Source organism: Nanorana parkeri, unplaced genomic scaffold, assembly GCF_000935625.1.
Source record: "Nanorana parkeri isolate BGI_ZX_2015 unplaced genomic scaffold, ASM93562v1 scaffold72, whole genome shotgun sequence".
NCBI lineage: Eukaryota > Metazoa > Chordata > Amphibia > Anura > Dicroglossidae > Nanorana > Nanorana parkeri.
In genome coordinates this window covers 147243-219331 of record NW_017306340.1, presented here as the reverse complement: position 1 = coordinate 219331, position 72089 = coordinate 147243, and the positions used below count along the sequence as shown (strand labels likewise).

The window sequence follows — 72089 nt, the reverse complement described above, 5'->3', positions numbered from 1 at the left end:
TTCACTTCTGTATAATCTGCAGTCTCTAATGCCATTTCCAGTTTTGCATGAGTGAGAACAGGAACAGCCACAGTGAACTACGGGCCAATTTCTATCTGCTGGTAAAAGTAGGACTATTATGCTCCATTCACATAGGAGTGGTTGTCCGCACGTATTTGGCCGGCTGAATACACACGGAGCCGCTCTAAAACATTAAAAAAATGTACATTGCTCAGACTTTTGCGGTGGCCTCGTGGTACGAAAACTGCAAAACAGTACAGGAGCTATATTATGGTGGACTCCGCACAATCGCAGCTATATAATAGCCACTAATTATCAGAATCCGTGCAGATTAAAAATGTTAGCGTTTTCGTCCCGTGAATGGATACAAAACACAAAAAATCCCCAGCTTCACCTGCCAGCTAGCCTGCAACCAAACAAATTGCCCTGTCAACAGTATGCGTTAAAATCAGAGGTTTTAGTTGCACAAACTTTTGGACAAAAATATGTAGAAGCCACACTGCCACGCCAAGGCACCTCTGCAAAGTGTGGTCTTAACTCTATGTATACGAGTCTCCAAGTGTGAGCATATTAATGCAGTCGATAAATTGCATGCAGGTGTACCTGGAGGTAGCCAACTCCTCCTAATAAGGTGGTGGGACGCACGGGGGGCCCAGCAATCTAGAATGTACGCTGGGACCCTAGTGCGTCCCCACAACCAAAAATAGTCAAACTAGAAAAAAAAAAATGTTTCTAGTTCTCTTTTTTCTATATGTGAATGGAGCCTTAGAGCTTGATGAAAAAGCATGTGTTGTTGCTAAAACTACCTGGAAAAAAGTTTTTTCTTTTCATAGTGAAATTAATTAGATTGGGGTGCTGCTATGTAACCCAAGCTAATTTTTTAATTAGATTGGGGTGCTGCTATGTAACCCAAGCTAATTTTTAAAGAAAACACTTCGAATTTAATTTATAGTAGTTTGGCCATTAGCCCTAAAAATGGCAATATATTACTAACAGGATTCACACCTCATGACTTAAAGAGGATTCACTGCTAAAATTGGGTTCAGAAATTCCAAGGATTTGCTGAAGCCTCTGTGAATCGAACCGAGGCAGATTCAATCATGTCTAGTGATTTCCTTTTAAAGGTTCAAACTTGTTCATATACGGATGAATATTGTATTAATGGAGATTTCATAAAGTTTAAGCTTTTCTGAAATTACTATTATGTTATACTTTATATATTTTATATTTGTTTTATATTTTATGATCAAAATAATACAAATTCCCTATACCTTTCCTATTTGACCATTACCACAATGAAAACATCTGGTGTACATTGGGTTGCCTGCGGCTAAGATGGAGATTTGACCATGTACAGTATGTGCCATGCCATGGCTGTCATGACCCGACTTACTAAAGTTGGGACAGAGATCAAGTTGGGGATCAAAAACTTTGTCCAAAATGGTAAAAATGTGTCAAAAAAAGGAAAAATTAAAAATAAAAAGAGATCCAATCTAAGACTATACAAACTTAAAATCATTCAGCTTCTCTGAGACTTTTAAATATGTGGCGCTTTCAAACTTGCCAAATAGACATGCTTATTTCTAGCTTGCACTGCTTCATTATGAATGCAAGGCAATTAATTATGTGATTTGTTATGGTAATTTAAGGCACCTGAACTGGATTAGAATAGATATGATGTAATTTTCACATGAACAAACACAGATTTCCACATTTTAATCATGTTAAATTTCGAGTTTTTTTTTTAATTCTCTCTTTTTATTGTAGTATTGCAAGCCAGGGTGTAATGACATGACTTAAGGTGTTAATACATTTACACACACATTTTATTGATATTCTGCAGGAAGCTGATTGATGCCTCAGTGTAAGGAACAGAATAAATGAGCATATGGCATTAATGGATATACAGTTACCATCAGACTGTGTTGGGCCCCCCACCCAAATGTACTATTTTGTTGCTTTTTTCTCTATCTTTCCCCCTCTTTAATTTTAGGTAGTGGTACTTGTCTGGAGCCTTGTGCTTTGATTGGGAGAACACCCTTGGGCCTCTTTGGGGGGATCCTGTGTTGGGTGCTCCTGGGTATATGAAGACGGAAGAGCCGAGCTTCAGCTGCAGTATGCCACCTTTATGATGTTTGTTACTCGATTTTAGGGGGTGATTACTGATTTGATAGAATGTTTTCTGTTACTTTGTTTTCTTTATCTAATCTGGTATTTAGAATACGTTTTAGTTTAATAGGTTTAGCCGGCAGGTCTAAACTGACCCAAGATGTCTCATAAATAGCCAGGAGGCTGATTTTTTTTTGCTGCATATTGGACTTTGCTGTCATAGACCCTTGCAAGAGAAATCTCTTTGATGTTGTGATGAATAAATACAAGCAGGACGGACTTACTGTGAATGCAATTTGGAATCTGGACTACCACTCTACAAGCTCTAAGTTTGAAGCTGACACCTACAATTGGTGGAGGATGCCAAGGGCAAAGGTGGAACTCATTTTGCTAATCCCTGTTAAAAGGTTATATTGTGGCAACCTGTGTTTACATTGTGTGAAATTGTCATTAAGCGAAGTGTGTATCAGTAATAATTTAAAAGGAGACTGTACCATTTTGCTAAATTTGTATTTGTAGCGGTCTATATCCTGGGGAAAAAAACTCAATAGCCTCTGTAATCCTGTTAACAACAGACTGTTTTTTGAAGTACAAACACTGTGAGCTATACCGCCTGAAGACACAGTGCACTGCTGCAGCAGCAATAAATTAATAGACTGTTGGCTGCCCAGCAACAACTAGCTAATGCCCAGAAACAACAGGCTAATGCTCAGCAACAACCAGCTAAGGCAAATTAGCATAAAGCTAATAGACTGCTGGCTGACCAGCTGAAAATCACTAAGGGCTCATGTGACTGATTTGGCCCAGGCAGAGACAGACAAACCTCAACAGAAATGGTGCAGCAGATGGCAACCCAGATTATAGGTATCTCTGCTGTTTCCCCTGGTGACAACCACTCAGACACAGTAAGCATTCTCCATAACAGCCCACATGCCCTCAACATAGGGAGAGTACTTTGCAGGGGGAGCAAAGCCTACCGTCCCCCTGCAATGCACCTTGTGTCAAATTTCCTGGGGCCAGGGCCTCATGCCCACATCCCTGGCCCAGTGGTGTCTTTTTGATGACACTTTTCAGAATCTTTAAGTGCCCTTTAAGATAAGTGGCCTATGGATATCTGACCTTTCCCCTTTGTGAATAAGTAAGGGCTACATAGTGCCCCCTGTTACCGATTTACAAAAAAAGTTAAATAGTAAAGAAGCACACGATACTCTGAAAAGTAATTTACTTAAAATTCTAAAAATAAATATACATGGTCCCCTGATTTAAAAACCCTGGGTGACATTATTTACCAAATATGGAAATAAGAGGGACCCCCGCCAAAAAAAAAGCAAAATCCATACCAGGCACTTATCCTAGTAGGCGAGTCTGGTATTGATTTTTTGAGGGGGTCACATTTAAAAAATTCATATCAAATCCTTGTCCAGGCTTGCAGCCTGGCTATTAGTGGCACCTGCCAATATTCCCTAGTTAGGTCAGGGGTAGTTATCAATCCTGCCAGACCCAACCTCCTAATGAGTTAATGAATCCTTGGCATAGGGTATGCATCAAACTTTTATACATCATTAAATCTTCTCAAGTTGCTGCAGAATCTCAATAAACCGCCAGGCTTGGTAACGAGCACTATTGGGCTACACCATTTAGTTTTCAATAACCCTGTGCCCCATCCCTTCCCAAACCATACCAGCAGGGCAGCCATGATAAATTTTGGAGCCCCTTACACGGCTTTGGGCCGGGCCCCCCGCCCCACAGCGCCGCCACAGGGCTTAGTGAACCGCTGGACCCAGAGCTGAGTGACCCGCTAGATGCAGGGCTGAGTGACCCGCTGGACGCAGGGCTTGGTGACCCGCTGGACGCAGGGCTTGGTGACCCGCTGGACGCAGCGCTTGGTGACCCGCTGGACGCAGGGCTTGGTGACCCGCTGGACTCAGGGCTTAGTGACGCGCTGGACTCAGGGCTTAGTGACGCGCTGGACTCAGGGCTTAGTGACGCGCTGGACTCAGGGCTTAGTGACGCGCTGGACTCACCTGAGAGTGACCCTATATAGCCCACCATAGATGCTGCACAGCCCATCTGAGACTGTCTATAGTGGGCTCTGAAGGGGTTCTAAGGTAGGCTGGTCAGGGCTGCATCCCCCTCCCTCCTTCCTAGCTCCTCTTACCTGCACACCAGGCCTCTTCTGCCGCTGGACTGGCCGGAAATGATGTCACGAGCAGCGTCGCTGATGGGGCCCCAGCTTGTCTCGAAGCCGATGGAGCGGCAATGCTGGGGCCCTGCTCTGCTAGGGCCAGGCCTCCGCTGCAGGTGCCCGTCTGCCTCCTCGCTCTTCACCGTTGCCCGATACTCATGTAAGGGTCCTGGGCGGGCCCCCCAGGCTGCCCGGGCCCCTTACATGAGTATCGGCCGTACCCCCTGATGGCTGCCCTGCATACCAGGCCACATGCCCTCAACATTGGGAGCGAACGTTGCGGGGAGGTGAAGCCTTTTCCCCCAGATTGTCCCCATGTTAATGCGGGCAAGGGCCTCGTTTACACATCCTTGGCCCCTTGGATGTGGGAGTCTGCAGAGGAACTTATCAGAATTTGGAAACCCTCCTTTAGAATATGGTAGGCCCATCTATATGGCTCCCCCTACAATCAATGTTGTCTAACTAAAAACTGCAGGTTTGTATCTGTTTGGTGCTTGAGGGAAGTAACTCCAGTTTATAGTTGATCCATCAGGTCCTAAAGTATATAATATTAACACTACAATCAAGCCAAAAGCATGCAGCCTTGTCTACTTTTCTTCTACGCAGCTTACTTCTAATAGTTTGTCATAACAGCCTTTATAGATGTCTTGCCTTAACCTTAAAGGAGAACTATGGGGTCAGTGTTTTTCCCCATAGTTCTCCTTAGGGTAACGGGAGGACACAAACTAGCGTCCTCCCGTTACCCTAAGCTCAGTATACCGCGAGCTACTGCTCGCGGTATACTGAGACGCCGCACCTGGAGCGGATCCCGACGTAGATGACGGGATCCGCCCAGCTGCGTGAGTGACAGCTGGCTCTGCCTATCTAGAGGCAGAGCCAGCTGTACCCGCCCCCTCCCCCGTCCGTTCCGCCAGTCAGCGCTGGCAGATCGGAGAGGGGAATCCAGCCCCTCCCCCTGTCACGGCAGAGAGCCGTAACAGGATCGAGAGGTGAGGGAACCCGATATGTGTTCCCTCACCTCCCGATCTACTGAGCCGACCTGTGACAGTCTCATTGTCACAGGTCGGCTTAGAACTATGAGGTGAGTGGAAATCACTCATCTCATAGTTCTCCTTTAAGAAATCTATTTTTCCCAGGCAGGTATTAAATGCATAATAAAAAATCAACTTCAATGTCAAGATTTTCACCTGTCAGCAAATTCCTTTGATATTTTGCCATCTTGTCCCAAATGATTGCTGACAATTGAATGTTTGTTTGGCACCATATATTGCCAAGATCGGTTGTTCTTTATTAATGTCACCCTCAGCTACTTTAGTATTCAGTACTGTAAAAGGTGATTTGCAATGTTCTTTTAATTACATTAAGACAAGTTTATTACTACTTCAAAGCAGCTATATTTATTTTTTCAAGATTGCATGCAGTTGATGAGTAACATGACCATTACAGAATTTGTTACACATGAAATTATGCAACCTTTAAATAGTGCAAAAACTGGTTTGTTTGGCTAACACTTTACTAATGATCTTAAAGTCATTCATTAATAAATTCTTCTACTTTTTAACAGACTTTACTTTTACCGGCCATGGGGAGGATTCATGGTTGTTCTTAGCCCATGTGAGTGATATACAGTACTTCATACAGCTTTTTTGGGACCAATCCTAGATCAGCTAGGACTAGGTGGACATGCTTAGAACAGTTCCCATGAGTTGTCAGGAAGTTTCCCAGGGGGCTGAAGCTGGAGATTTTGGCACCGTGGCTTGGGTGCTGGTCTTTTTTGGAGGATCCTTGCAAAGGATTGTAGACAATAGGAAAAAAAAAACAACACATAAATAGCTAGTTGTAGTTAGTCGCATTCTACAGGACTTGTTTTGTAATGGTAAATATGTTCCATTGTGTTTACCTCTTTAATTCTAATGCTCTCTACTGTTACTCAGTCTGACACCCAAAGCCCTTGTAGCAATATAACATAATGGAGTTCTTCTGCTAATGTTTTATCTCTATGCTGAGGATCCACCTTCTATAAAAGGACTGGATTCTGTTCAGTCTGCAGAGATGCTGCTCTCTCATTTTGATATTGATTCTACCTGGTTGTTATACATATAAAGTGGTGATGTGAACACACATACGTCCATTGAATATTATTGTATTGATAACTGTTTCATGTTTTATTGTGTTATAGGCTGCGACCAATGATATTCTTTTTCTTTGTTTTTTTATACTGTGAATATATGTGTTTAAACTTCAAAATAAAGAATGTATTTAAAAAAATACTGTCAAGCAGGGAGAAGCTCTTTTAATAAAGATTAAAGGGAAATTTGATTTTTTTTAAATTTAAATTAAATGCTTGGAGGATGCCCTAAACCTGCATGTGAATTGATGCACCTGTAGGATGTGTACAAGGTACTGCAGCAAAACTTACATAAAAAAAGTGAAACAAATGCCATTTGCAGTAATCTGTGCTATAAATCTATACATCTATACCAGACCCTCATTAGTGGCTAGGCTATTGGTGACATCACCAGTAGGCGAAAGGATAGTGTGGGCACAGAATGCAGCATTGGATCGACTGGTTGTCACTCCCGGCAGTTGCTGATGAGGGACACGGATGGCAGAGCTAGGTAAGGAAGAGAAAAACTTCAGACGGCAATTTGTTTTTTAAAGGTGCTAAATGGGTGTCTGGAAACAGCCTTTCTGCAGTTTTTCAGGCTGCTTTACAACACTGTGATTCTGCCCCATGAGTGACTGATGTGTTCTAAATAAGAACATAACTATTCAACCAATGCAGATCAATTTTAGTGGAAAGGCAAAGGAAGAAAAGCATTAACAGAAATTAAAGGAAACCTGTCACAACCTTGTTTAATTTAAAATGAGAATCTGATTAAAGAATGCATTAGTGGCGGATGCTTTCAGTCAGAACATGTAGAATATCCAGGGAAATAGCAGCTACAATTATAGGCAAAACCGGCTTCTCCCCTTTCTGCTACTTAGTTCATGTGCTGTGTTGAGTGTGTGAGGTAGGATGTGTGGAGTGTGTGTAATGTGTGGGGTGCATGTGATCTGTTGGGTGTGTGTATGTGTGGTGTGTGGGGTGCATGTTCATCTGATATATTTGTGAGTGTATATAAAGTGTGGGGTGCATATGATGTGTTGGGCAGATGGTGGGGTGCAAGCTCAACTTTTAGGGCCCAATCACACCAATGCACTGTGGTAATGCACGCTGGTGCGCTGTAGTGCTAGTCATTGTGAACGGCACCTCAACACACCTTCCCATTGAAACTGCATGGCAGGGTACCACAGTGCTTGGAAACATACTAACTGGGGTGTGGTATGCTGCCACAAATTCTCTGGGAGAAATTTTTGTTCCTTGGTTCCAATGAATGCACTACCTTAGCACTATGTAGGCCAATGCATGCGTGTTAACCTTTTCACTGCCAGATAATGTTTTTGCACATGTTAGAATGCACATTTTAGGCCTGAAGATTACCTTAACTCTCCAGAATATGTTTTCTGAAATCAAGAGATCTCGCTGCACTCCATACTGAAAAGAAAAGACCCGTGTGGCAGGGTGGGTGCTTGTAGTGACCACGGATGGCACCGTGATAGAATCAGAAAGAGAAATAACGTCACCAGCACTCCAAAGTGTAATCAAGCAATAGTCCATTTATTGGCACATTGCCATTCAAATGCAAGCGCTTTCGGGGCCTCAGAGGGTCCCCCTCATCAGGCTCAGAATAACACAGCAATGGAACAATATGCACCTTAAATAGACATCCAAATGTGTGTTGTATGTTTTCTGAACGCAGAGACCCTTTAGAATAAAATGGTGGCAGATGCAATTTTCTATGCTAGACAATATAAGAGCAAATGTTTACCAAACCAAATTTTTCAGTAAAAAATACATACAAATTTTAGTGCACATAAGTACAATATAATACCAAAGCTTTGAGGTTGCGCTGAGTAAATAGATACCAAACACGTCATGCTTCAAAATTGCGAAAACCTACATTAGCCAAATTTGTCCATAGGCGATGCTTTAAACGCTTTTACAGGTCATCTATTTAGAGTTAAAGTGACACTATGTTCACGAGTTAAATCTTAAAAAATGTATTGTAAAGGTGGCCATACACTGTACAACCATCGCAAGACCTTAGTCTTGCGATGGTTGTAAAGTGATTAAAAAAAACGTACGATCTGCCCATCTTGGACAGGCAGATCGCACTCTCGATCATCGCAAGCCCGCCCCCCTGAGGGGCGGGCTTCCGATGACCGCAATGCTGAATGGGCAGTGTGCGCGTGCGCACACCGGCCCGTTCGGCATTTGTCTCCCGAGCATTGTTCAAACCAGCCGAAAATCGTACGATTCTCGGCTGGTTTTCTAACATGCTCCTTAGACAAAAGACGTGCGACCGTACATTAGAAACGGTCGCACGTCTTCGTTCACACTGCTCGATTCTCGTACGATCGCGGGATTTCCCGCGATTCTGGTACGAGAGTCGAGCAGTGTATGGACACCTTATGAAGGACACTTGACTGTAGTCAGGTAATGCAAGTACAATGCAGTTTTATTAAGGGCAAACACAAACACTCTCTTTCCATCAACAGGGTAGACTTCCCCTATTACACAAGACAGCTTCCAGCAGCAACATAAATGACAGTCTTTTGGTCACAAAAGAGCCAACATTCTCACAATAATCTGCTTTTCTTCAGAATATACAGTCCTCAGTAGCTTTCCTCTGCTCCAAGACTCTCAGCACACTTCTGTGGGATACTCACACTGCTCAGCCCTTGTGAGCACTCACACTGCTCTCTCAGCAGTGTGTCCAACAGGTCCCTTGGGTCGCTGACCTTCCCGACCTCTCCCAGGCTCCCTTGGCTGTTCCATGTGCGTCCAGCACACACCTGAGTCTGCTTGTGTCTGTGTACCTCCTGCACACACAACTCCCCTGAACTCTGGCCCAGACTCCTAATAAGGCTGTTCTCAGCCATCTGATCCTCCTAGATTGGACATTGGCAACACCTGGCCCTGGTACTAGAGATTTCATCCCACTATAGTCTGGAAAATCTGGAAGAAACTGAAAAGCCAGTTTCTTCCCAGCAAAGGTATTAACATCCTAGAACCTCACAGCCCCTCTAACTGAGTGTTCTGGGTGACTGTGTTGCCAAATTACATTGTGGCATTGTCACACCCTTCTACAGTATTCATATACCCGAAATAATGACAATAATGTAACTTATTTGTGTATCACTCGGCTGCAGATCCTCGAATCATCTCTGAATGCATGTTGACACTGTGCTTCCTTCTGGATGGTGGCTATTCTTGTTCCCCACGGTTCCTGTGTATATTGTAAAGCAGCCAGCGCTCCAAACTCCCTCCGATGATGGACTACAATTTAATGCTTATTTTACCAATTTGTTTTGAGATTATAGTCCATCACAGGAGTAAGCTTGGAGTGGTGGCCATTTTACAACATACACAGGGACCATGGGGAACAAAACCCCAAAAGGAAGGACATTGTCTGCACCAATTCAGAGATGATTTGAGGACCTACTACAGCCAAGCGATACACAAATAAGATACAGTTTTGTTAATAGGGTAGTTTAATTTTTTAACTCCTGAGTTTTGTGTCACTTTAATTGTAAATAATGACACTCGAATTATTGCTCTCACTCTGGCATGCAACCCAACATGTGTGGTAAAATCTTTTAGACCCTAATGTCACCTTTGCACTCCAGTGAAGCTGATCAAGCATAGATTGTGCTTGATCTGCTCCATTCACAGGCCACAATAGCCAGGAAATTACAGCTCTAAAACTGGAAGTGAAGAAAAGCTCATGGCTTCCACCTGCCGGTTCCAGGTCTGCAGGAGGGGCAGTGGAGCCTGGGATACATAGTGGGGGTAGTCTGACAGTGGGAGGGTGGGTTGACACCTTTGGCATCCTGTAGTGCCCGAATAAATTCCAATGTAGAGCTGATAGTTGGCTTTACACATGTAAGGAGTCTGCTTACAGGGCCCTGCTTTTGCTGCTGTATGGCAGTGAAAGAGTTAAACACACAGAGCAGTGGAAGTGGACTGCCCTGGTATGAATGGACCCTTACAGGTAAAGGCAACATATTCGTATAAATTGGACAATTTATATCTCAGCATCTACTGATAATTTTGACATGCTTTGCTGACAGTAGCTTCTTATGCCTCATATGGTCCTATTGCTTTACCCAGATATGTGACAGGTAGACTTTCAACATTGGGATGGATCTATTATCAGGGCCATCTTTAATATTGATTGGACCCTGGGCAAACATTTTCTCCGCCCCCCCCCCCGCCCCTAACAGTCACACCATGCCCCCATCACGCCCCCGCCTCTTGCAACATCCTCCTCCTGCAGAGCAGATAGGAGGAGACATCAGAGGGGGACGTGACCCCACGTGAGACATCATGCGGTCACGATACTCAGCGTACAGAAGGGGCGGAGCAACACTATGCAATGCCGATTGCATAGTGAACAGAACGGTGCTGCGTGTGTATCTTTAGCAGGCTCAAGAGGCAGCTGCTTTGGGCCCCACAGCAATGACTGGGCCTGGGGCAACCGCCCCTTTTGCCCTGCATTAAAGACAGCCCTGTCTATTATGGTGGGGCATTGTCTGGCAGCAATAGAAAGAATAAAGGATTTAGCGAAGATCAACAAATTCCAGAAGGGCGAATAATGTGGTTCGAAAAAAGAAAATGTCAGTAAAAATTTTCTTTTTTTTAACATACATGCAAGACAGAAAACTTTGAGAACAGACCTGTACATTCCTGCATGAGATGACAGATGAATGTATTACAATGTATCCTTCAAACTGAAAGAAACAGCACTGCTTCTTCTATAAAACTTGTACAGACAGCAGTGCCGGACTAGAAATACAAATCAAATCCCATACTATACACTCACCAGGCTATGTCTATGTATTGGCCACCACTGCCAATTTTAAAAATGCTATACTATACCTAGAAGACTTTGCTTGGCTGAAACCGTAGACCTGTATTGAACACGTTGACCATAAACGGGGGGCCGGGGCTGGCTAAGATGCTCCTCCGAAAGTATCAAAGCCATTGGATCCAGTGCAGGACTGGGCTGGGGGGCAGGGGATATTTGCCGCCAATTATATGTTGGGCTTATTCACACCAGCATGTGCACAGATGAGCTCATCTTCACTGGAGTCTGTTAACCCCCTCTCTCCCAGTAAAAACCGCACTCAGTTCAAAAAATGACATTTTTCTTGTTAAAAAACACAGGCAATCACAGGACACATGCTCTTTAGTTGCTAGGAGCATCGGAAACACAAAAACATCAATTTTGGTCACCGAGTCGGTTGCTATGGGTTACTGCAGCACCAGGGGATGCTATTAACCACTTCCCGGTCGGCCGTTGTAATTAAACGGCCAGCCGGGAGCTTCTTGAATGTGACAGGCTGTCTAAAGATAACCTGTTAGCCCTGGCCATTCACGCGGGCCGTACCCCACACATAAAAAATAATAAACATTTTTTAAAAGTCCCCACCCCCACATACACGAGCGCAAACATGCATCGGGTGCGCATACGTGCCAAAACGGCAATTGCACCCATTACACCGCACATGTTACATTTCACCGCGAACGCCAGAGTGAGAGCAATAATTCCAGGGCCATTATTCACTGATAACACTAAACTGATGAGAGGTAAAAGCTTTTAAAACATTGCCTATGGACAATTTTGGGTATGGTAGTTTTTTGCGATTTCGCGGGTGCAGGCAATTTTAAGGCTTTACATGTTTGGTGCCTATTTACCCGATGTTTAGAACATAGAAGATCCCATTGCACTCCTGACCAGAAAACCCCAAAGAACAGGGGGGTGCTGAAGTGACCGCAGATGCCTCTGCAAATCAAATTGGTTTATTGGTTTTCATTGCTTTGTTTCCCTGAAGAAGGATCCACATGGTCTCGAAACGTCGCTTAGCAATGTGACACTTTTATGGTCAATAAAGAAGATTGACTACAATTCTTTTGGAGTGCGAGTGACCTTCCACTAGTTATATTTACCTGACGTGACGCCATCTTTTATATTTTACCAAAAAATTGGATAATAAATGTATTATAACATGAATGTAAAAAAAAAACTTTTTTCCCTAAATTTTCAAAACAATTTTCTTAATATCATAAAAAATAGAAACCACAGTGGTGATTATACATCACCAAATGAAAGCTCTATCTGTCCCCAAAAAATGGTATAAAATTAATTTCAGTACAGCGTTAGCAGGACTGAATAAATGTCAGCCAAAGTACCGCAGAGCTGAATACTGAAAAATGGCCTGGACAGGAAAGGGGTGTAAACACCAACAAGGTTATTCACAAAGCTGCCGTTGGCAGCCGAGTGAATAACCGAGCAGAAGTGAACAGAGCTGAACGACGTTCGGGTATTCACTCCAGCTAGGTACGGCTGATTTCAGCCATACATCGGCTGCCTTCAGTCAGCCGAAAATGCCGAGCCGAAGCTCTGGCAGCTCACTCGCTACAGTTCGCCCCTATTATCAGTGAGTGAGTAGCCGAATGCTGCCGAGCGCCATTCGGCTCGGCTATTCTGCTTGGTACCTCCGAGTTACCAAGCAGAATAGAAAAGGAGTGAAATGAATGCAAAAGAAAAAAAAAAGAGTTGAAAACTTTATTAGAAAATGTAAATGAATAGGCAAATTTAAAATATATATATATATATTTTAAAGAAAAACAAAAATTAAATAAAAACCCAACTGGGCGGAGCTAGCAGTGACAGCTAGCTCCGCCTAACTGTTTCCTATTGGCCGGCACCTGCCAGAGTGTTCTAGCGGGTCCCGGCCAATGAATAACAACTGGGCGGAGCCACCCGTGACATTATGGCCGGCTCCGCCCAGTTGTTATTGTTTAATGACAGATCAACATGCCCAGGTTATTTTGGGATGCTAATCTGTCATTAAAACTGGGCAGAGCGAGTTGTGAGATCACGACTGGCTCCGCCCAGCTGTCATTTGCACAGAGACCGGTCGGCTTTGGTCGACCTTTCTCCGCGCTTCAGTTGTCACTTCGGCTCAGTCGAGCTGAAGCATATGCCTCAGGCTCAGCTTAGCCGATTCACTACCTTTGGCTGCTGTACGGGCTATTGTGAACCAAAGGGGAGAGGCAGTCGAAGAGAACCGAAAAGATCAGCTGACGCTACAGCTGTACCCTTCGGCTCCATAGTGAATAACCCCTCTGGTCTTTAAGTGGTTAAAGCTATTTTACTTGGTTCTGCCATCTCTATCCAGGCTTTTAGACTGGTCCCTGCCGCCTCATCCTCCCTTCGCTTCTGCGTTCTAAGGAGTACCGTCATCTTGCATTTAATGTGAGTACGCTGAGAAAATTTTTAGCAGAAGGGGAGACGTGAGTGCTGGGAGCCAGAATCAGTTAAATAGAAACAGCTTTATTTTAATCCCCTAGAATTAAGCAAGCACTGAACCCTTGCAGTGAGGGGGTAGTTTTTTTCTTTGCCCTGAGGTGGGTTTTAACATTACATAGAAGGAGGGATGCTAGGTCACCTAGGTGGGGTGTTTAAACAAGAATAAAGCACTTAAAAATGTAAGCAGCAATTTTGAAATCTTTTATTTAAGTTATGCAATGTGAATGAGAACATGTAACACATATGAAATAGGTGTTACCCCGATCTTGCATTCTGTCAGCATCCTTCCTCCTCTTGGTGAGATGGAGTGTTTGTCCAGTAGGTGGCGCTAGTCCCCTGACATGCGGGCTCCGGCTGCCAGTGAAGGAGAAGAAAGGGAAAGGGACAGGTCACTTGTGCTGTGTTAGCAGCAGCAGCCGGAGTGTCTTGTGTCTGCTGCAGGCAATGGAACTCTTCTCCAAGTGCCAGGTATTCCCACTGCAGCCCAGAGCACAGAGACCACACAGGCATGCCGGCAGCATCATCTGCATGGGCTCCTTCACCCTACTGCAATAGAGCTCCATCCAGCAGGACAGGAGAGCACACTGAGAAGTAGAATAATTGCCTCTTCCAAGCTGCCCTTCCGATGACAATGCTATGTGACATTTACCTTTGTATTGGAAGTGAAGAACTCATTGGCACCACATTTGCCAATGGCTTGCCTCGAGGCTGCAGAAAGGATCTTTGATTTGTGTGCCAGCTGTAGATGTCACTTGTCTTGATTGAGCCCAGCACTGTCTTTATCTGATCAGATCGTGAGAGGGAAGCCCATTGCGAGTGTCGTTCCGTGAAGGAGGAGGAGAAGAAGAAGCGGCGACATGTCCAAGGTTGTTGGGGAAAGTTCGGTGGAGGACCTGGCCAAGGTTTCCGATGAGGAGCTCATGAAGTGGACTAAGGAGGAGCTGATCGTCCGGCTCCGCAGGGCAGAGGCTGACAAGATGAGTGCGATGTTGGATCATAGCAATCTGATCCGGGAGGTGAATAGGAGGCTGCAGCTACATCTGGGGGAGATCAGAGGGCTAAAGGTACGACACAGAGCCGTATGTCATGTATGAATTCATGATTGCCTCCTAGCATCTCATACAGGACATCAGTGTTTACAAATCAATCAGACACATCGATAACAAGTCATCCTGGTAGGTACCCATCAACTTATTCCATGCCATTTAAATCACCTGTAACCCCCCCTCCCCTCTTCTTGCCTAACGACAATCTAAAGTGACTGTGAGGGTGGAGCTACACCGGCGATTTTTCATCGCATGACTAAGTGATTTTTTTAGATGACGGCTGAGCGGTGTCATGTGTGACTTTGCACAATTTTTGCCCAGCCGATCAATTGCATATAGTATAGTTTTCCCTATCTAAAAGGGTCTATTTATCAATGTTTTCTCCCAAGATTCCCACAACTTTCCACCAATTCACACATTTTATACATAAGATTCAGTTAGAAAATGTGTGAATATTGGATGAAAGTTGCTTGAGTCTTAGATGACTTTTTAACATTTTTGCCCAGTCGAATAATTTGCTTCAGTAAAGTGTAGTATTATTTTCCCTATCTAAAAGGGTCTATTTATCAATGCTTTCTCCTAAGAGTCACACAACTTTCCACCAGTTCACACATTTCTTTTACATAAGATTCATGTGAATCGTGGATAAATGTTGTATGAATGTTGTGTGAAAGTTGCTTGAAGCTTGGGTAACTTTTCACAATTTTTGCTCTGCTGATCAGTTGATTCAGTAGAGGGGAGTATAATTGTCCTGTATTTAAAGGGGTCTGTGTATCAGTGTTTTCACTTATGATTCACGCAACCTTCCACCAAATCACACATTGTACACATAAGATTCGTTTTAAAAATGTGTGAATATTGGATGAAAGTTGCATGATTCTCTGATGACATTTCATTAAGTCTTGGGTGAAAAAGTTGAGAAGTAGATCCCAGTATTTTTTCACACAATTACATTTGGAACGATGGCGGTGCGTGATCACGTGTGATGTTTCACGCTTTTTGCTCAGCCCCCAAATTAAGCCCGTTTATCTGTTTTAATCCAAGGTTCACACAACTCTCTAACAAGATTCACACATTTTTAAAGAAGATTTTATTACAAAATGTTTGAATCTTGGAAGCAAGTTGCAGGAACCTTGTGCGAAAATTGCACGAGTTGTGGGTGAAAACATTGAGAAGTAGACCCCCAAATTTCCCAAGATGAAATTTGGAAGCAACTTTTCACAATTAATCAAATTGTATTGTAAGTGAAAAAAAAATGCTTTTGCTATCTGTAATATGATCCATTTGTAGCACCGAGCTACTATCCCAAACCATCACTTTGATCATGCGTCAGAAAATCGCCAAATAAACTCTTAATTTAGCAAACAGCTGGGTCTATTTATTGATGTTTTCACTCAAGATTCACACATTTTTAACATAAAGCTCCATCAGAAAATATGTGAAAACATTGATAAATAGACCTCAATATGTTCTAAAGCAGGCAATTGATCTCAATAGCAATTTAATTGTGCAGCCGTGCCATCTAAAGTCGCCCGTTAGCCTTTATTCCATGTCTTTATAAAGCTAATGCAACAGAAAGCCTTCCATTTCTCCCACGGCACGAAGAGTTAAAGGATTTCACATGCAGCCTGAAATCTCAGCATCTAGGTGACACCGTCTCCATCCCCGACTAATCATTACGTAATGTGTCAGCGGCTGGGGGATGCTTCATGGGGCTTTCTTCCGATGGAGGATGACGTATTTCACCAAATCAAAGCCATAAAATCAAAGAGTCATCCCTGGAAGTGTCAGAGCTGTCAGATCTTCATGTGAATACATAGAACATCATAGAAGGAACACCTTGTAAGGTGCAGGAGACTGGGATTTTTCCTATTAAAGGAACATAGGTAGTGTTCTTCAGCATCAAGCTGTCATTGCTAACCTTTGATGGGGTTTGCTGCAGGTTGGTCCAATCAGATTACTTTCAAAAGGGGGAATGTCAGCCTGGCTTGGAGTGGTAGCTTCCTAGATGCTACAGCAATGATGTAATGAGTTACAGTGTAACTGTTTCAGTGCCACATACCTGCCTTCTGCCATAAGACTAGATGACAGATCGTTTCCTTATATACAAGTATATAGAAGTCACAGCAAAGAGCAATGATGATGTGCAAGGTGCAATAACCTAGAGCAAGCATATTTCACCTTGTTTTATCCTCTAAGAGAATAAAAGAGGAAACAATACCTTTGGGGAGGATGAGAATATTCTCACTTAGTCCCTGTAAAGGTGCCCATACACTGCACGATTATCGTACGATAATCGTATGCGATCGGTTTTTCGTACGATAATCGAGCAGTGTGAACGGAGACATGCGACCGTTTCTACTGTACGGTCGCACGTCTTCTGTCGAACCAGTATGTTCGAAAACCAGCCGGGAATCGTACGATTCTCGGCTGGTTAGAACGGTGCTCGGAAGACAAATGCCGAACGGGCCGGTGTGCGCACGCGCACACTGCCCGTTCAGCATTGCGGTCATCGGAAGCGGGCTTGCGATGATCGAGAGTGCGATCTGCCTGTCCAAGATAGGCAGATCGTACGTTTTTTTAATCCCTGTACAACCATCGCAAGACTAAAGTCTTGCGATGATTGTAGAGTGTATGGCCACCTTAAGTTGAAAGGCAGACTAGGTTCAGACGAGCCGGGTTACACCTGTTCTTTCCACCATTTGGGTCTATTTAACATTGACAAATACTGTGGATCCACTTTTCTGGTTTTTTTTTTCTTTGCATCCACACCATTGTCTTCAACACTGCAGATTCTTTTGTAGCCATGAGGGTTATGCATATATGATCATTTTTAGGAATACTGCTTCACTGCAGTGTGCATATGTGTTTATTCCATGGTCTTCTCAGCACCAGTGTGAAATGTATTATTTCAAGTGTTATACTATTACAACAGTTTTGGACTATATGCACGGTACTGTGGAATTCTTCTATGAAGGTGACCTGTGGGTAGGCTTCTGAAAGTCTGTGTGCACACTATTAAAGAAGAACGCTGACACTGCAAGGTTTAAATGACCATTTTGTCTAGGGGGCTCAAAAGAAGCAGTTTTGCTCACCTGATCCTCAGTCCCGTGGTGGTCGGCACTCACCCCTCTATTTCTCCACTTTGGCTATGGAATGTCCTTTGACGTCACTACGTCTAATGCAAGTCTAATGCACGTCTAATGCAAGACCTGCATAAGACGCAATGACATCATCAGTCTTTAGACTGCTGGAGGCCAAGGGAGAAGAAACTGCAGGGACCAGTCTGGCAGTCCAGAGAGGCTGGAGATCAGGTAAGTCAATCTGCTTTATTTGAGACCCCAAGACAAAACAAGCAATTAACTTTTGCGGTGCTGGGCTAGCCCAACTGCAAGGGTAAGTTTAGATTTTCTGGAGTCCTTCTTTAATCAATTTGTGTGCTTCTTAACCAGGTTGGATGAAACCTCATTGTTTATCATGGGCAAGAAATGCACTTTTGTTCCAATTCTCTATTCTTTATAAAAACTGCATAAATGTTAATGTAGTTTATCTTTTAGGGATACATATATCTTAGAATATTTTACTATATATATATAACATTATATATATATACTGTACATGCACACATTTTACATTCAGCCCTTTTGTCTTGCACTTCAGAGTCCCAAGATTCTGAAAATAACAATAATTACTGTAAATGTGAAGAGAAAAGCTGGGGGATGTGAATATATACGTTCACCATACAATGATTGGTCCCTTCTGCCCAAGGATGCCATTTAACACCTACGCTTCTGTAAGAGAACAGCATAACATCATGGGGATAAGCATGGAGGAAGGGCAGATTTATTATCTTTTTACAATACTTTGTAGGTCACGGTTCACTTAGCGTTCACCACTTATGCTATGATGGATAGCTTCATGTGGTTTTACATTAAGAATATATAGCCCTTGCAGTATGACCTCTGAATTTAAGCCAAGTCATACATAATTACTGGGAGTTGAAGCTGAAGTTAGGGTGTGCTGCCCATATCAACTGAAGGTCCTGCTGGACCATGAACATGAACGTGCTATAGAGAGTTTTTAATTACTTTCAAGCTGAACTGAACTTTCAGTTTAAATCAACTAAATGCTTGTCAGGAACATCAAAACAAAAGGTGTTTAATTACATTTTTCATGTTGTACTCTGTTCACAAACAATGCCTCCATCCGGAGTATTGTCTGTCTAACATTATATACATTATTTGTTTAGTGATTGAAACTAGTCCAGTTTTGTATATCTGCTTTCGAGTTTTATCTCGAGAATATGTTTGTACTCCTTGAATAAATAAAAAATTACATGCTTAAAAAAAAAAAAAAAAATCTAAAATCTTGCAGTTGCTTTTCATTAGAAAGCAGCCACATAAATGCACGTCCCCTGGCAGCATGCTGTACAGAAAAACAGCTGCATTGCCTTAGTGCTTTGGGGTGCCATTTAAAATTAGAGGCACCGTAGTGCACGGATGCACATAACATGCATTACTGCAGTGCCATATTGTGAACTGGCCCTCACATTTTTTTTTCTTTAGAAAGCAGCCACAGGCTGAGTAGAAAAGCCTGTCCCCTGCCAGCAGTCTATAGAGAAGGGCAGTTGCTCAGTGGGTGGAAGCAGTGGGCTCTCTGCTGATTCAGACCTATAGTTCTGCAATATAGCTCATGCTCCCTGATGAATGAAGAGCACTAGTTCTGACAGTGCACAGGGTGTGTTGAACCTCTGCAGAGTGATCACTGCTTCCAGACAGAGATCAAGGGTGCTTCTCTACAGCTGCTGACAGGGACAGGCGGTGGCTGCTTTTAACCCTTCCTCTGCCAGTGCTGTATCTCTCACAGCACTGACTGGATGCCCCTGTAAACAGACTCCCTGCAGCTGCAGGTCTACAGAACTAGATCGCTTCCATGAGACAGCCCCCCGTCTCCCTTCCTTGGCTCCACTGCCCTTCCTGCAGACCCAGGACTATCTTCTTGGGTGTTGGCGGGGAGAAAGACCAATGAATATCCATTCGCTGATCTCCTCTCTGGTGAATGTAGCCAGAGGCAACACTGGGTGCATCACTGGGTGCACCCCAAAGCACTAAGGCAATGCAGCTGCTTTTCTGTACAGCATGCTGTCAGGGGACTTGCATTTATGTGGCTACTTTCTAATGAAAAGCAACTGCAAGATTCTACATTTTTGTTGGGTTTTATAACGAGTTCCGATAATGTCATGAGATGTAAAAATTGCAACTGCCCCATGTATTTTAAAGAGTCTGCGCTTTCAGGAAATATATAACTCGGGGGTTTTAAGTAATTTTCAGGCCTAAAATGTGCATTTTAACATGCGAGCAAAAAAAAAAAAAATGGCAGCGAAAGGGTTAAAAGAAAACAAACTGTAAATCTCACAACACATGTACCAGTCTGATTGTATAATCTCCTTTAGATCCACCAAGCAACTATGCAGTGCAAGGCCCTGTATGATTGGAGACAAATCAATTGGATAGTTTAGGTCATGATATCACTATATCAGGTCTATTCACAAAAGGGTGAAGAGTTTGGAGAAGGCAGGAGAAGTGAACAGTCTCTGTTTTTTTTTTTTTTAACCTTCCGTGGTGGCTGGGGTTGGGGTCCTCTGGGCAGGCTGGAGGAGCGTCGGGGTCTAATGTAGTTGGCTGGCGACTGCCCAGAGGACTCAGCCTGTGGCTCCGCCCACAGCAGTGACGCTACGCTCCTCCGCTCAGCCTCTCAGTCCCGCCGACGTCGTCCTCACATGAGGAGAAAAAATAATTCGGCACCCCATGAGGCTCCATTGAACAGGCACCAGTAAGTAAGGGCCTGTGCTGCTGAGATGGCAAGTGGTGTAGTTTTTGCCACTTTGCCAGTATTGTATTGATAATCTGATTGCAAGTGTACATTTACTTCTTCCTATAGAGTATTAGGTTAAATCATGATCTATAGTATACTACATACATAACATGTAGTTGTACTATGGATCATGATTTAACCTAATCATGTTAGCAGGGGAATAGGGATAATTGAAACACTCTATTGCTGTAGTGTACTCTATATGTAGTACATGTACAGTACTAGCAGAGTATAATTGTAAATGTATTGTCTGCACTGTATTAGCAGTATATACTCTATATGTGCTACATATAGAGTACATATAGAGTACACACTGCTAATGCAGTGCAGACAATACATTTACAATTATACTGTGCTGGCATGAATGGATTAAATGATCTGTATGTAGCCCTGTACTAGGGATCATTTAATCCATTCATGTTAGCAGAGGATGATCGTAAATCTATTGTTGCAGTACACTCTATATGTACATGTACTATATACTACATATAGAATGCACTGCAACAATAGATATACAATTCTCCCCTGCTAACATGAATAGGTTAAATCATGATCCATAGTACATAACATGTAGTTGTACTGTAGATCATTTAAAGTCACCTGTCCCTTTAAGAAAAAGTATCGATAATTGGTGTCAGCAAGTAAATGAGGGGAAGTACTTGTACTTGTACGTGGGTCTGAAAAAGTGGCATCGGGACATCCCTAATATACAGTATGGATCAGTATGGGTCTGGATCAGTATGGGTCTGGATCTGGTCATTGCAGATCTGATCCAGACTCCACCATGCAGCCAAACAGCAGCAGATCACTTCTAATACGTAGCCAGCAATAGATCACTAAAGCAGTGATCTATCCCCACCTTCATACTTGAAGGGAGTGCTGTGATGTCATTATATACCCGATGTAAACAGAATGCAGAAGCATTCTCTTTACTTTTGCTTCCACAGTGCTCTCCTATGGAGTGAGCTATAGCAGCATTGGAAGTACTGAAAATGGTTTCAACTCTTAGCATTGAAGCACAGCTGTAACAGACAGTTGGCAGTTCCTGCGCTAGTGTAGACAGGGGCCCACCAAACTCACTGGAACTGGCCACCATTTTATAAGGGTGCTGGGATGAATAGCTGCTATTCCAGTGCCATTTTAAGAAGCCACTGGGGACTGAAGTAGTTAAAGGTCAGACCTGATCTATGATTTTTTCCTGTTGTTTAAGATAGTATTTTCTGGCTTGGCTTGTGAATAACATTTTGATACTGAAGGCCAGAAATCTGTGTTGGGTAAACCTACCTTAATCTGTTATATTACTTTTATAACTCTAATCCTTGCCCCCAGCCACTCTCCTTTCCAATCCCATTAAGTCCATGAAATACTTAGGCCCCTTTTAGCATTTGACTTTCTCCCTTTCCTTCAGCGATGCTACACTGAGAGCCAAAAGGATGATCCTTAGCCCTGTGGAAGCTGCAACATTGATCAACACCGAGCTTACACGGGGCTTTTCCTCACATCTGGGATAGGTGAACAAAGCAAGGGGAAGGGTAATTATCAGAAGCAGATGGGTGAGCTTTAAGAACACCTGTTACTTTGCCGTGTATCAACAAAATACCATAAAAATCCTTACAAAATTGTCACCATTAGCTGCATTTGTGCAGCTTCATTGCTTCAGTTGCACATTAACCCTGAAAATAGTCAGTTGAAGAGTAGCACATATAGCTCCTATAGATGTTATTTTCTTAGAAAGTTTTGGTTTTTAAGGGGGCTTAACAGTACAGAAATACAAATTTTGCCATTGCAGACTTGCTATGCAGTCTATAGGACCGTCATCCTCACCCATACTCCATTGTTTAGTGAAGCAGTGAGTGATGTGGCATGTAGTCAGTAAAGGTTTCCAATAACTGATTTGTTATGCTTGCTTTGGGTCAGTTACCTACTAAGCAATGAAAGATAAATACGGGTGACAGCCCTGGACTTCATGACTTAAAAACAAGGCAACTATGGCAGCTACTGTATTTCTATTCTGACACTCTAATTTTAACCACTTGGTGACCGGGGTGTTTACACCCCTTCCTGTCCACGCCATTTTTCAGTATTCAGCGCTGCGGTACTTTGATTGACGTTTATTCGGTCATGCAACACTGTACCGAAATTAATTTTATACCATTTTTTGGGGACAGATAGAGCTTTCTTTTAGTGGCATTTAATCACCACTGGGGGTTTTATTGTTTTTTATATAACAAAAAAAGTACCGAATATTTTTTAAAAAAATGGTTTTCCCTTTATTATTTTAGAAAACAATTATTTTTACCCAATTTTTTGGTAAAATATAAAAGGCGGGGTCACGTCGGGTAAATAGACACCAAACATGTCAAGCCTTAAAATTGCGCGCGCCCGCAAAATCGCAAAAAAACATCACAGCCAAAATTTGCTAAGGCGACGCTTTAAAAGATTTTACCGCTCATCAGTTTAGTGTTATCAGTGATTAATGGCCCTAAAATTATTGCTCTCATTGCGACGTTCGCGGCAATATGTAACACATGCAGCATAATTGGAGCAGTCGCCGTTTTTGCGTGTAGGCGCATGTAATGCATTTTTGCGCATCTATGTGGGGGTGGGGGACTTTTTAAAAATGTTGTGGGTTTTTTTTTGTTTTGTGTGTGTAAATTTGTATTTATTTTATTGAAGGGAGATCGCGGACTGATCTCCTCCGTTCTCAGTGAACAAAGCCACATCACCCGGGACGGATGGACGCCTGGGATCGCGGGGACGGCGACGGCAGACAGAGGTAAGGGGGGGGGGCGCACCCTCACTTGAATCATACAAGCGATCGGGTGTCTTTACAGACGCCGGACCGCTTGTATGTAAACGGCCATCACTGGCCGTTTAAAATCCTGGCGGGTTCCCGCTCGTGCGCGCCATCAACATGCTAATCAAATTCCTAAACAAAACCTTTCCACTTTCATTACATACCTTTTTTAGACCCAATTAAGTCATCACTGGTCCTTATGCTTCTCTATAAATTTGGAAATGATAACACAGCGCTAAGGGTGAGCAAATTAAAATAAATACCCAGTGTTAAAGGTGAAAGTTCCAATATAACAAATAATATAAATGAACAAATATGTAAATATATTGAAGTGTGATCAATTAGATCTCTATGCTTCCCTTTCTCATAGCAGCTTTGGGGTTAATAGCTTTTCGCTGATTCCAGGAGCGCAGATTTTTTTCTATATATACTTCTCTATAAATTGCAGGCAGATCATGGCTGGTGGTAACCAGGTTGCCACCAGGTTGCTGTACATAACTTGTTGAAAACATCACAACACCCTTCCTCCATACTCATTTCAAAAAACCTCAGCCCTAATGTAAGCAGTGGGCTGGCTCATGGGTGGAATTAGTCAAATATCAAAGAGAATCTAGAGAAGTCCTGGAGGCGAGTATGGGAGATGTTGACGAGGGAGCTGGAAAGCAGGAGTTCTTGGGAGGAGCGTAGGGGACAGTTAGGGTGATACTTTGAGACAAGGTTGGAGATGTAACCTGGGGCAGAGTTGTGGATGGCTTTGTACGTGGTTGTTAATATTTTGAATTTTATGCTTTGGGCGATTGGAAGCCAGTGGAGGGATTGGCAGAGGGGGGTTCAAGACACTAAGCAGTTGGTTAAGTGGATAAGTCTAGCATCAGCATTCATGATATCAAGGCCACTTCTGATTCTTTGAAAAACTCCACCTCTAGAGCTTTGTGGAGGGAGTAGCAAACTCGGGGGGAGACCTGAATTTAGCCCTTAATCCTTAAATTGATATGTCCACAGGGTGGACTTATGTCCCTCCTTCCAAGCTGAATAAACTTAGATCTAAACTCTCCAACCCACAACTAGCCGTTATTTGTCATGTTCTTTTCGTGATAAAGATTACACACTTTACTCTCCAGTTCATCACTCATAGCAGGTTAGATCACTTTCTGACTTTGCACCACATTTTAGACTGGTATCCTAAGGCACTTATTGGACCCCACTTGTGGTCTGATCAGTTTCCCATCGTTCTTTTCTCAACAGTCCCTGACACCACTAAACCCTTGGCTACTTGGAGACTAATTAAGTCCTGCTTGACGGATGTTGTGTTACAGGTATCTGTTCCCCAAAGTGTTACTGATTTTTTTTCTGACCATGACATGGACATCACTCACTTTGTTTTTAGGTAGGAAACACCTAAATGTGTCCTTAGGGGACTACTAATAGCCTATGGTTCCTGAATCAGGAAATCGAGATCCATGCAGATTGTTACTCTATTTCTTGAACTCTGTAGATTAGAGCAGGAACACAAGCTAAACCAGGACCCTGCTACCTTCCAAGCAGTGCTTCTTAAGAAAACAGAACTACAAATTCTACATGACAAATATACCTATATCCCCAAAATCAAAACTTCCAGGGGTGCTGTGGCCCATAGAACAAGCAACATAGCTTTAGTCTTTAGTCAGGCTTACTAGACAGACTTATACAACATTCTCACATATCATGATACTTACCCATCATCTGATTATCAAACTAAACTTCAGGACTATATTAAATCCACTAAGCTCCCTTCCCTGAGATTTTCTACCAATGACCTATCATCCCTCTTCTGTTGAAATTCGACAGACTATCTTTTCCTGGCCTTCAGGTAAAAGTCCCGGTTCTGATGGGTTTACCCACACTTTCTATAAATGCTTTCAACTCCTCCTTTCCCTTATGTTTAATGCTATTTCTCTCCCAATGCTTTTCTCCAGACAGGCACAGATTGCCCACGTTACACTGATCCCAAATGGTTAAGGCTCCAAGGCTAGCTATCGTCCAATTTCCCTAATAGATGCAGATTTAATTTATGCCCAATTATTTGTGGGCTGGTTGATGCCCTACATACTGCTATTAATTCACACAGAGCAGGTAGGATTCATTATGCGGAGGAAGGCAAGGGATAGTACTATAAAGACCATCACTATTAATTATGTGGATCATGCTACTTTTTGTAGATGCTGAAAAGGTTATTGACTACCTAGACTGGGGATTTCTACAATCTGCACTTTAGTAGCATGCATACCCCACCCCTTTGGGTGCAGTGGTATACCCATGGCACTGCTATTGCTACCGTTGATATTATACTGCCAGCCAGCAGCAATCTACTTGCATGTTACAAGCACAAAGCCACTTAGAGAAGAATGAGGTACAAAAGAAAACCTATAACTGATAAATGTAAACTGGGCTCACAAGAAAGAATTGCATAAGCAAAGGTCATGTTCAGTAAAAACCATCAAAGTGATTAATGATCCCTGCACATTGGTAGCTTAACCCCTTCATGACTGAGGCCCTTTTTTCATTTTTTGCACCCATTTTATATTCCACATTTTAGGCCTGAAAATGACTTAAAACCCCCCAACATTATATATTTTCTGAATGCCAAGACCCTATAGAATAAAATGGTGGTAGTTGCAAATTTTTATGTTGCGCAATATTAGCGCAACTTCTTATTAAACCCCAACATTTAGTGAAAAATTTAATTTAATGCCCCAAAACACAACAAAATGACATATAAAAGATGAGGTTACAACGAGTAAAATGATACCCAACATGCATAGGTTACAAATTGCGTGCGTCCGTGAAACGGCGAAAAACTTCAGTACCCCAAAAAGTCAATAGAAGACGCTTTAAAAGCCCCCACAGGTCATCAATTTAGAGATACCCCAAAATACTGGCCCTAGAATTATTGCTCTCACTCCGGCGTGCGCGGCGATACCCAACATGTGTAGCGCGTTCGTCGTTTTCATAGGCACACCCGTAGGCGCACCCGACGCGTGTTTACGTGGCGACGCGCGTGCTTGCGGGGGCGGGGGACTTTAAACATTTTTTTTTATTATTAGATTGATTTTATTTAATTTTAATTGAAAAAGCTTTTTTTTTTTTTTTTTTAACTTTACTTTGACTGCTATCACATAGAGGGGCTTACAAGCCCCCCCATGTGATAGCAGATGGTCGTGACAGGTACTCTTTAAGGTGATGCTGGGGGTCCAAAAGACCCCCAGTGTCACCTTTACACTGGAAATAAGCTATTGAAGTGCAGATCACACTTCAATAGCTTATAGCTGGGCTCCAGGAGCCCAGAACTGACAGCCCAGGGACCGGAAGTGATGCAATCTGCATCGCTCCCGGTCCCATAGAACGGGGAGGGGATCGATGAACGGAAGTTCGTCGACCTCCTCCCCAGCTCCCCGCGGACACCAAGATCGCCGGTCCCGGGCCCGTAGGAGGGGCAACGGAGCCCGGGAAGCACGGCGGGGGTGTCCGGCGGGGGGGGCGGCCCCTTCTTCGGGACGCAGAAGCGATCTGGCGACAGGTAAGTCGCCAGGATCGCTTCTGTTGTAAAGCCGACAGTCGGCTCTACAAGTTTAAACAGAGTCCCGGCGGCAAAAGTCGCCGGGAGTCTGTTTAAACAGCCCAGATGCTGGCGACGTACACTGTACGTCGTCAGTCACGAAGGGGTTAAGTTATATGCTGATCTTAAAGTATATCTAAAGACCATATACACAACATAAAAAAAGGAAGGTAATCTCACTAGAGTGAGGGAAATTTCCTTTTAGTTGTTACCAGAACAAGTGTCCCCATTGGATGGTTTCCCTTCTACACTGAGTGGCCAGATTATTATGACCACCCCATCAGTACTTCGTTGGGCCACAAGATGACTCCACGAGATGACTTTGTTGGGCCGCCTCATGACTCCACGACATGTTGAAAGGTGATGCGAGGAATCTGACACTGCACTGTTGCCCTTCTGTTGTCTTGTACCAGTCTTGCCACTCTCCATTCTGCCCTAACATTCACTAGTCGCTGACGGCCACAATTGGCACGTTCAGACCCAGATTTTCGGCTGACAGTCCAGTCTTTAAACACTTTAACAACAGCTGCTCTTGAACATTTAACGAATTCTGCTGTTTTGCTGATACTCGCTCCATGGCTCCGAGCGCCAACAATCATCCCACGTTCAAAGGCTGTTAAATCGCGTTGTTTACCCATATCTTCAGAAAAAAATCACTTCTACTGTCGTGGTAAACAACCTGCTTCCCTATTTATAATGGTCTGGCCCTCTAGCAACTTCAGCACGAAATTATAGCTAACTATAGCTAATTTGCCTGCAAACGTCAGGTGATCATAATAATCTGGCCACTCAGTGTATATCTGTTGGGGTGACAAGCCTAAATTTTGGAATTTCCCTCACTTTTAGTACTGACAATGACACAAATTCCTCAAAGACCAGAGCAGAGACACTAAAATCCTTCTCTCAGAAATTACTGAGCAGCCCTCCATCCTTCTAATCTCTAATGTAATGCTGGCCACACACCCGCCGGCAATCGTGCGATTCTCGGCGGGTTTTCAAACATGTTCCTAAGATAAAAGTCGTGCGACCTTACAGTAGCAGAGGTCGCACGCCTCCCACACACCTTGCGATAATCGTACGATCGCGGGATTTCCCGCGATTATCATACGATTATCGCAAGGTGTGTGGGCACACTAAGAGTAGGGGAAGTGGGTATGGAGGAGCAGGGTGAGCTTAGCTGCTGAGGGAGCAAACTTGTACTTTTTCAGTGCTTCTGCTGTCAGTCTTGAGCGTGAATTGCGTGAGAGTGTCTGCGGCTACAGAGGTCAGTAAAGGCTTGTTTGAAAGCTCATTTACTTCTTGTTAACAGTATGGAGATACTTAAATGTCAATTGCTTGGCCACAGGTTCCCTTTAAAGCTGAACTCCAGCCTTACCTACAGTCTTGCAAAATTTGTACAGGCTCCTCTTCTGCACCAGAATTGCTTGATGAGCTTTTCACAGTGTGCATTAGAAACTGCAGCAAGTCAGAGAGAGCCCTTCTTATTTCTGGGCTGAAGGACATCTAGCATTATCTAGTGCTTTCATCCCCAGCCTTACCGTTCCTTTCATTTATTGGATTTCAGTTCTGCCAATCCTGGAGGCTCAGTATCACATGTCAGTGTTGCCTATGTTGTTCTGCATGCAGAGTGACATTCACCAAGGCATTTTGGTATTTGCATATCTCCACCCAAGAACCAGCCAATTGCTTGTGGCGGAGGACTTTTGAGAGGAGTACTGAGGCAAAATGTTGTGATGTTTTCAAGAGGTTATGTGCAGCACTCGGCTAGCCCCTCCCACCAGCTGTGATCTGCCACATTGCCTAGAGAAGCACAAAGATCCAATGATGACATTACTGGGTCTAAAAAAATTCCACATTGCCTAGAGAAGCACAAAAATCCAATGATGACATTACTGTGTCTAAAAAAATGTATGCAATGACAACTGAAAGGTTTTACTTAAAACAATAATTAGCATTTTAAAAGCGTAAAGAAGAAACCAGGGAAGGCAATATTAAGCTTTAGATTTAATACATTTGCAGTCCATCTGATTTTCACACCGAGCCTCTTAAGGAAAGGATAATAATACTTTCTGTGGCAGACAAATTCCATCATTCATTTTCCAGAGCACATAATAAACTAAAAAAAAGGATCTGATTGGTTGCTGTCGGCATTGCCTTCCCTTTTTTCTCAGTTTTCATATATTGGCAAACTTTTCATTTTTGACAGTTTGACTTTTGAGGGCTCTGTCTCTAACTTTGTAGATTGCATTATATTTTTTAATGGAGATTGTCTACCCAGATATGATTTATAATAGAATAGAATAACTAGATTGCCCACAACAGGCCACCCCTTGAAAACATATCCTGCACGATATCGCACGTGAGCCCTTCCAGACTGGTGCAAAAGCCATATTTGGTACTTGGCATAGTATAAGTACAATAATCTTTGAATACACCTACTCCAACATGAACTCTATGTATAGGCTTAATAGGGCAGGTAAAATGTGCTTAGCAATATAAATTTACCTGTCACATGTGTGTATTACTTTAACGTGTAACCTATTGGTCATCAGACTATTGAGTGTCTTTATATATTTCATTTACGTTCTCAGAGGAGTATCTTCCTGGTCCCTGGTAATCCAGTTTTTGTTGAATTGTGATTTATGAAGCATCCTTACATGCTTTAGTGACCCTTATGACTTCAGGACATTGATTTACTCAGTGTGCAGACTCTGCTGCATTAAATTCCATTATATGATGTTCCCTCTAATAGGAAGGTCTGGCCTTAGCAGCTCCTGTCTCTCAGTAATGTGTAAATCATGGATTGGGGAGTACTGATAAGGTACAAGGAAGCCAAACAATGTGCGAGGTATCACTGTCCTTTGCTTGTCCTTGGAGATTGTCTAGCACTCTGGCCAATTATCGTGAAAACTCCAAAATTCCCCAATCCAGACACCGGTAGCAACCATAAACAACACGCAAACAGGAACATCCAACCTACAAATTGAGGGCTTGTGAGAAACCTTCCTCCTTACACCTTAAAGGATAAGTTAACCTTTTGCAAAAATTAAAGAAATGCATTATTAATAATATATAAAAAAATATGCATTTCTTTAATATTTGCATTCAAGCTTGGAAAGCATTGCAATTGTGATCACTCGATCACAGCTGCAAAGCTCAGGCTTATGCACATTCTCTCCCAGGCAGGTGTGTGTAAACCCTAACAGTGGATTACTCCTATCTCCCTTTTGGTCTGTTAAAAGGGCCAAATCACACATTTGTGTTGCAGCAACACACATTAGATGAGTTAGTGCTTTGGAGTGCCATTCATTCTGAAGGGCACCCCAATGCTCAAAAGCAACAGTAACGTCATGGTAATGCACTGCTGTGTTGTGGTGCACTGTTTTTTTCCGCTGCGTTGGCAGCCCTTTCATTTTAATGCGCTGCCTTAACGCAATGCATATCAATGCATAACATACTGCACATTAACCCTTGAATGTTAACGCAATGCACAAGAAGAACCAAATTTGGATAGAAACTTACCCCTTAAGTGTATGCCAAGCCAAAACTGTTTTACTAGTTTTGGATAGAGTGGGGTGGCTAGTTTTGTTCTCCATGGTCCCTGTGATAAGGGCCAAGCTCACTCCAGTGATGAACTAAAAATTCACGTTTAGTTTACAATTTGTATTGAGATTGTAGTCCATCACGGGAGTGAGCTTGGAGTCGTGAATACTTTACACACACTCAGGGACCATGGGGAACAAAAGTAGCCACCCTCCAGAAGGAAGGAGAGTGTCTGCATGAATTGAGGATCTACATGCACAAATAAGCTAAATTTTTGTTAATAGTTAGGGTACATGAATTCATTTTTAGTGTCACTTCAAGCCATTTATTAGCTTCATTTATTTTTTTACAGGTATTTCTATAGCGCTGTCAATTTACGCAGCACTTTACATACTTTACACTTACATCAGTCCCTGCCCTCATGGATCTTACAATGTAAGATCCCTATCTCACATGTATACAAACACACACACACATACTAGAGCCAATTGAGACAGCTAATTAACTTAGCAGCATGTGTTTGGAGTGGCCAAGTTATTCCAAAAATTCTCAGGCCCACACCTTCTGCGCTCAGACTATAGTATTGAGAACCACTGTCCCTAATGTATGCCAGTAAATGTATTAATCTATGTTCAGTAAAAACTGATCCCTATTGAGGCTTTCTATGGCTTTAAAAATTAATTTATACTGTAACTTGAAAGAAAATTCAGTACGTTGGTGTTAGAAATACAGCACTTTCCATCAGTAAATGTATCATGCCAACCTTTAAATCAGTCACCTTGACATTTCCATGATTATCACTAATCAGGTGGGTTTGCCTCGAATTACTGGTAGTATCAAGCACTGTAATAGCTTAAAGTAATGTAGAGTGAATACAGAAATTATAGAAAATAATTCTTGGAACACGCAGTTCCCTGGGAAAGGACGGTCACAGCTCACAGGTGCATTGTGCAATAAAACAAAAATAACATTAAAACATAAAAGAAAGGGGCTATTATTGCTGCATAATAAAACAGAAGGTTCTGAAAGATTACTGTTTAGCATGTACCTGTACTGAGAAATTCATTTAACAATTTAGAAGGTCAGAACACATTAGTGCAACTGAATAATTTATAGAAATAGCTTGAATAACATTGCAGTTCATACTCTGCACAATATTTCATATGAAAATGCTCGCTTAATGTATCCAGATATTTTTTTTTTTTAAAGTGCCTGCTGGCATCCACATAGTTCAAAGTGAGCAAATTGTCATCTCCTCAAAATAAGTTTGCTTTACGAATTTAGGTGGAATGGTGCATGCAATCAAAGGACATTATTGAGCAGATTTACAATACAATGCCGCTTCCAGAGGAAAATGCAATTTTAGCATAGTAAATAGGACTAGCAATTGTTGGCATAGACGCGCACTGGCTGCCTTTTGTGTTGTTGTCTGCATTAAATTGCCAGGCAGTAAATATTGTAATTTGCTCCCGCTATATCTTTAAATGGAGTATAGGTGGATTTTTTTTTAATTTATTTTTTTCTGTGCCTATTTTGCTTGTCAATCAGCCCAGCATACGTCTTCTCATGTCACATAAATAAGAGTCTGTAAATACAAGGAGACACATTAAATGGCTCAGTTGTTTTGTTTGGTGAATGCTTGTTTAAATTTCTCTGTGGAGTTGTGAGAGGCACATTAAATAGCACTTAAATAAATCAAGTGTGAAAAGCATATGGATTGACCATTCTTGTGCTGGGAAACTCCATAAAGTGGAGGAAAATCTAGAGAACATTAAGGGAAAGCTTGCTGTGCATTGATAACATAATGCTTTGTCAAAGGGATTCCATGGATTTATTTATTTGTATTCATTTATATAGCACAATTCTACAGGCTTATATGGAGTTAGTACTCCATACTCCATGGTCATTGGAAGCCCCCTTCCAATGACCATAGCAGGTCATTGGAAGGGGGCTTACAGTCTAACGTTTCTATAACACACGTTATAAAATATGTTGGGTGGAAGTTAGTTAGCCCACCTCAATGTTTTGTGCTCTGTTATTGGTGTTTATAATAATAATATTAGTCTTGAACTATGGATGTTCAGATACCAGTTCAGATATCAATGCCGATACTTGGCATTTTCATGAGAACTACCAGGGTTGCATTTTTGGGTAAAAGTACAAGCAATCTGAGTAAATAATCTGAGTGTGCTGTTTTAGGCCCGGTGCAGACCTGAGCACCGGGATCGCGCGGTCCTGCACAATTGCAGACAGCGATTGTCGTGCGGCCCTATTGATTTAAATGGGGTTACATCCGTGCGCCAATCACAGAAAAAAGGTACATGTTTTAGCCGCTGTTTGGATGCACGGGCAGAATCATGGCGGGAAACCAGTAAATGCAGCAGCGTGCACCCGCACAGACTCCGTGGGGCAAGAAGTGCCAGTTAAGACAGAGGAGTCAGCGCTGGATTGGGGACCGACACCCGCGCTGGAGGGACTCCTCAAAACTACAGAAAAGAAGAAGATGATTAGATTAAGAGGCATCATTTAAGGTAAGTCCTTACATTAGCATTGTGGGGGGGAATTTAGCCTTTAACCACCTCCGGGCCGGCCGGAGCGCTCTAGATCAGCATGGTGCCTGTGTCACAGGGGATCAGAGGGAGATCGTTACACGAGCTCCCACCGGTCCCCTCTCCTCTGAAATAATGCGGAAGTGTTGTATAATACATCACTTCCGCATTCTTGTGTCACTCTCCAGCTTCAGAAGCTGCAAAGAAGCTGATGGAGCAGATCTGTGCTTCATCAGCTTCTTTTGGGGGGTCCTAGGTGACATTAGGGGTCTTGGAGACCCCTGATGTCTCCATAAAGAGGACCTGTCACATATTTTGCTATCACATAGGGGGGTTTTATAAGCCCCCGTATGTGATAGCAATAAAGTTTAGTGGAAAAAAAAGGAAAAAAAATTAAAGCCCCCCCCAAAACATTTTTTAAGTTACACATAAAAAAGAATAAAAAAAAAATGTAAAAGTCCCCACCCATACATACACGCATGCAAACATGCGTTGGGGGCGCATACGTGCAAAAAAGACGATTGCGCCCATTACACCGCACATGTTACATATCGCCGCGAACGTCGGAGTGAGAGCAATAAGTCTAGGGCCATCAATCACTGATAACACTAAACTGATGAGCGGTAAAAGCTTTTAAAGCGTCGCCTATGGCCAATTTTGGGTATGGTAGTTTTCTGCGATGTCGCAGGTGCGCGCAATTTTAAAGCTTGACATGTTTGGTGTCTATTTAACCGACGTGACCCCAACTTTTATATTTTACCAAAAAACTGGGTAATAATAAATGTTTCCTAACATAATGTTAAAAAAAACGTTTTTTTTTCAAAATTTTCAATAATTTTTCCTAATTATAATAAAAAATAAAACCCGTAGTGGTGATTAAATACCACCAAAAGAAAGCTCTATCTGTCCCCAAAAAATGGTATAAAATTCATTTCAGTACAGCGTTGCATGACGGAATAAACGTCAGTCAAAGTATCGCAGCGCTGAATATTGAAAAATGGCCTGGCCAGGAAGGGGGTCTAAACACCTGGTCTTGAAGTGGTTAATGTCCCTTTAATGTTTACCATTATTAATCCTGTCTGTGCTGTGCTGGCAGATCTCATTATTAGTTGTAAACTAGATTTGAACACTATCTGTATAAACAAAGGGTTAAATATATAGAAGCTGGGTTTTTGCTTTATATGGTAAGAAGTATATATATTTTAATTACTTTTAGGTATGTTGTGTAAATGGGAAAACATACTAAACACATGGTGGGGTTGTCTCAAATTTGACTTCAAAAGTGGAAATACATTTCAAATCACCCTTCCAATTCTTATCTGGACTGCCTCAAGCTCTGGTTTCAGAATTACTAATGGCAGTTAGCTATGAGCATGATCTCTGTATAGGAAGTGCTAGTACTACTAATACATCTGTTCAATCTTGCTCAAGTCCTGGAAAATTGAGGGCCATCTTTCACTGTTAACTCTAAACTGATGAGCTATAAGCAAGAGACCACTTGCTGACTGGGGTGGTAAACCCCCTTCCTGGCCAGGCCATTTTTCAGTATTCAGCACTGCAGTACTTTGACTGACATTTATTCCGTCATGCAACGCTGTACTTAAATACATTTTGTAACATTTTTGGGGGACAGATAGCGCTTTCTTTTGGTGGTATTTAATCACCACTGGGGGTTTTATTTTTTACTACATTAAAGAAAAATTACCGAAAATTTTGAAAAAAAAACTGTTACCCCCATATTAAATTATGAAACATTTATTATTACCCAATTTTTGGTAAAATATAAAAAATGGGGTCACGTCAGGTAAATAGACTAAAAACTTTTTTTTACACTTAATGTTATGTCACCCCCTCTGTGATAGCACAGGCACACTGATTGGTCCTCTTTATAGAGACATTTGACAGTTTTTTTTCTGCCCGCGCAAGCAGAAAAAAAAGCCGTATATTTATGGCACCCTGCAAAAGGGAGCTTGCCGTTCGTCCATTTTTTTTACAACAAGCGGACGGCAAGCAGTTAAAGTGTCATCTATGGCCAATTTTGGGTACCATAGTTGTTTCCCAGACTCTCTAGCTATTTCACAGACAAGCAATTTTAAAGCTTAACTCAACACAGCCTAATCTTTTCTATTGTTCCAAAAAAATGGGTAATGTGTTAAGTTTATGTGTTAAGTTTATGTGCACTTTTTTTTGCTGAAAATTTGGGTTTGATACACAGTTGTGCTAATATCATGCAACATTGCAAATTGCAACTGCCGCCATTTTATTTTACAGGGTCTCTGCTTTGAAAAAATGTATCATTTTGGGGTTTTTATGTAATCCTCAGACCTAACATGCACAATTTAATGTGTTAAAAAAATATATGCAAAAACAGCTCTGGCAATGAAAGGGTTAAAGCATTTGCTACTTGTTTTTTTTTTAAAAATGCAACTGTCAAAAAATGAGAAGAGGGAACACAGAACAGGATTGATAAAAGCCAGACTCCTCCCCTTATGCAAATATAGGAGCATAATGATATACTAAGAATAAGGCATAGAAAGCCTAGGACTCCTGAGCTGTGAAGCTTGCAGAGCTGAAGACAAGAGGTCATAAATAATCTCAGGTCCTGCACTGTGCTTGCTCAACAGCTAGGAGACCATCTGTATTTGTACTTGGTATCCAAGTCTGGAGTTTCCCTTTAACTGGTACTCTCAAATAGAGATCTATTATGTGATGAAGATAATAACACTCTACATTACAGAAATTGACTGAAAGTGAAATGTATGCTGCTGGCTGAAAATAATAAAAATGAATAAGATATAACAAGAAATCTTGTCAAGTAAAAATAGCACAGTGATTGCGTGCAATACAGAAATAAAAGATTTCTTGGAAATTGATATTACTGCACTTATCAGTGGAATGATTCCTGTACTGTCAGTAATGAGATTCATTATTTTCTTCCTTTTTGTTTGGTTGTATGATGGATACCAGGCATGAGCGTGTGTACATACTTTGCTATCTAAAGCAGCATTCCTAATCCACAGCAATCAGCTGACTTTGATTTATCTGGCATAGCTCAATGTGGTATCTACAAGAACATGTCAATTATTGTTATAAAGCATATTGTGTGCACACCGCATAAAACATGCATTACCAACAGACTATAATGTATATTAAAATAATGTTCTATAGAGCTCTTTCAGAAAACATAAGCAATTCTATTCAAGTGAACCTCTTAGTATGTTTACTAGTTTTCATAAAAGAAAATGACTGCCTTCTTACAATATAGAGCAAGCATATTATATTTCAAAGAAGCTTTAGTCATTAAAGAGAACCTTCAGCCCTTACCTATGTGTTTCCCTCTTCTTACATTTTTCCAGTGGTGTTCTGTAGGGAACTGCTGCTCTACCACTGCACAGCCAGTTCTGCTCCACCATCTTCTTCTCTGACATCCTCAGGGGGTCGGCTGTCTCTTCCGTGTATTTGCAGTTGGCCCTCTGATGACGCACATGCACCATGGCATGTCATCAGGGAGTCAGCTGCAAAAATTAGAAAAAGACAGCCGACCCCCTGATAACGTACTGTGCTGCACAAAGTCTCTAAGATACGTGATGTGGGTAATTGGCAATTAATACATCATTGTTGCCTAGATGAGAGTCCAGTAAGTAACAGTGACGTGCAGTACCTTCCGTGCTGGGTGAGGCATTCCCCCTGCCCGCCCTGCACCCAGCCCACTGATGCCCCAGAACCCAACCCAGTCACCAAGCTATGTGTGGAGGAGGGAGGGGGAAGGGAGGAGACAGGGAGGAGTCTCCCTGTCCCTCACTTGCTCATCACTGGTGAGGCATTGAGATTAATGTACTCAGTATTTTTTTTTTTTTATTGGACAGCTTGGACCAATGGCGCTTTGCCATTGGTCAAAACCATCCACGGAGCTCAAGCCTTTAACACAGAGTAGAGGCTGTTGCAGCTCTTGCCTCACTATGTTAGGTTACACAAGCAGTGGGGAAGCCCGCTGTTGTGTAACCTAACTCAGCTGTCAAAAGCTGGATGCAGCGCGGCCTATAGTTAACAGGCAGCACTTCGTCCATGACAGGTTACACAGTGGGGAGGCTTTCCCTGCTGTGTAACCTGAAAGAAGCTCGTCTGATTAGAGAAAATGTTTTATGGAGGAAAAATTGCTTTTTCCTCCATAATACTAGGTGAGGCTCTGCCTTCCCTGACCACACGTCCCTGGTAAGTAACATTGTAACTGTTCTTAGAAAAAAAAAGTGCAGTGCTCTTACCTAATATCTGTGACATATGTCATAATACACTAATCAGCCGTAACATTATGACTACTCGCCTAATATTTTGTAGGTCCCCCTTTTTCCACCAAAACAGCTCTGCCCCGTCGGGGGTATGGACTTCACTAGACCTTTGAAGGTATGCTGTGGTATCTGTTATCAAGCCATCAGTAGCAGATCCTTTACGCCCTAAAAGTTGCAAGGTGGGGCCTTCATGGATGAGACTTGTTTTTCCAGCACATCTCACAGATGCTCGATTGGATTGAGATCTGGAGAATTTGGAGGCCAAGTCAACACCTCAAACTTGTTATTGTGTTCTTCAAACCATTGTTGAACCATTTTTGCAGTGTGGCAGGGCGCATTATCCTTCCGAAAGAGGCCACTGCCATCATGAAATACCGTTTCCATGAAGGTTGTACTTGGTCGGTAACAATGTTTAGGTAGATGGTACATGTCAAAGTAATATTTACATGAATGGCAAGATCCAAGGTTTCCCTGCAGAACATTGCTCAAAGCATCACACTGCCTCCGCCGGCTTGCTTTCTTCCCATAATGCATCCTCGTGCCATCTCTTTCCCAGGTAAGTGGCACACACGCACCTGGCCATCCACATGATGTAAAAGGAAATGTGATTCACCAGACCAGGCCACATTCTTCCATTGCTCCGTTGCCCAGTTCTGATGCTCACATGCCCATTGTAGGCGTTTTTGCCAGTGAACACAGGTCGGCATGGGCACTCTGTTCGGTCTGCGGCTATGCAGCCCCATATGCAACAAACTGCGATGCACTTTGTGTTCAGACACCTTTCTGTCGGAACCAGCATTAAAGGGACACTAAACCTAGGAGTTAAACCTTAAAAATGCATTCAAGGACCCTAACTGAATAAATATAAATACTCATTCTTTAAGGTGATCAATATTCTCAGTGCAATCCATGTAAATATTCACCACAGTAGTCCCCTTTTCTCCACCCTATAGCTACTTCCAATTTATTATCTATCTCCTTGCTTCAAAAGGTACCCCATCCTCAATTGAAAAGCTCCTCGCCTCCTCAGATGGACCTTATCTATTAAAGATCAGGTCAAACACACCTGTGTGATATGAGGAACAGTCCAGCTTCTCCTTATCTCTCTTCTCTACAACAATACAGCACATGAATGGGCTCAAAGCAAATTCAGTAAACTCTCTGTTATCCGGAACTCACATCTAACCAGAAATGTAAAAAAAACCTGTGTACTCATTGTTCTACTGATCTGCGGCATGTATTGTCCTGGAAATCATTGTGTGTCTATTTGTCATAAGTGTCTCTATTTGTCTTAATTTGCTTTTGATTACTGCATTTCAATATTAATATTAAGTCAACACAGAGTTTGTTATGGTATAGTATGGGGTATGGCATTAGTTAGACCTATTTTTATCTAACAATCTAACAATCCCGTGGATGATGGATATTGGGGAGTTTACTGTAGATGTAGACCATACTGCAACCCATAAAATCCAGTAAAAAGCTTTGATGAAGATATGGAGCTTTGACACTGAGTGTCATTCAACCCAGAACAGGAGCAGCACAGATTTGAGAGTCTGATTGGAGATCTAGTTTAGGCTGGGTTCACACCTGAGCGGTTTTTTTCAGCTCGGTTTTCAGCTCATTTTTTTTTGGCGTTTTTTAGCATGTTTTTCCGTTCAGTGAAACGCGCGTTTCACAGGCGGTATGATTTTTTGGGGTTTTTTTTCCTTTATACTTTTAAACTTCCCACCGGCTCTGCCCCCCTGCGATGCGGCCGCTCGCAAGGGACAGAACCCGGAAGTCGGCAGCCGCTGGAGGACGGGGATCGCGGACAAGGTAAGACCTGTTCGCTGTATTCTCGAGTGTGGCTTGGGGTTACCGCTTTGTTAACCCGATCCACACTCGGGAATACCAATGGAAACGCATGGCAAAACGCCCCAAAGAAGCTCCTGTACTTCTTTGGGCGTAGGGCGTTGTGCAACGCGTTCCTGGGAACCATGCCTATAGGCAATCATTGGTTTTCACATGTTGAGTGTTTTACAGCGCATAGAAACGCGCTGTAAAACGCCCAGGTGTGAACCAGGCCTTAAAGGGTAACTAATCTTTAAACAAAAAAGTGATATGTTGCAGCTTAGATGCGGTGGCTGTTTTAGGTTTTTTTTTTTTAGGCTAAAAACAATTTCAGCAAGTATAGGAAATACCTGTTGACCTTGTTACAAATACTGTGTCCGTGTCACTTCCTGTAAGCTGAATGGGGGCACAAAACCACTCTTACCTTTCAAGTTTTCTTCTATAAACTACCAATTCTTCTCCCCATGTGATGGGAGATGAATAGAAGAGGACCTATTTGAAGTACAAATAAGAGGAGGACGACATATACTAACCTCCTCCCGTGACCCAAAGCTCAATATATCGCGGGCTATTGCCTGGGATATACCTGAAAGCGCCGCAGCTGGGACGGATCCCAACAATACTGTCTGAATCCACACAGCTGCGTGAGTGACAGCTGGCTCTGCCTATCTAGAGGCAGAGGCAGCTGTGTCCACCCCCTCCACCGTTCACTCAGCGATGGAGGATCAGAGAGGGGAATTCCTGCGGGGAGTAATGACTGACAGTCACCGCTCTCTGCAGGGAGAGGATCGGGAAGTGAGCGGATTGGCGGCATGTTTCTGCTCGCTTCCCGATCAATAGAGCCGAACTGTGACAGCTTGCTTGTCACAGGTCGGCTCTAACTATGAGGATGAGTGCTCCTTTAATAACTCACCTCATAGTGCTCCTTTAATAAAAAAAGCCTGATAGAAAGAAAATTAAAGCAGCCACCACATCTAAGCACTAGTAAACTACATTATATTGTTTTTGGGTTTAGAATACACACTAATTAGTACACAGTGTAATATCTGAATATACAATGACAATCTATAGTGATTAGTTTAAAACAATATCTGTCTATGGTGTCCCATCAAGAGGAAAAATTACTGACCACCACAAATTAGGAGGATCACTAAAACAAATAGGATAAAAATGTTCCCTACTTTCACAGTGGTAATCCATTGTATTTTGATTAGGCTAGATAAATTCACAGCTCATAAACTTTATGAATGGACGATCTTTAATGAAATGATTTGAAAACTCATGCTTTTTTTGTGAATTTTTTTCTTTAGCTACAGCTCTTTAGTCACAATCCCAAAATGTATTTTCTTCTTATATTTTCTTTTATAGATATGTATCTTTGTACTCAAACTTTCCAGTGAGTTATCTGAAATTCTCATCAGCTATGTATTGATCCAGAGAAGGTGGTTATGGAAAGGAAATTAACTTGTATCTGATACTGCGAAGAAACACCTAGCATCAGTGTGGTACCGAATTTGTTATTAAAGACCTCTATATCTGGCAGCCTGGAGAGTTAAAGAGGAAGTATCAACACAAGTATAAAATGCCTGTCAAAAGCCCCAGTGGACCCAGTTCACGTTGATCTTTTCCCCATTCCTAGCTCAGCAGTGGTTAGGAAATACAATTAGATTATTTTATTGCTGTCAGTGCTGGCTGTAGCTCCTCCCCAGGCTGAAGCCCCAAATATGGGCGTTGCTAGAGGGGACGTACGGCCAGCATTGAAGCCTCCGCCTAGTCTACATTCTACAGTCCACTATGTAATCTTGCAGTCCTGTCTGTGTCTCCTCTGCTCACTTACATGTACAAAGAAAAAAACACCAGCTTCTGAGCCCATATCCTCCTGATATTTTGGGCTCAATAAAGCTAGTGTTTTATGTACATGTAAGGGAGCACAGGAGGCACAGACAGGGATGCTGGGGTGGAAGGACATCTGGCAGCATGCAGAGGAGAGGTGTGTGTGTGTGTGTGTGTGTGTGTGTGTGTGTGTGTGTGTGTGGGGATATGCAGTCTCTGTAAGCACCCTACATTACGCTCTCTTATCTCTGAGATGTCATTCAGAAATGCTGTCTTCCTTTTTCAGTGTTGTCGGACACAAGTGGAGGGAGGAGGGGGCAGCTATCTGACAATACTGCTTAGGAACCACAGCACAAATGGCAATAGGGACAAGTGCAATGTACACTGGGCTCCCTGGGGGATTTAACAAACATGTTATACTTGTGGTGATATTTCTTTTTTTAATTGTATGGTATTAAGTGTAACCGTATGTAGTATCAATACACATGAGCCATGGCCTCCATTGCTTCCATGTAGAGGCCATGACTTCTACATAAAAGCTGTACTTCTCTAAAAAAAAGACAAGCACATGTAGCACAAAAACTGTTTGTAGTATCTAGAAATACTCCTTAGAGATTGCATCCTTGGAGTATGTGGATTAAACCCGGTCCAGGTAAGGTCCATTAAAGAGATTAGAGAGTCTTGGCAGGTGGTGGAAGAACGCTTGGGAGGATGCAGAGGAGGGGGGTGTGTGTGTGTGTGTGTGTGTGTGTGTGTGTGTGTGTGTGTGTGTGTGTGTGTGGGGATATGCAGTCTCTGTAAGCACCCTACATTACGCTCTCTTATCTCTGAGATGTCATTCAGAAATGCTGTCTTCCTTTTTCAGTGTTGTCGGACACAAGTGGAGGGAGGAGGGGGCAGCTATCTGACAATACTGCTTAGGAACCACAGCACAAATGGCAATAGGGACAAGTGCAATGTACACTGGGCTCCCTGGGGGATTTAACAAACATGTTATACTTGTGGTGATATTTCTTTTTTTAATTGTATGGTATTAAGTGTAACCGTATGTAGTATCAATACACATGAGCCATGGCCTCCATTGCTTCCATGTAGAGGCCATGACTTCTACATAAAAGCTGTACTTCTCTAAAAAAAAGACAAGCACATGTAGCACAAAAACTGTTTGTAGTATCTAGAAATACTCCTTAGAGATTGCATCCTTGGAGTATGTGGATTAAACCCGGTCCAGGTAAGGTCCATTAAAGAGATTAGAGAGTCTTGGCAGGGAGGGTGCTGTGCATGTTGAAGAATACATGTACCTGTGCTTTTGGGACATCTTGGAGTGCAGCAAGTTTTCTTGTCTTGCAGTTTGTACCATGTGGATTCTGGTTAGCCAGGGCAAAAGGACAGTGGAATTGAAGATTTGGATTTTGAAGATTTTTCAAGCAGACTTTGAGCAGTATGACATGCAAAGTGCAAAATACACAAGCTAATGTTGCATACATTTTGAAGTGCCAGTACAGTAGAGTATGTTGCCCTTTTTTAGCTAGAACAATATGACAGTTCAGGTGTAACTCCAGTCCAAAATGTATTTTATTTTGTATAGAGTTGGGATGACGGGTTAATTGCAGCCTGGGTCTATTTTGAGGAGAGTTACCTTTATTTCCTTTGTCAGTGACTATTGTCTGGGCAACAGAAAGTGAGGGGGAGTTTTCACTGATTACTGTGTTACTTTGCCATTGGACAACTTTTTTTTAGACTTTAAGTTTTCCACCATTTGTTCTGTTCTTTGTCATGCCAGGCTAATACCCTATAATTTTAGCCCTTGATGAGCCTTAATGAGCTGCTTGTAGCATCTTTAGCTTTTCAGATCTGCAGCCATTTGGAATAACAGTTCTGTCTTTCATAGGTCATTGGCAATTGAGAGTGATCCAGTGGACACAATTCATGTATTTTAAGTGACTTGTTTTTTTCCTTTGCTTGTGCAGTTCCTTAATTGTTGTCAAAGTAACATTCTTATGTGTTTCTGCTTTTCAAATTTCCACTTTTGCAACCAAATTAGTTATATATATAATTTGTTATGTGTTTCAATAGCCATGTTCACATAGCATAACTATCCTGCTGCTTACATTTGTATTCACTCTTTTCTGAAAACTCCAAAACTGAAATTCTTCCCTGTTATGTCGTGTTAAGGAGGGGATGATGCATTTAATATTTACCATAATCAACCCTATGTGTACTGTGCTGGCAGATTTCATTATCAGTTTTACACTGTCTGTCCTAGCAAAGGGTTAAAGACCTTGGGAGGGTTATTCTGCATTGCACAGTATATTAATGAGGAAACCGAGTCTGTCCCCACTCTGTCCCTCTCTAATTTCACTGTCACATTGCTCATAGTAGGAAGTAGGTTTTGTGCATCAAGGTATGTAGCATTAGGCAACCTATTCCAATTTATGCTGCTGTCAATTTACCCCACTGCATCTGTTGTTCATCCTTTGGAGATATGTTTGATACCACCATGTAATGCTAGCACAATGACGATGGGTAACATTTTCACTGGAGAAGGAGATTCATTATTTGTTGCAGTTTATAACATTTTAGCCATACCTCCAAACTGTCCCTCATTTAGAGGGTCTGTCCCTCATTTGGAACCAAATGCCTCTGTCCCTCTTTCCTCCTTAGTTGGCCCTCTTTTTGGTCTGATGTACAGATAGGAGACAATGTTCTATTTAACTACTAAAAGTATTATTCTGCACTAAAACCTTTACCAGTATAAAGGAAAAGTAATGGTGAAAAAACTATTCTGGGGTTTACAGTCATTTTTGGCATATACATTCTTAATGGTTTGCACAGCTAGGGGGCGTGTGGTGGTGGTGGTGGTGGGGTTCATAAATACATTGTGCTGGAAAGTGTCCTTCTTTTTCATCTCAGACATGCATTGGTCTGTCAGACATGCATTGGTCTCTTTTCCAATATCAAACACATGTTAAACTATGGTCTAACAAATGGTTGCATCTGAATACCAGATATTTCTACCAGTTGGCTCAGTGTGCAATATTGTGCAACCTGCAGATCAGTGAGAACCAGAATTCTGCTTCTTTTGACTTCACTTTGAACAGTAATCCTCGTCCTCAGATACTCGGAAAAATTAGAAATCTAAGTTAAAAAAGTTCCATGGTAATGAATCTTATTGGTGCCTCAACTGCGGGAAACTCAAAAAATATTTGTATGTAATTAGAGGTGTGAGTGCACAGTCATGGTGGAAGCAGAGTGAAATCAGATTAGACGGAGTCAACTGTCCACAGAAATTATTTTTGTGCTTTGAACCAATGGTGTGGAAATAACACAAATATTGCTTTTAGTTGAAATTGATCAAAATTGCTTCAGTGACTGTTCTCCAAAACTATTGGACTTTTCCACCCCATCTGATTGTTTTCATCTTTGGTGCCATTAAATCAGATCAAAAGGATCAAAATGGAGAAACAAATCGATATTTGATCAAAATAACAGTCGCTTCACTGAGCAATTGGATTGATCTTTGTATGGGTAATATTAACAGGGTTATTCACAAAAGGGTGAAGAGTTTGGAGATGGCAGTGGAAGTGAACAATCTAGGCCAAAATAGCTGATTTGGAGAAATTCTCCAATTCAGCTCACTCTCCAGCTCGGCTATGTTGTCCTATATTGTTCACTTCTCCTGCCTTCTCCAAACTCTTCACCCTTTTGTGAATAACCCTGTAAATGTAATCTAACCCTAACTTAACCCTTACTATTTATCCTAAAGCTGACACCTGTGGTGGTCAGTGCTCACCTCTTTCCCCTTCCGCTCTGGCTGTGGAATGTCTCTTAGCACCCTCACATCTAATGCAAGTCAATGGACCTGAATTAGACCTGATGACTTCAACGGCCCCTAGACTGCCAGATCCCAGGGGGAAGGAGGCTGCATAGTCCGGTCTAACAGGCCGGCAGGACTAAGGATCACAGCTTTATTCCCCACCCCTACATACACGCATGTAAACATGCGTCAGGTGCGCATACCTGCGAAAACGACGATTGCGCCCATTGCGCCGCACATGAACGTCGGAATGAGAGCAATAATTTTAAGGCCATCAATCACTGATGACACTAAACTGATTAACCGTTAAAAGCTTTTAAAGCGTCGCCTATGGCCAATTTTGGGTATGCTAGCTTTTTTTGCGATTTCGCGAGTGCGCACAATTTTTAAGCTTGACATGTTTGGTGTCTATTTACCCGACGTGACCCCGACTTTTAAATTTTACCAAAAAACTGGATAATATTAGTTGTTTTATAACATAATGTAAAAAAAAACTTATTTTTTTCAAAATTTTCAGTAATTTTTCCTAATTATAGTAAAAAATAAAACCCGTAGTGGTGATTAAATACCACCAAAATAAAGCTCTATCTGTCCCCAAAAAATGGTATAAAACTATACCCGGGAAGGGGGTCTAAACACCTGGTCTTCAAGCGGTTAAAATCTAACATTTGGGCAGTTTAATATAAAATGACTATCCAACTACTTTAACGATTCTCTATTCTGTGAAAAAAGATTTGGTTTTAGATATACTTTAAATTGGAACTTTGCATGTTTCTTTTGCAAAAAAAACTCTCTTTCTTCTTGCTCATAGCAATTATTTTTATATAGTGTACACTTCCTGCAGTGCAGTGCATACTCTCGTCCCATTCTGGCATCTGAGAGAATGAGGTTGGGCGGTGGGGGTTGATCTTACATTATCAGTGGCTGGAAGAAACCTGCAAGAAACAGTGGAGAAGATGGCAACAATGGCGGATGGAGTGATGAGGGACAGTTCTAACCTGTCAGTGCTTTTAGGGCATGATTGATTACACCAAACTTGTAAGAGGTAACCCATGAAGTTATGCACCAAAGAGTGCCTCTTGGCAACTGGAGTTGTTAAGCCAGTTCTCCAGTTCCAGAGGCCACAGCTTTGCAGGGACAGCATACAAAGGGTCCTTCTCATCCTGCCGGCTCACATGTACACTTTTGCTTCCGTTGTCTGGCCCTAAGCCTTGGCAAAAGTACCATACACTACTATATGTGAGGCCTGAGTTACACGTGGCTCCATCTTCAAGCAGTGAAAGTTACCAACACTCCAGAGGCCCATGCAACACAGGTGTTCTTAATTACAGGAGGTGCATCCAAGGAAAGCTACCGACCACCTCTACAGATTTATGGTGCCAATACACCTTACGATTATTGGACGAAACTTTTTCGTCCGATGATCGAATAGTCGTACGATTTTCGTACGGCAGCCCCATCCTGCCCCGATGATCGCAAGATTAATTTAGCCGTAATTAACGAAAAGCACCTGGGCGAAATGCGGTAATTGATTTGCCGTATTTTCGTTAGCGCAAGCGCAGTGTAGATCGTACGCCTTTTGACGGACGGAAACACCAGCAACCTTACGACAGTCGTACGATCTAGCAAAGTTTTCAAACATGCTTGACCGTCAAAAGTCGTACGATTGTACAGTAATGTCGGTCGGACACTGCAATGCACACATACGATTATCGGACGAAAAGTCGATCGCATACGAAAATCGTCCGATAATCGTAAGGTGTATGGGCACCTTAACCCTCTGCTCCTGTACCACTTATGCTCAGCTGCTCATTTTATTGTACACATATTGGCTGTGTAACACATTAGTCACTGCTCTTCAGTCCTGCATATTGTAAGTCTGCAGTAGACCCGCTGCCTGCAACCCTGCAGCAAATTAACCTACTTCACATGCACGTTTTTCTAATTAGCAGTTTTAATCTTTGCAAGTTCAACATTCCACATACTGGTTTTAAAGGCATTCCTTACATCAGAATAACAAAGAACAAGTCCATAGGTTGGTTTCATAATCACACATAGAGGTAAAGTATTTTATTTATATAATCCCATATATAGGAGTGATTAGGGTCACTGTAGTTCTGCTGCTTAAGGAAACAATTTCAAGTTAATGCTTAAAAATCCCATAAGGCCCTTCAAGCCTCCCCCAGAGGGGAGATCCCCCTTATGACCCTCTCACCTACATCGTGGCTACCTGTAACTCCAACTTAAACTCTCTCTATCAGGCTTAACAGGCCTCCCTCAGAGGGGAAGGCCTCTGAATACATGTCCTCCACTGCAACTCACTCCAAGCCTCTTCCAATGAATTTCCAGTTGGGGAGTGCACACAGTGAACATCAGGTAGTTATGACCTGAATATATACATTGCAAATTCATGTCTTATGATCAGTTGCACAGTTCTCATACAGCGCATGCATGCCCACAAAAACTCTCTTTACATGCCTGTGCTACCTGTTCATGTTGGCATGAAGGAACATGAACCTAAGGTAGCTATGTTGGGGGTCCATGGAAACACTGTAAGGCAGCGTAGCCACCCTATAGGCAGAAGCATTCTTAGGCAGATCTTCTTGTTTACATTTTAAGGAAACAATGGCAATGAAGATGGAAGTAATTAGCAATTAAGAAAGCATGTGAGTAAAGGAATTACTTTAGATTTAATAGATGATAGATTTAATTATACTATAACCTACTTCCTAATACTGTCTGAACACTTAAGTGTATGTACCTAATTTATAGTTCCTCTCCTGAGAAGATCTACGGCTATGACATATTGGCAATTAAAATTATTGCTCCAAGGCCCTGGCTCTATACAGATTTGTACAATTTACCCTATCTGTTCACCTCTGCCTGAGCTGTTGATCCTTCATTTGTTGCTTACGTTTGATGTCATCTTTAACCTTATCCACTCCTACAGTCTCTGTTTAAAATGAAAAAACTACAGCTATCAAAGACATGTGTTTGACCCATCTTTGACTTGTCAGTTGGTGAAGTCAATTTAATAGTGAGTACTCTTGTAGCTATCTTTAAGTAAAGGAAAGCTGTAATCTACAAAGGTACACCAGATGGATAAAGGTAATTTCTTTCTTTAGCGTTTCTTTAGCGTTTAAGTGACACTAAACTCAGGAATGAAATCCTAAAAATGCATTCAAGTATTTTAACTAATAACAAAAATGTATCTTCTTTGTGTATCACTTGGCTGTAGACCCTCAAATCATCTGTGAATTTGTGCTGACACTGTCCTTCCTTCTGGAGGGTGGATACTTACCTTCCCCATGGTCCCTGTGTGTGTTGTAAAGTAGCCACCGCCCCAAGCTAACTCCTGTAATGGACTACAAACTTACATTTAGTTAGCTAATTTGTATTGAAGTCATAGTTATAGCCTACTGCAAAATTGTCCTGTAATTTGTCTGTACGGTGGGGCTGCATATAAAAAAGTCTCCAGAAAATTGCTACTTTTACTTGAATCCAACTTGCTGCTTGTTGCCAGTAGAAAAATGTGAAATATGTACAAGTATATGTAATATTGATCTGGCTCACTGTGCATTTTACAATAGATAGAGCTAAACTAGATTGTATAATCAGATTCCAACCTGTGTGGTCAGTTTGAAACCTGAATATAATCAGTGCATATACATGTATATATCTAGATGTGCATTCAGTCATAGAAAAGCATTACAAGCAAGTCCATGTGCATTTAGAAATGTGCTCCAAATGCACCTCGACTCCTAGTGTGCATGAGGCCTAATATGTACTATAGCTAGTGTAGGTCAAAAGCCTATAAAACTTTGCTCCCATGATGAAATAGTTTCCCTGTTCTAATCCTGTATGTACTTTTCTGTCAAAAAAGATGATGTAGGAGGTAACTGGGCCTATTCACCAAGCTTGAAAAGGTGTTGGGTACTTGGCTTACATATTTTCTGCTCTCCGAGTCAAATATAAAATAGGGAAAAACAAAAAAAGTGGACGGACACAGATTTCACAACAGTAACATCCATTCCGACCAGCAGGGGATCAATGCATGGATTCCCTCCTGACTGGACTATGTGTCCCTTAGGGCAGTGGTTCTCAACATGTGTAACCTCAAGACCCACATTTTGTCCTTGCTCATTAAGTCATGACCCAAGTTGCACTGCAATGGAACGCAGTGTGGGCTGCTGTGCTGTGACTGAGCTCCATCCATACATTCATCCACTTGTACAGCTTCCTTGCGCACCCTGTACAGGTGCCAGGAGATTGCCATCAGATTGTGATGTCACTCCAGTCCAGGCACCTCTACAGGGTACGCGGATGAGCTGTAAGCAATGCAAGTATGGATGGAGCTTCTTCGTGGCCATACCCCCAGCCCACCTCAAGCTGACACTCAGCACCGGGCAGCATATTTTGAATGGCTGTTTGGCGCGAGAACTGACAGTCCTGCGCTAGGGGGAGGCTGAGGAACCTCTCACCTAGAAAAGTGGAAGGCACACAGGGACCCACTGAACACAGGGTCGCGACCAACTTTTGGGTCACAACCCACCAGTTGAGAACCAAAGTCTTAGGGGACACTTGTGACAGTTGTCTAAGAGAGGATTTATTCACCAATGGGACACAAAAAAGGTTTTTTTTTACCATTCCGTACTCACTACTCGTACCTCATAAACCAGGTTTGGCTGTAGATATACTTTAAAATTGTTGTCAGAATTTATTGCTGTCTCATTGCCCATTGTGGAGCTTTTCGCCCACCGGAAGTAATGAGGAAATCCCTCTAGCTGGAACAAAAAAAGTGAGAAAAAAATCTTCCCAACAGAAATAAAAAGCTGATGCAAATTTTAACTCCTTCTTACTCTCTATAAAACTAAAGTTTGGCCAGAGTTAGGCTTTACTACATGATGTTTCTAATCCAATCTTTTTACTTTTACAACATTGTATAGGCAAACTAAACTTTACAGGAATGTCATTGCAGTCTCTGCCAATTTATAGTACCTATAACATTCTTGAGAGGCTTTAGTGTCTGAGTTCACGTCAGTGGATTTTATCACCAAATTACTTGAATTCTTCTGTTTCCTTAGAGTCAGTTGATTACTTTTCTGAAATGATACATGTTGTCCCAAGCCCTTCCCCTCAAAAAAAGTTCATCTTTCAAACCTGAATAAAGTTGAATAAATGCAACAGGTTCCTGTAACAGTATATATAGGAGGGGAGATGATAATATCACAAATATGTTTATATCTGAATACTCAATACTAAATTTTGAATAGGCAGTTTGGGCTGGACATTTAGGAAGCACACTGGATACCTGTTGGAGATGTTGCAGAGAAAGGAGCTACAGTCATGTGCAAAAGTATTGGCACCCCTCCATTTCTGTCAGATAATGCAGCACTTCACACAGAAAAGTGATGCAATTATAAATATTTAGTCATTATCATGTTTATTTATTTTGTTTGTATTGGTATGACACAAAAACGTGGGGAAAGAAAAATCCAAACCTGACACATTCCATGCAAAACTGCAAAAATGGACTGGACAAAATTATTGGCACCCTCAATTAATATTTGGTAGCACAGCCCTTGGAAAAAATAACTGAAATCAATCGCTTCCTGTAACCATCAATGAGTTTCTTACACCTCTTTACAGGAATTTTGGACCACTCTTCTTTCGCCAAACGGCTCCAGGTCTGTCAGATTGGAAGGGTTCCTTTTCCCAACTGCTGTTTTGAGATCTCTCCACACGTGCTCTATGGGATGTAGATATGGACTCATTGCTGGCCAGTCCGGTACTCTCCAGCTCTTTGTCTGAAACCATTTCTGGGTGCTTTTGATGTGTGCTTCAGGTCATTATCCTGCTGTAAGACCCATTTGGTAGTCTTCAGATTTCATGCACACAGTCAAGACATCCAGCAAAGCAACCCCAGTGAACCTCCACCATGTTTGACTGTAGGGACTGTATTTTTTTTTTTAACCCCTGCCAGGCCGGCCGTAGTAAAAAAACGGCCGGCCCGGAGCTCTCTAGATCTGAGCGGGCGTCTTTAGACGTCCGCTCAGACACGAGCGGGAAACGGCCGAAATTTAAAAACAGGCAGCGGTGCCTGTTACCATACAAGCGATCCGCCGGCTGTAGAGCCGGCGGATCGCGTGTATGGGGTGCCGATCGGTTTTGTGTCATACCAATACAAACAAAAGAAATAAACATGATAATGCCTAAATATTTGTAATTGCAACAATTTTCTGTGCAAAGTGGTGCATTATCTGACAGACATGCAGGGGTGCCAATATTTTTGGCCATGACTGTATATCCTTATTTGATGGGAGTTATTCAAGGGTTCTGGACCAAAATATTTAACCTATATAACTACTTTTACATTATCTCCCCCACTTGAAAAAACACTACTTTCCTTTCTGCCTGGACTTATATCCAGTCAGAAATAATACTACTGAGACATTTTCGGTGATCCCACTTTTTAGGAGAATACCTACTTTGCCTTTGTAATGCACTTGGTTGATATTTTGATGATTGAAAACCTTTTAGCGATTGACATTGACAAACATGGTAATTTCCTCTCACAGTGATACCTCTAAGGCTGGGTTCACACCTGAGTGTATTTTTTCAGCTCGTTTTTTTCACGTTTTTTCGTTCAGTGAAACGCGCGTTTCCCCGGCCAATATGATTTTGTTCTGTTTTTTCCTTATTTTCTCTACTTTTAACAAAAAATATATATTTTTTTCACTTTCAAACTTCCCGCCGGCTCCGCCCCCCTGCGATGCGGCTGCTCGCAAGGGACGGAACCCGGAAGTCGGTAGGCGCTGGAGGACACAGCGGGGATCGCGGACAAGGTAAGACCTGTACGCTGTATTCCCGAGTGTGGCTCGGGGTTACCGCTTTGTTAACCCCGATCCACACTTGGGAATACCATAGGAAGCGCGCGGAAAAACACCCCAAAGAAGCTCCTGTGCTTCTTTGGGCGTAGGGCGTTTTTCAGCGCGTTCCTACGCGCTGTAAAACGCCCAGGAACCATGCCCATAGGCAATTATTGGTTTTCACATGTTGAGCGTTTTACAGCACGTAGGAACGCGCTGTAAAACGCCCAGGTGTGAACCAGGCCTAACTGGATTTTTGCAAGGCACCTATTCTTCCCTTTTCTATATATGACCCCCTTAAACCTACTGATCAGATTGTGTTGATTTTATCGGTGACACACACTCTGTACATTCTGGACTGAGCTGACACAAATCTGCTTCATTCTACTTTTTTTTTCCCCTCTTATAATATACTTTCCACACAACTGAGATCTCTTTCTGTTATTAACCTTCTTATCCCCTACTTTGTTTATTAACTGGTAACAACACTTCTGGCATTGACTTTACTGTGACTGACTCCACCATCCCAAAAATGGCGACTGACTCTTACTGAAGGTTGCTGCATATCACGCACATTTCCCCATCCCTAGCAGACATGGTATAAAAATAGACCTTTTTTTGCCACAGTATTTAACTTACTGGAAGTTGTGTACACCATTATCTTGACAATGACATTTATCTTTGGCAGCTGCAGTCTTTTTCTCTATACTGTATCTGTGATGTTAGAATTCATTTCCCAACATCCTGATAAAAAATGCAGACTATTTAATCTACCTGTCAAGGAGATCTAAGAAAAAATATACCCAAATTCACCTTTTTAACATACATGAATGATTTGTTCAGAGTTGCCCACTGTTCTTGTATGAGGAGGGTGTAGCTGATACTGCAAGTGTTTGCAAGAGGGCTGCACTGTATATTTTAATTGATAATATTGCTGATATACTTGATACTTCTGTAGCTGTTTTGTAGATTACAGGTGTCCATGCTTTGTTAGTTTTATAAGCCATGTGTTTGTGAGATGCAATAGCTATATAATTTTTTTTTGTAGCAGTGTTAAAGGTCAGCTCCCCTAACAAAACTGATAGTATAGTTTTTCATTGCTATTTGCAAGATAAATCTTATGCACAAGAGCTGCATTGGGATATCCTTATACAGTTCCACCCAACTGCCACAACCAGTGACAGTTAAAGGTGCCACCCTTCCCAAATAGATTGCTCAAAATAATCAATTTGTGGGCAAAAAAATGATAACTAGAGAGATGACACAAAGAATGACACCTCTGTGTGTGCAGCCAAGGATGCAAACTGCTGTTGGAAATTTCACAACAATAAAAAGTCTTTAAATGATATATAAGAAGCTGTTGTATTAGGTTTAGGTGCAACGCAAGCCAAAAATAGATTTTGCTTCACGATTTAACGTCATTCTAGAGATTTCCTCTGTAGTTTTTTTATGCTAATAGGTGTTCTCAGTCTGATGGCCAGCATTATTTAACACATTTCCTCTTAGAAGTTTTCCTGACCTACCCCAGCCTATTACTGGACAGTGGAAGGTGAAGCAGCACAGTGATGAGTTCATCTTTCAGTTCACAAGGAGAATGCTCATAGGAAGAGAAAGTAGAGTGACAGATTGGCTCCTTGTACTGTTTCTTCCTCTTACACTCCAGCTTTCTAATACAAGTACTGCAAGAGGCAGATACCAAGTCTAATTCAGGTACTTGCCTTGCTTGCATTAAAAATACATTAATGATGTACTACTGATTACAGATCTTCATTATTTGGGACTTTTATATCTTCCTGGTGTTAAGCCTAAATATTTTATTGAAATTATATAAACGACATAGCTGGTTGCATTTAATCTTCCTAGCAATTTAGAACTCAGCAGATGTTCAGACAGATACTGAGCTCCTATGATGACTGCTGTGAGCTTCTTTCTGAGCAGCTGACAGCCACATGGGGCAACCAATTCCTTTGTTTGGCATTACTGTGTTTTATTTATGCTGGTGAAGATTTCCACTGCCTTTGTGCTGCAGCGGAGGACTGAGAACATTTAGTCAGGGGGCAAATGCAACCAACTAGCCATTTCATGGTAGGAGTATATTTCTGTGGGCTAAAGTAAAGTATGCCATGGTGCTGCAGTGATTAGCAGGCATGTTGAAAGTTAGTTGACCATAAAGGACATGCTTTATTGTGGCACACCTTCACATCTTCCAGTATCAGCTTCCTTTGCAACTCCCTGTAGTCAATTTCATAACATCTCAGAGCTGCAAAGAAAGTTGAAAATGGAAGAATTCCCTCTGCGAGATACTTTGAACACAGGTCTGAATAATCAGGTAGGTCTATAACCTCCAGCTTATGTCACTGACTGCAGGTTCTGCTCTGACTGTTGTCAGTGAATTATCTCTGCTGGGGGGCATCAGCTCCACAAATCTTATTATGCCCCCAAGCTCAGTCCTCTCCTGATGTGGTAAAAACATTGGTGCTCTGAGATAATGGGGTTGATTTACTAACCTTATAAACACGCCACAAACAAGTATACACCTCTGTAGTGTGTTCCCTCCCAGCATGATCTATTGGTGGAATCTAGACACCTTTGTAGTGTGTACACACCCAGCAGGTGTGTTGTGCAAAGCCCTGCATGAATTTCAAGGTGATGTTGTGTAAATTAGCTCTACTTTGTGTTGCTTGCATTGATGAATGCAGCAATGTAAATGCATGAGCTAACCATTTTTGTCTAAACTGTGAAGCAGCATTATATATGCATCATGTGCATGATTTTTCCATATATGGCATTAGTGGAAATATGCTTTTAGAGACTTTTTGGTTGATAAATACGTTTTGCTGTGTAAAAATCACACGCACCTGGTGCGTGCGTGTGTTTAGGTTAGTAAATCACCCCCAATGTGTTAGAATTGCCTTGTCTGTCACAGAGACCATCATCCTCCAGTGCTCAATGAAATCAAATATGACAGTTTATAGAGTAGCTCCCTTTAGGGATGGCTTGAGGGTAACATTTTATCTCATTAGGTTGTATCTCAACTATGTTTTGCTTCTATGAACACTAAAGAGAAGGCAAACCTCTGCATTCTCATTGGTTTGAATTGGAGAAGGAAATGTCCAGGATCATGAGTGGATGGGGTGTTATTAAAGATTGGGTGGGGGAGCTAAGTTCTGAGAAGAAGCTCTTCTGTACTCTCTAAAGCCTCAAAATAGTCAGGGGCACTACTGCCATTGCTATAGGTTTCTAATTGGATATACTAATTTTAGTCTAACACTAACTTTTTTTAGCTTCAACAGCATTGGGAACAATAACAACCCTGACAAACCGGACAGGAATTGAGGGGACCCAGTCACCCCACCCCCCTTGATTGCATGTACCACCAGCATCCATTGAGTCACCCTCTGGCTGCTTAACTGGTACTTGGAGTGATTATACTTATTACCCCTCAGGATCCCTCCAGTGCTACAAACATCGGCACAAGCACAGAACAGCCTGGGACCTCCGTTTGTAAGTATGAGTCGTACGTAACTACGGTATGGATGTTCGTAACTCGGGGGACTGCCTGTACTGACCCAAAAAAGCATTTATATCAAGAGTAATGACTTCACTCTGACTTAAACTAGAACTATGGTCAAACAATCAAATCAGATTATGATATGGGCTTCTCATCTTAGTAAGACAGGGATGGGCAGCCTACATCGCTGAGTACTATCTGGAACATTTTGTCCTGGCAGTAGTACAAGTTTAATTCTGCAGTTAAATTGCTGTAGTATTGTCACCCTTGCTGCTACTGTGTCTGTTCAGATGTTGGCACAGTTAAATTGACACTAAACTCAGGAGTTAGATCTTAAATGCATTTAAGTACCCTAAATATCAACAGAAAAGTAGCTTATTTGTGCAGCATTCAGCTATAGATCCTCAAATCATGCGTGGAGTTGTGCTATCACTGTCCTTCCTTCTGGAGGGTGGCTACTTTTTGTTCCCTATGGTCCATGTGTGTGTTGTGAAGTAGCCACTGATACTCGATCCTGGGGCAGTGACCATTCACCTCTCTACCCCTCCGCTCTAGCTGTGGTATGTCCCTCGGCATCCTCATGTCTAATGGAGCTGTATTAGACATGATGATCTCACGGATCCTTAGACTGCCGGAGCCCGGGGCCAGGTGGGAGCGAGGATTGGGTGAGTATTATTTTTGTCCCTAGACCAAAATAAATACTAAACCCTTGCTCCGTGGGGGTATCCCTTCATTTTTCTTCTAAATCCTGGAGTTCTTTTTTAAACAATCTTCATGGTTGCCAGGCAAGTAGCATTTTCAGAAAGGGCTCAAGAGTGGCAGCTCAGGTATTTCTCTCAGCATTGGCTTTCCTTAAGGAATATGGAAAGGATTGCATTACTCAAAACCGATACAACATACCTGCCTAACTATAAAGACTTATGTACATTTAGATTAAATTGGAAATCATGGAATATATTGTATATTACGCCTTCTTAGGCATCCTAGAACAAGATGACTAGAATCTCCTCATGGATTATACAAATTTTTCATGAATAATTGGTTGGGTCCCTAGACGATTATTATTCATATTTAAGGTAAAGAACAGGTAGCGACGCACGTTTTGAAGGATAATTATGCAGAATGCTCATGTTAAAAAGTGAGCTTTCAAGGCAGACACTTCCTTTGTAGCGTTCAATGTGCTTTCATTTGTTATCATGTCATGAAGATTACATTGAATGTAAAGATAAAAATAAAATATCATTCCCGCTGAATCATTTAATATAAATGACTTGCCTTTGCCTGAATGTATGACATTGTCCTTTCATATAAATTTATATTATCATTTTTTTGTGTACGTCTTGGTTGGAATTTTTCCATCAGCATTATTAAAGCCCGTAAGACGTTTATGGCGCTGCTACTTGTCATATGAAAAATGTTCGGCAACTGTGTTTTTTTATTGTACACCGTATATTTGTGCAAAGCAACACTCATCTTCGCATTTGTCCTTTACCCAACGATGCAGTGCAACTGGGAACATTATGCTGTGCTATTAAAAAGAAATGATATAATAAAATAATTTCCTCACTATTTTAGATTATTGTGTTTTGTCAAGCAGCCTACTTTCTTAGAAGTGTTTCTGAATAAACTTTCTTCTTTTTGTAAAATTTGTAATGTGTCTACAAACAACTTTGTGTTGAATTGTAATCTACCAATTCTTAAAGTGACTCTGTCGCCTAACTGTAACTGTCCTTAAACATTTTCTGTGTAAAGAAGTAATTTAAGTGGACCTTTACCCATATCTTCAAAAATAACAACAAAAACACCTTCAGAAATGTTTGGTAATGACAATCTACAAACACATACTTCTAGATAATTGCCGGCTTTGTATTCTTTGCATACCTTATTTCTCTTTTCTTTACCGGTGTTCTATCGAAAGCTCCAATTTGTCGAAATCTCCAATTACCTCACTGCCAGGTACTCACAAGTTGGAGATTTCGACCAGATGGCGTTAGACTGCAAAACACAAAGACTGACGGAGCTCTGTACTACATTTTAACAATATTTAGCAGGTGGCAAACTCGACGAGTATTCTGAAAACGCTATGGGCGCATGGGCATCCGCAACTGTACAGAGCTCCAGTCTTTCTGAGTACTGGAAGTGATGTAGTTGGAGATTTCGACGAGTTGAAGCTTTCAAAAGAACACCGGTCTTCTGACAGTTGCCATTTTAACTAAGTGCAGATTACTAGATTACTAGATCTCCATTTACTTCCTGGATCTCTGACACATGTGACTAGGACATGTGACCATGCACATCATCTCAGGGGAGGAAAATACCTTTTCCTGAGATCTCATGAGATTTCCCAGCAATGCTCTGCTGATGTAACCTTCCTAGGATGCAATGCTAGGTTACATTACATAATTTGTGCCAAAGTGGACCAGGAAGTGAAAGAAAAGAAATTTGAGTAAAATAAAAATATGTTTGTTTAGCTAATGGATGTAAGATGATTTCATAGAATGCAGAGCTGTATGCTGATGTGATTTTTAGTTAAAGGGGGTAAAGGTCGACTTTAATACTGCCAAAGCCTAGCGTGGCTCCACTGATGTTTACATAGAAAAACAGATGAATGACAGCAGAAATAGACCAAATGGTCCTTTAATTCCAATCCTTTTTTGTTTTTTTTTAGCCTATTTGTTTAACAATAGATCTGTGTTTGTCCCAGGCATGTTTAAATTCACTTACTGTTAGCTGACTCACTACATCTGCTGGATGTCTGTTCCATGCATTAACTAATCTTTCAATAAAATAATACTTTCTAAGGTTAGTTTTGAACTTTCCTCCTGCTGTTTTAAGGGCTTGTCCATACGGCCACCTGTGACTGCACAACATAAATTCTGGCTTATATCCCCCACCAGGAAGCCACCCATGCTATGTACAGCCTCCCATAGAAATCAATGTGCACGCACATGGGTACACAACTCTGAACACATGCACAGGTTTATGCAAATCTGGAGTATACCCATGTACAGCATTTAACTTCTATAGGAGGCCATGCACAGCACCTTATTTACACCCTTAATGTATTTAAGGTTTTCAATCATGCCCCCCCCTTTGCCTTCTTTTCTCAAGACTGTCCATATAAAAATTCCTGCAGTTTCTCCTGATATGGTTTAGCCCTCAGACATTTACCATTTTTGTAGCCAGTATCTAAACTCGTGCTATCTTATAAATAGGCAGCTCATATGTAGTACTGCAGCTGCGTTAAGAGGTCATCTTTGGTTGGGGGGAAGCACGAAAATGGCTGCCTCAGGCAGCATCCTCACCAGGCTACACTGTTTGCTCATTTTGCAGTCATCTGAAATAAACACCACAATTTTTCCTCTGTAGTTCTGGCCAACAATTTACCCCCAATATTGTACTCTCAGATGATTTTGTTTTCATAAATTTGCAACCAGATACATTGAACTGCAATTTCCACTGCTTTGACCAACCTTCCAGCAATGCCATATCATGTTCCATGTTACAGATACCTCTAGGAATATCAACCCTATGGCACACCTTTGTTTCATTTGCAAAAATATATACCTTGCCCACCAAACTTTCAGTTATATAACTTACAACTAGATTAAATAGAACAGGGCCTAGTACCGAGCCTTGTGATACACCATCGGTGACTGGTAGTCTCTGCTCCAAATGAACTCCATTTACAACCACACTAGACTATATATCTTTTAACTTTATATCCATTGAACCACGAAAGAGTTAAGTCCTAGCTTGTACAAAGTTTGAATGAGATAATTATGTGGAACCGTATCAAATGCTTTGCTGAAGCAAGACGAAGGTTATGTCCGTATTACAACTCTGGTCCAAAACATTTGTAATAAAGTCAGAAAATTCAGTCAGATTAGTCTGGCATGACCTGGCCTCAGTAAAACCATGCTGCCTTGGTCTAGCAAGTTGTGCTTGCAAATGATCCGTCTTCTTAGGATTCTATTATACATACTAATACAGATGTTAAACTGTAGTTGCCAGCTTACTACCCTTCTTGTGACTAGATACAATGTTAGCTGTCCACCAATCATGGGGAATTTTTCCCATTAGAAGAGATTCATTTGAAAATCAGATAATGGCCCAACAACTATACCTTGAAGTTCTGTTAGACCTCTGAGATGAATGCCATCAGGACCCATTGCTTTAAGCAAGACAGTTAATTTGCTACCTCTGCCTTTAAAAACTCTGAATATGAACCTTATTGTTGAAACCAATATAATCTTAAAACTTACTTTTGTTAGTGTAGTTTACTTGTGAGAGGACTGAACAGACATAATAGTTTAAATGGTTTGCTGCATCCAGGTCCCCCTCAATGTAAGATTTGTTCCCAGTTTTCATTGTTGTGATACCATAGTGTCTTTCCTTCCTGTCACTGATAAAAATGTTTTTGTCTCCTTACTTAATGGATTTAGCCATTTCCTTCTCTTGCTGTGCTTTTAGCACAACTGATCATATGTTTGGCCTCCTTTTGTCTGTTTTTATACACTTCTCTATCAGTTACACTTTCTATTTCAGTGTATCTCCTATATGATTATTTTTTTTCTCCTTTTCTAGCCTGCTTTCCTCTGTCATGAACCATAATGGTTTTCTCTTGCGACCTGACAAATAATCTAGTTGCTTCCAGGATGCTAGACTTTAATAGTACGCACTGATTTCTGACTGCCATTTTACTCCATCCTTTTGATTCATTTTTTAGAATTGTACCCAATTTAACAACATTTGTCTTTTTCAAATATAAAACTTTGTTTTTTGTATATGACTTTTTCAGTTTTTGTTCTAATATTAAACCAAAGACATTGGCGATCACTAGAGCCAACATTTCATCCCTTTTACTCCACAATGGCTGCCACTGTGACCAGTCAGAAGTAGGCACTGAGGAGTCACATGCACTGGTGAGAAAGCTGTACAGTAAGCGCTTAAGCAGAAAGGAAAGTTAAAGAGAGGAGCTATAGTGTCTGGATCCGCCCAGCTGCGTGAGTGACAGCTGGCTCTGCCTATCTAGAGGCAGAGCCAGCTGTACCCGCCCCCTCCCCCATTCGTTCCGCCAGTCAGGGCTGGCGGATCGGAGAGGGGAGGGGGGAATCTAGCCCCTCCCCTGTCATGGCAGAGAGCTGTGACAGGATCGAGAGGTGAGCAAACGCCGGTATGTGTTCGCTCACTTCCCGATCTACTGAGCCGACCTGTGACAGTCTCATTGTCACAGGTCGGCTAGAACTATGAGGGGAGTGAAAAGCACTCACCTCATAGTTCTCCTTTAAGGTCCTCGGATCAAATTCTGACCAAGACACTGTCTGCCTGGAGTTTGCATCTCTGTGCTTGTGTGGTTTCCTTCCACACTTCAAAGACATGCTGGTTTGTTAATAAGCTCAGCAGAGCATGTCCAAGCTGGCATCTTCACCTCCTAAGTAGTTTAGGTCCCCAGGGCCACAATCCAAGAATTGGGTGACACCACATCCTCCCCTTTATGAGCAATAAAAAAATAAGGAAGTGTCTCTGCTCTCTTAAACACTTCTTTTATTGCTGACCGAAATTATGCATGTAAAAGCCAACATTATCGTTTGATGTGGCAATAGCTCCTCTCTTTAACTTTCCTTTCTGTTTAAGCGCTTACTGTACAGCTTTCTCACCAGTGCATGTGACTCCTCAGTGCCTACTTCTGACTGGTCACAGTGGCAGCCATTGTGGAGTTTCATGACCAGCAACAGAATCTATGCACTACACTCAGAAAGAGAAATAGAAGGTTAGAAGAAAACCACCCAGTACAATGGAAGCTGTTGTTAATGGTAGGAGGTAGTCATTGATGGGGTGGGCACACAGGCAGCAGTTGTTTTATTGGTTCAGACATGTGAGGGCACAACATTGGAAGTACTGTGACAGTGCTGTGATGGCAGTACATTTGTGCAGAAGTAGCAAGCCTTTTCCCAGACCCATCTCTTAATCAGGACAGGATGCTTTGGGTTATTGCACTTTGAAGACTGCAATTCGACATATTAAATTAGCCAGTATGAGCACTTAATAGATAATAAAAACACAGATAGATATATACCCCATTGAGATTAAAAAATGAATCTTCAAGAATGCATACAGGGAGAATAACCTATCTGCTGAGCTGTTCAGGTTTTCATCCAGATGTTGCTGTATGGCACCAGTCCACCCCAATTCCTTTTGTCTGTAAATTGGTGATCCTGGAATGCACCTGTTGGTGAAGCGGGAACACCCTCCTTGTGAATCTAATACACAGAAGGCCTAAATTCAAAAAATGCTAACACTGTAGCTATTGATTATGATAGCCATCAATTAGATTTAAAACTACCTTGGAATTTTGAATGTGAGTGCTGATGCAAAGAAAGAAGCACAAGCTTTATAGTTCATTCCTACTGCCGTCCTACTGACATTCACTGAAGCTGGGTGTGCTTATTTTTAAGGGATTATACAAAACTGAATTGTTCCAGTGTTTAAACTGGATAGCATAAGTAACTCATTTAGTGCTTTTAGTGCTTTTAGTGCTTATATGAAAACCCATAGTGTAGGCAAAGACTTCCTTGCAAATTAATGTTTACCTAGTCGTCATTTGGAGCTATAGTCAACATAAAAAGGAATACTTGTTAACCTCTGCATGGAATTTTGATTTAGAAAATTAGATAGTTAGGATGTTTTTACTTTTTGTGTTCTTTTGCAGGATGTTCATCTGAGTGACCAGGAGGACAAACAAGAGTATCTGCAAATGCCCCATTGTGCAACATATATTGTTGTTGTTGTTGTTGCTGCCAATTAGATTAGATATAGGTCATAACATAACCTGTCTGTGTTTTTTGACTTGTTTGTACCTGTGACACTGTAAGGGAAGAGTGATTGGGATGGTAGCATGAAGCACTGGATGTTAAGCAAAGACCATTTGTTACCGAGTGCATGCACTAATATTATTTTACCTGCAAGGGTATGACAGTGTTATCCTTCATCATTGTGCTAATATGAGCACTGTGGTTCTGAGCCTGTTATATTCACCATGTTTGTTAAAAAACAATTGTTACTATTGCCAACTACATTTATGAAAGCAAGACTAAAAAAAACACAAATGATTGTAGTTAATTGTACCTGATTTTTAATTGGTATCATCCTCTTGTAATCCCCCATACATCAGCACTTGGAGAGGGAGCAGCAGAACTAGGAGCCATTCAGGTGTAGATCCTCAAATCATCTCTGAATTGGTGCTGGCACTCACTCCTGTGATGGACTACAATCTCACATTTTGCTAGCTAATTTGTATGGCGATTGTAGTCCATCACGGCAGTGAGCTTGGAGTGGTGGCTACTATAAAACACACACAGGGACCATGGGGACAAAAGTAGCCTCGCTCCAGAAGGAAGGACATTGTCAGCACCAATTCAGAGATGATTTGAGGTCCTACAGCCGAGTGAGACACAATTAGGATACATTTTTGATAATAGTTAAGGTACTTGAATGCATTTTTAAGGTTTAACTCCTAAATTTAAAGCCACTTTAAGTAAGGTATACATGGGTAGATTTTCAAACATGGAACATTTAATAATGCCATTAGAGGCTTGGTGATTGTTGTTGGAAATTTCATTTCATTTTTGTTTTAACATTCGATTTTGGAATGAATGGAGTTTCCCGAACAAAAACCACATTCACAGTTAGAATTTCATGCGATCAAGAAAAATGTTCCAACAAGCTTCGACTTTTTTCATCACTGTGTTCGAAACCAGTCATCGATTTGACCCTATCAGTGATTACAAAGTCAAACGAACATTCCAAAATCTAGTTCATTTGAAATTATTACCATGTATACCCTACTTTACAGGAGCAGTGAACAGGGTGAATAATGATAATAATAATCAGTAAGCCTGCTGCTTCTTCCAATCACAGGCTGGGGGCAGAAATGTTACCTAACTGTACTGCTTAAAGTAAAAAAATCAGGTCACCAACCTGACTCTGTGTGGTAGGGCTCTTCATGCCTAATGATTGGTTGCACAGAAATACTATACAAATTATTTTTAAGATAAAACAGCTCGTCTGTTTGTATTTCGACTGTATATTTAGGTGTTTTCCTAAAATTCAGCTTTAAGTAAAAAGGAGTCTGCTCAACATTTACAATTGTGACTTTACTATTTAAAAAAAAAGCTATTGAAAAATGTTTTGAAAAAGTAGATGACAGATTTTAAATAGGTTTAATTTCAGCTTTATGATTTGCTCTCCATCATTTTGAAGTTGTGATATATTGTATCAGATGTAATGCACTGCAAGTCCCGTGAAATAAATCACATCAGAGTTTGCGCATTATGATTATCTCAGCTACACAAGACGGTTGGCAGATTTTCAGTTGAACGGTTTATCAGCATTAAAAATGTATGATTTTAATTTTACTTTGATCATTTACTAACTGTAAACATTCTGTTCTTTAAGGATGTAAATAAGAAGCTGCAGGAAGACAACCAAGAACTTAGAGACCTATGTTGCTTCTTGGATGATGACAGGCAAAAAGGAAAACGGATTTCCAGAGAATGGCAAAGGTTGGGAATATATACTTCAGGGATCATGCAGAAAGAAGTTGCTTTATATTTACAGAAACTGAAGGAGCTTGAAGTACGACAAGAAGACGTGGTAAAGGAAAACCTTGAACTAAAAGAACTTTGTTTTTTGCTAGATGAAGAGAAAGTTGGAGTAGCTGGTAGTCGGAGTTCCATTGACAGTCAGAATAGCCTCTGTCAGTTGACTGCAACGACCGGTACTTTTCTACGAGATGTTGGTGATGGAAGCAGTACATCCAGTGCAGGTAGCACAGATAGCCCAGACCATCATAAAGCAAACTCTACCAACAGTACTGAACACCTCCAAAAAAGCAGAGGTGAAGGAAGTCCTGAACACCAGAAACATGGAAGTGGCAGCCCGGAACATCTTCAAAAGCCTAGGAGTTCATCAAGTCCTGACCATCAGAAACATCTGAAAAGTGCAAGTCCAGAACATCATAAAAGTGTGGGTAAAAGTAGTCCAGAGCCACAAAGGCATTCTTGTAGTAGCCCAGAAAATCTACAAAAGCAGATATTAAGTAGTAGCCCTGAACATTTTAAAAAGCATAGGTCTGGTGGTAGTCCAGATTACCAAAAGCTCAGCAGTGGCAGCCCAGAACATCTTCAAAAACATACATTAAGTGGAAACTCAGAACATCTTCAAAAAGCAAGGGGTAGTAGCCCTGAGCATCTCAGACAACATTTTGGTGGTAGCCCAGAACATCTCAAACTTTTGAGTGCGAGCAGCAGGGAAGGCACCTTAAGGAGACAAGTAGCAGATGAAATGTCATCTCATCACAGAAGTGTGTACAATGGAATGAATGGTGGGTGGACAAGCCTACTGAAATCCCCATTTGCTTAAATGGAGTTTTCTGCATGTATTGAACAACCAGCATAAACATAGTACATACATGTGAACATATCATGAATGCATGTTTTAGCTTAATACTAACTGTATATTAAGAATGGTCAGTCAGTTTTAGTGTTTGACGTGTACTTTTCCAACTCAATATAGCAGAAACTGAATATGGAAAATGGTTGATGCTTTTAGTGCCTTAGAATCAATAACCGTATCATGAGATGTTTTTTAAGCATTTATTTTTATGCACTGCGACCTGTTTTAGCATTCCTGACTACTATATAAGTAAGCTGTGATGTGTATACATCCTATTAACATTTTTGGTTTTGCTCACAGAGAATTCTAGTATGGTTAGTGTGATTTTTTTAGCAAACTACTGTATTTGCTGGCGTATAAGACTACTTTTTATACTAAAAACATCCACTGAAAATTGGGGGTCGTCTTATACGCAGGGTATAAAATGTATACCTTTAGTTCGTTTGGGCCTAGCTGGCCCAAAACGAACATCCCTAATCTGTCAGCCCGCTGGATCTGCGGTAATACTGTATGTACGGTAGCTTTGGCTACATATAGTATAGCTCGCTGAGCCAATCACGGGGAGCGATGTACACAACCTCTGACAATCCAAGTAGGCTTTGTATTCATTAATAGAATACATTGCTTGTCGTGATTGGCTCAGCGCGGTATACTGTATGTACCGTACATACAGTATTACCGCACATCCATCCATGATGTTTTTAAATGGTGTTGCCACGGAAGTGGGGTAGTCTTATATGACGAGTAATGCCCAAAACCTATGTTTTAAGTGGAAAATTAGGGAGTCGTCTTATACACCCAGTCGCCTTATACGCTGGCAAATACGGTATTTATTTTTAGACTATGTGAGCTGCAGGAGAGTTGAACTTCTGTGAACGCTGGCATTAATTGCTTTGTGTAAAAGTATTGCTGGCATTGGTAGTCATGTTGCTGTTGTTTCTGTGTGCTTTTTGTTGGTTGTATACAATATTTGCTAAATGGGACTAGAATAGCTATAAACTTTCTATAAATTGGGGGTAATAAGAAGAGTACTGTTGTTTGCAGAAACATAGTTATGACGTATGGTGATTTACGGCATGGAAGTACTGAAAGTTGTACGGTTGTTATGGTTGTTTTATTATAATCTAAAATACAACCACTCAGAGGCTCAGGTAAGTGAAATGCATTGAAAGCAGCTGAATTTGAGCAAAACAGATTTGTGAATATACATGCTTTAGGATGTTTTTTGCATTTTATCATCACCTTGTGTTATTTATTATGCAATTGGAGTATATAAGCTGGTTGGCACATTGAAGTGTAATAGCAGACACTTGCAGGTGCCCGCATATACATTTAGATGTGTGCTAGTGCAGTAGATATGCCTCAATGGCTAAGGCTGGCCATATACCTATAGGTTATTTTTTGCTTAAGCTGGCCATACACTAGTAGATTTCCAAACAAAAGATCTTTCTTTACCAACTGATAATGCCATCAGACACTTGACGAATGTCGAACGTAATTTCGTTTTCATATTTGTTTTGTTATTGTATTTTATCATTTGATTTTGGAATGGATGGAGTTTCCCGAACTAAAACCACATTCACTGTTAGAATTTTGTTTGTTCGAGAAAATTTTTCCTTCCTGCTCCTTTGAGTTTTTTCATCACTATGGACAAAATCAATTGTCGATTTGACCCCATCAACTAATAGAAAGTCGACAGAAAGATTTTTTGTATAAAAGTTCTTTTGAAAATCTAAGCAGTGTATGGCCAGCTTTAGTCTGCGGGCTGAATGGAAAAAATCTACCATTCCTCCATCCAGATTAAGCAGCAGGGATGGAGTAATCTCCCTTCATGGCTCTTTTGACACTCAGTATTTTGATTTTTCAATTGAAGGGTGTTGGGTGGGAGGCGGCAGACAAGGCCACCTATTGAGCAAATTTCATCCAGTTCTTTATGAACTGGCAAAATTCGCTCACTGTATTGCCAGCTTAAAGAAGAACTCCGGGAAATTGTTTTATTAACCCTTGCACTGGGGCTACCCTGACACTGCAAGGGTTAAGTGCTCGTTTGTGTCTAGGTTAAAGAAAAAAGAAGACTCACCTGAAGCTCTGAGCCAGCTTCTTCTTAGACCAGTCCTTCCAACATCTCTTCCCCTCTTTTGCAGCAGTCTAAGGTCTCGTAAATCATCACGTCTATACACAGTGTATACGACGTATGCATATACACATGTATGAGGACCCTGAAGAAGATTCCAATGCTGCAGGGAAGGGGAGACAGGCTGGAGGAAACACTGTGGCAGCTAGCCGGTTTGAAGCTTTTGGTGAATATAATTTTGTTATTTTAGCACCTAGACACAAAAGAGCACTATTCCCTTGCAGTGCAGGGGTAGCCTCACTGCAAGGGTTAATAAAAAATTTCCTGGGAGTTTTTTTTTAACAGTAAGGCAAGGGAAGTATGGGAACTCGGCTTTCTTTACAAAGGTCAAGAACTGCATAATTGTTTATGATAATAATTTCTCTGGCACCTGTATGAAGGCACGTGCAGGTACCTGTGGGTCTCTGCTATTATGAAATATTAGTAATCTAGAAATGTTATTGTTATGATGGAATTACCTTTCAAAATATGCTTTATATGGACTTTCCACGTGTTGCAGTGCATTTTTTATTCGTTCACAAAGGTGAACTGTCAATGTACTTTAGATGGAGTGAGTTGAACTCTAAATGAACATTAGGGGCAGTTTAAAGTGTGAATGAGTGAAGGTTATTGTTAAAGGAAATCTTTCATGAGAGAAACATGGAGGCTGACATTGCTGACATCTCCTTCTGAAAATGCTAATTGCTTTGCTCTCATACTGCTCCTTTTACTTCAGTACTTTGAGTCATTGGGGTTGATTTACTAAAGGAGTAGAGTATGTTCACCTTGCAGGGGAATTTTCACTTAACTTAGTGAATGTGGGGAAGGTGTTCTAACTTCTATCATCGAATCATGTGCAAGCAAAATTACTGTTTTTTCCTTGCATGAGATTCGGTATCTTTCGCAAAGTGAATTTTCACCATATTCACTAAGATAAGTGAATATTTCCTTTAACACCCTTGGCGCTGGCTCCCGCTGGCCCTCTAAGGGGTTCTGAAAGAAAGGAGGTAGAGGCAGGTGATCCGTGTGGTTGACTGGCACAACGGTGATAAGATCATGAAACTGTCCCACCAGCTCCCATTCGTAAACAGTGACCAAGAGCTGTCCATAACGGCTTAGTCACTGTGTTGGAAGCGACCAAAGGAGCACTCTCCCAGCACAGAACAGTGGGCCCAATAGCTCTGCTAATGCACAGCCCGCCCACCCTGCTAGTGGAAAGTGGTCAAAGTAAAAATCCACTTGTAAAGTGAACATGCTTTTCTTTCTTTAGTAAATCAACCCCACTGTGTGAGAGTATGCAGATAGGGCCTTTGATTTTCTCCTGATTTTCTTGATCTACATATTTCTTAATAGTTCAGGTATGTGATTGCATTTTCACTTGTTCACTTCACCAGTGTCATTTTATTAGCGCCATGCATTGTTTTCCTTTCTAGGTGCAAGAGAAGCAAAGGAACAACGGGGTTTAAAGAGGTGTACAACCATGTCATAGGTAAAATGTAACAAATGTATTGATCATACAGTCATGTATGATCAATACATTTGTTACATTTTACCTATGGCATGGTTGTACACCTCTTTAAACCCCGTGGTTCCTTTGCTTCTCTTGTGTCAATGAGGGGGTGAGGTGATCTCAGGGCATCGGTGTCGGGTAAACTCATGACCTTTTGCAATTTGCTTTCTAGATGGTTTTACAGGACAATAAGCATCTCAAAGAGAAAACTGTATTTATTTTTGCTTTTTTATTAGATGTATTTCTTACTGTTCAGTTACTTTCTGCTAGCTGGTACCACAAATATTTTATAGATGTTTTAGGCTGCAATTTATCTGTTATCATAATCATAGTTGATGTGTGAATGTATTTTCATAAGAGTTTATTATCATTACAATAAGAAAAAAAGAACACATTTAAGATATATTTCTATACACCATTTCATTTCTACAAGATAAAGAAGTTTTGGGAGATGTTTCAGTCAGTTGTATTGTTAGATATTTTACATATCTAATATTTTTGTGGTTAAAAAAGACTTTACTAGGCTATCAATATTACAAAGCTTGAAGAATCCATAGCACAGTTTAGCTAATCTGATGAGCTACCCAAGTAGGCTGTGAAGACTGTATTATGAAAACATGCAGATGTAAATGTATTTAAATATTTTAAGATGTCGCGTGTGACAGCTGCGTGAGATATCTGTACGTCTTTATACCTTGCTGTGCTGGAGAGAACCATGTTTTATCCATGAGCATTATTATAAATCGTCTGTTTTCTATCTATGGTTTCACAGCAAGCTTTGATATCTGTGTCATAGAGTTATTTCAACGGGTATTAGAGCTGCTTGTCATTCCCAGTTGGAATCATCTGATGGAAAAGAAGGCAAAATTGACAGCTATGGATATCTGCCAACAAATTGTGTTGATTTTAAATGAAATGCCAACTTCAGCCAATAAAAATCATTAAATATTGCCAAAAGATTGTTTTACTTGACAAAAGATTTGTTAAGGTATGCTCATGCATTTGTAATCCTCCCATCCCATTCCCTGCTGTGCTACATGGATGTGCAGCAAGAGGGATGTTGATATTATGTGCCCCTTATTCCGTAGGCTCTTTGGACTGAACAATGAATATAGACTCTCCTATAAACCCTCATTGTAAGAACCGTTTCCAATCTCCTAATAGCATACAGAGCAGTTATTCCAACTGCAAACCTAACTTTAGCTTTCTGCTAGTAACTTAATCAAACTGGCTAAACTGTAAATGTTGTTAATAAATTCAGGAATAAACTCTAACCGGAATAAAGAGGATACACTCACCCCTCTCTCCCCGGCTGTGGAATGTCCCTCAGCGTCCTCACGTCCAATGCGAGTCTTGTATGGACTTGCATTAGACGTGATGACGCCAGTGGTACTTAGACCACTGGAGCGGGACTGAGGATCAGGTGAGTATATTTTCCTTTATTTTAGTCCTTGGACCAAAACGAGCACTTAATCCTTGCAGTGTGGGGGTAATCCCACTGCAAGGGTTAATGTTTAAAATGCTCTTTTTTAAAGTGTATTTAAACCCAAAATAATTTTTTTTATATATTGCAGTTTACCAATCTATAAATATGGTGGCTGCATTAGTTTTCTTTTTTCAGACTTCCTTTATTTTCACCCAGTGATCCAGGCCAGTAAGTCTGTTATTTTTCAACAGACCAAACCGTCCACTGGGAGAGAGAGGGTTGAGATGACCATTTGACAACCGACGGGGGGGGGAGGGGGCTACAATGGTCAGCGTTTATTTATGTAAAAATGTTATCCCAAAAGGAAAAAATAGAAAATGTTACTGTAACTGCTTAAAAATGTTTGCTGGAGTTCACTTTTAATTTGCTAGTCAAGTCCATCTTGTCAAGTCTCATGACTCATGTGCTTGCCCATCTAAACCCTATAGCAACAAATTTGTTTCATTTCGGATCCATTCAGATTTTTTATTCCTTTATTTTTTTGGGATTTTGAATTCGAAATATGATTTAGTACGTTATTTGGATTTCGGATCCGTCCACATTTTTGTTTCGGCACAAAGTCACATGACCATGTCTGTAATGCAACAATCAACAGGCCCCAAAAAATCTGATTGGCCAGAGAACAGTCACACGTCCGATTTAGTTTCATTCTGAACGAAATTCGGATGGATCTGAATTTTCATTAAAGGAACATTTGGGATTAATTCGCATTTGGACTCATTTGGTTCAAATTCGGATGCATCCACATGTCCGAATTTTTACGAAATTCGTACGAATATCCATTGGAATGAAATTAAATTTACATGCCTACTACCCTCTTCACAGGGTGACAATGCTGCTGTCCAAGGGTGGCTCAGCTGCTCCTTCCTAGAGTAGAGCCACTGTAAGACAGGAAGGTTGTTACTTGCCAGATCACCAGGTGAAAATAAAGCACAAAAAAACTTCTAAAAAAAAACAAAACAAATGCAGCCAACACATTTAGAGATTGGTAAACTGCAATATGTAACATTTTTGTTTTTGGGTTGTAAAAATGTATTTGCCCGCATGTCTTGTCTATCATCAAATTATAACAGAGCTTGCTGAGTTTATATCGGTGGCACAATTGTTTCGGGAACCTCTGCTAATCCCTATTCTTGCAGTGTGAAAAGTACCCACTTTTGTTATTTTTTTTATTTGTGTTGGTCATAAAAAAATATATTTTTATGGTGTGACCACCAAAGTGACACTGGATTCAAGCACCTAGCTCACGCTGCTGTATTAAATCTCTATTTACTCGTATTTTGAGCAGAACAAGAATGGGCACTTTGAAGTGCACTGTAAAAAAAATATGCAAGATGGCTAAATTGTTGCATTGTGCAATAGCATTAGTTTAACCATTGAAGTGGGTGATTAAAGCGCTTATATTCAATATCACTTAAAGATCTTTTGGGTGAAAATATTGTGCCTCATCAAGATGATATTGTAGCACCGATATATCTCTTAGTATGTTACAGAGTTCTTAGAGCAATTATTTAAGTCTGCTCCCAAGAGGAGGTCACTGCTCAAATTGGGTACCCATACAATATTTGAAAGTGATGTGACTGAATCAGATATCACTTGTGATAAGGATATTATGTGGTTTATACCATAGATACGTACTTTAGAGTATCTGAAGAGCTTGTCATTCCATTTAGAGATATTATTCATCATTGTAAACCTATGCATGATGACAGTCTGTTTCTGGAAAATAACAAATGTTTTATTATATGTGCACCTGTGTGTTGGCAAAGATGGTGGCAGATTGCAGTGCTGCAGATATTTCATTGAAGACAGGCACATCTCTTACTTTTAATAAGGGGCAGAGAGGATCCATCTTCATTAGGGATGCATCAATACTGGTTTTTCGGTATCAAGTAGGAGTAGTGATATTTATCTTTCAGCTAACAAAGAAGCCGGGAGGTGGGTCATTACCCGCCGACTGGCTTCCTGATTGGCCACTAAGCCAGCTTGCCAGCCAATCAGCGTCAAGCATCAAGCCAGCCCAGCTTCCTGAATGGCCGGGAAGCCACCTCCATGTTCCCTTATGGCACTGCAGGTCAGAGAAAATCTCCCTCTGATCGGAAGTCCCGTATCGGGGAAGGTATTGGAGCATTTGGGCAAGTACGAGTACTTGCCCAAATACTCGGTATTGGCACCAATACTAGTATCGGTGCATCCATATTATAATTAAAGCTCTCTCTCTCTCAAGGAAACCTGGGAGCTGTAAAAATTAGGGC

The 72089-nt window shown here is 41.4% G+C and overlaps 1 protein-coding gene across 1 annotated transcript; it reads left to right on the top strand.

Annotated features, from left to right (window-relative positions):
* The first annotated feature begins 14540 nt into the window (after positions 1-14540).
* CCDC85A (coiled-coil domain containing 85A) lies at positions 14541-64692 on the top strand. The gene is made up of 2 exons (XM_018576626.1): positions 14541-14780; positions 63727-64692. The coding sequence occupies exons 1-2, from the start codon at positions 14574-14576 to the stop codon at positions 64690-64692; spliced, it is 1173 nt and encodes a 390-aa protein (XP_018432128.1). The 5' UTR covers positions 14541-14573.
* The last annotated feature ends 7397 nt before the right edge of the window (positions 64693-72089 follow it).

Bases quoted from the DNA above. Each gene is read 5' to 3' on its own strand.
- CCDC85A (XM_018576626.1), top strand. From the start codon at position 14,574: ATGTCCAAGGTTGTTGGGGAAAGTTCGGTGGAGGACCTGGCCAAGGTT. The intron at 14,781-63,726 runs GTACGACACAGA...CTGTTCTTTAAG, and splicing joins GGGAGATCAGAGGGCTAAAG to GATGTAAATAAGAAGCTGCA.